The sequence below is a fragment of the Leptosomus discolor genome, chromosome 5 (genome assembly GCF_034619465.1).
Source record: "Leptosomus discolor isolate bLepDis1 chromosome 5, bLepDis1.hap2, whole genome shotgun sequence".
Taxonomy (NCBI): domain Eukaryota; kingdom Metazoa; phylum Chordata; class Aves; order Leptosomiformes; family Leptosomidae; genus Leptosomus; species Leptosomus discolor.
In genome coordinates this window covers 40769037-40821646 of record NC_141395.1, presented here as the reverse complement: position 1 = coordinate 40821646, position 52610 = coordinate 40769037, and the positions used below count along the sequence as shown (strand labels likewise).

Below are 52610 nucleotides of genomic sequence, written 5' to 3'. Positions count from 1 at the left end.
CCTGTGCTACCTAGCAGCAAGTCACCTGTCAACTACAAGCAAGCTGGAACAGGGCTGATCTTTATGGGACTGAGTATCTATGCGAGTAAAACTCAGGAGGAGTGAGCCTGAGTGCCAGCAAAGCCCAATGGAGTTGTTCTAGCTCCCTGTGGTCCATAACTAACGTGGCCATGCCTGTGGTCCCTTTCCCTCCAGGATGGCACATTGCCACTCCTAGGGAGGAGGCATGCAGAGGGGGCGAGTCTGTGGCAGATGATTCTCTATCCTAATTTCTTGCTCCCAAACCAGCTGAAAACAGGTCCTATGAGCCATCACCCCAAGGGTTTGCCCACAAAGGTGAGTTTACCCCCTGGTGATGGCAGAGTCCAACCTGCTCTCCAAAGCTCAGACGTTGGAGCTCTCAAGCATATAGAGCCTGATCAGCTTTCACAGGGGATGTTTTATTCTCTTGCGAGCAAGTACAGCTGAAGTGTGTCTGATGCAGCCCCCTCCAAATACATGTAACCTCCATCATTCTGTCCCAATCTCAGGCTGTCTCCAGGTTGAGATGGTTTTAGTGTGAATTTTCAAAGTGGGGATGATTTGGAGTTGGATTGAAGGTGAATGTGCTGTGGGCTGTCTGCCTTACACTAGGTAATGAGTTGTTTCAGTAAAAGGATGGAGCAGACAAAACTCTGCTTTTCCAGTCTGATAAATGAGGTGGGTTAGCAAACGTTCTTCATCTTAAACACCTGCTCTCCATCAAACCTTCTCGTAAGCGCTGGAACAGCAGACGATGGCTGGCACTATTTCAGACCATTTCTGGGCTTTGTAAAGATGCCAAAAAAACTGCAGCCCAGCAGCTTTGACAGACTGCTGCTGCCCAGCTGGGCAGCCACGTGTCAGGGCAAGGTCTTGTATCTGAGAACTGATGCTCCAGCTCAAAGCCCAGCTTCACCTCCATGGGCTGCACCAGTCTACATCACCTCTTGTGAGACTGGAGGCTGTGTACCAACAATTTCCTCTTCGTCTTTGGGGATGGGTCCCAAAGCTTGGATCTTCTTGCTTTACTCTGTGTGTTTTTTCGTGCATTATCTAATGCTCAGGGGTCTCTGGTCCTCCAAACAGAGAGCAGGCGGATGCCAGGCAGCCAACAAGAACTGTCCTCAAACACTAGCATTTCTTTCATTCGTTTCCTCTCCCAAATCACAGTTAAGCTGTGTTAGGCTTCTCCCCTGCCTTCAGAGCAATCTAATACTTTTGAAGATTATTTTTTTTGTGTCCTCTGCCACTGGCAGCTTTGATTCCTCACTCCATCGAACTTATTGTTCTTGAATTAGAAAGCCTCACATCCCGCCTGGCCGCTGTTGACATGTGGTTTTGCTTTGCAGGGTCTTATGCCAGCAGCATCTTGCACGAAGGACAGGTTTTCTCTTGCTGCCTGCTGTCAGTGTGGGAGCAGCTTTGGTAAGGAGGTAGTGGCAGGCAATACGAGGAGATGGATCTTCCCAACTTTTTCTTCCTTTGCAAGGAAAGGTAGAGGTACCAGCAATGAGGACAGCTGGTTGGTGAGTTACTGTTTTGGTCAGTCCTCTGAGGAAAGTGACATGCCAGTAGGTTGCCAGCTGTCCGAAAATCACTCCTAACTTGAGTCGGATATGAAGGCAAAAGCTAAATGAGTTCATTGACCTCAAAGGCAAGACTCCAGAGATTTCCATCCCTACCTTGGATGAAAACCCAGAAATACAAAAGGAAATTGCCTCTTGCAGCAGCATATACTTGCCCCTAGGTCCAAGAAGCACTGTCTGTCTCTTGCTCTGCTGAAACTTGCTAGCACACCTGCAGCACCATCGGCTGTGACCAGTCCTCTGGCTAACCTCGTCCCAGCCTCTTCCCCCAGAAATAGCTTTGGACATGAGCAGAGCTTGTCCTTTGCCCAGCTTTGAGGAAGCCTCATAGCAGGGCTACCTTTGCTACTCACTAGAGTTGACTATTTTGGGTGCCCATCCCAAACCTTTTTTTCTGTGCTGATTTGAGGTGAAGTTATCACCATCCAGAGAACGATCACACTATATATTGGGTGATTGTGGTCCTTTTTTGCCTGTAAGGGAAGCATTATCCACTGTGAACAAAATGCTGCTGGCAGGCTGGGGATTAAGCCTTAACGCATGGCCCTTTCTAACCCAAAATCACATTAAGCATAAATATGGAGAAGACGAATCTCTGGGAGGAGGTGAGACAAGCACCCTGCTGTCAAGGCAGGAGGCTAAATTGCCTTATGTGCCCCATCTGCTCCAGCTCCTCATGCTGGTTAGGCTGCTCCTAACCTTCTGCCTCAATGAGGGCATCTTCTTTGGTGACAACAGTGTGGGTGCTAACAATGTGAGGATTGACCTAGTGAAGGCTGGCCATACCAGCACCCTCCCAGGGGCGAATATATTTATTAGACTGCAGCTCAGAAACCTGTCTCCTCCTGGAGACCCCTCCAGTGCAGGGCACACACCTTGGCAGTTCAAGAATGATGGAAAAGGCCATATCTTGCAAAGGCACAGCCCAGGCTGCAGCGTCAGCATCCAAGACAGTCCATCAGCTTTTCCAAATTGCTGTTTCCCCCTCAGTTTGGGTGCATACATGAGCTCTAGCAGGGCATTTACATGGTGCCCAGACCAAGGAGGGGCCCCTGCTGCGTGGCAGCTCATGGTCCAATCTTGTGGAACCAGGGTGCCACAACAGCCTTGCAGAGCATTCCGTTCCCTCTTCACCTCCCAAGCCTGGCACCTAATGGGCATAAAGATATCAGATGGTGCCCCTGGTCCAAGGGAGAGTGCTGATGCAGAGAGCAACCCACTGCAGAGCCAACACCAAAGGATTTTTGAGGATCCGAAGCATCAGTTCAGTAATTTGACCTCCTCCTCTGCTCTGCAGCAGGGAGGCTTTGATGGAGCAGGAACGTGCAGTGATGTACAGAGTACAGCATGTACGTCGCTTGTGCTGACAGCAGCATGTTCTCACTAATTTCTCCATTGATCTATATCCTTGAGCAAGGCTGCCACTGACATCCTTCTCCCTGTGCCACAGAGGAACATAACCCTCCTCAGAAAACATCTGGTCATCTAATTTTGCCAGCTCTCTGTTCTGCAATGGATCAAATTAGATGCTCATGGGCTGAATGAAAAGCTGTTGTATATGAACTAATCCCCTGCTGAGACTTGTGTCTTGGAACAGGCAGCGGGGATGTCTGCCGGCCACTGATGCTTGGTTTCCATGGAAGAGTTGATCTGGCCAGTGCCTTAACAGCAGGAGGACTGTTTTGGGCAAGATGATGCATCAGCTGGACGCCTGGTGGGGGCGATGCTCTCCCTGCACCTATGGCATCATCCTGGCAGCTGGATAAAACCCCCATGAAAGGGAACAAGGCCAGAGGGTGTTCAGGGACACCTCCATGTCCAACATCTCCCAAGGGCTGCTGACTCTCGTGAGGTTTTTTGCGGTTTGGGATGCATTATGTGGCTTTAAGCTGACCTATATGGCTATAGAGATACAAGGTCCTGTATCAAGGAGTGCCTCAGAGGCAGTGGTTTCCTCCAGCTGTGCTTTGGTGGAGCCCAGGAGCACTGTTTTGGACCACGGCTGAGGTCAATGGCACAAAGAAAAGGAGAAAACACTTCTTTTCCCCAAAAAATGAGTTCTCCCATATCACAAACCGCGGCCCACAGGCATCACAGCAAAGTTGGCTGTAAGGTTTTTAACTAGGCCATGGTATGGAGTATTCAAAGGAAGATGCTGCAGGGGGATCTAGATGTACAGCAAACAAGGGTCAAATCATCTTTGGTATTTAACAGCAGGAGTGATTTTTACATAAATGACCTGAAGCTCTTCATAGAAATGCCAGTTTGGCCTGTATTCAAGTAGGATGAGGAACACCAGAGAGAGAGAGAGAAAGGAGGACATTTGGGTTTTTTCCTCCCTGGTCGGACTTCACCAGTCATGGGATAGCAGTTGAGATTTTCCTTCTCTACCAAGAGAAGGAACAGGGAAGGCAATTGTAAGCCCTCCCCAGAGGCTGGAAGAGCTTTCCAAAGGTAAAAAAAAAAAATAAAAATAAGAGTGACTCTTAGAGACGGTGTTTTTTTCTTTTCTGTGGTTTAAGCTTTTGGGAGGATGGGGAGGACACTTCTCACTTGACAGTACCTGGCAAGGGAGCTGTGAAAAACTTTTTTATGAAATATGTAGTGTCTTCAGTTATAACAAATAATCCCAGTGTTTTGTCTCTGTCCAGCCCCAAGCCGGGGCAGTGAAGCACACAGAACGTGCCCAAGCTCAGAAGGCTGGGCTGAGCTGCTCCTGGGCATCACATTGCCAGAGATTGTGGTTGCCTGAGGTTGCAAAAGGGGTTTTCTAGAGATGTCCTCTAGAAAGAAGGTCCTGGGTCTGGTTGATAGGAAGAAGGTGGGCAGAGCTGTTTGGTGGTGTCTGATTTTGGGCATGAACACTATGCTTCCGGCCCAGAACTTGTTTGAGTGATACTTTGGATGCTTCCACCTTTGGGTCATGGCCCAGATTTGCTTTCTCTGAACAGAGTAAGGGAGGAGTGGTGGCTTCAGCATCCGGAGCTGAGGCAAATATCTCCAGCCCTGAGGTATCATTTGAGGTGATGGTAGGGTTAATATCCTCTACAGAGAGCTATTCTTGCTGCTGGGCTTGTAACCAGGAGAGAATGAATGGGAAGGCATCAAGATGTGCACCAGGGACAGAGATTTCCCTCGGGGTTAACATTCCGATCAGAAATCAGGGCGCTTGGCTTGGAGGCAGCAAAAAGAGAGCTGATTTTGCAAAGTAACAATCCATTTTAATATAAAAAGGCCCTTTTCAAAGCGCTGGCTTTCCATAGTTGCTGCCTGTATTTTTTGCTGAACTCCACAAGGTGGCACAAGGAAGCTGCTGTCTCCAGAGAAGCACCCCCGGGCTCCCAAAACTGCGCCTTTCGGCACCGGGTCTGGACCAGTAACAGGCTAGGGAGCTTCAGCTCCAGCCTCCAGCAGAACTAGAGAAATCCTGCATGGGGTTTATTCCTTCTTAGCTCAAACAATGTTTTGCTGATTGGCCAGAAAGGACATGCTGAGCAGGGTGATGTGCAGCACCACGCTTTTGTTGTCGTTGGGATCTTGCAGAACAACAAAGGATTTGGGGCGGGTCATATTTTGACTGCTGTGCCCATGTGGGGACACCTTCCCTTCCACGTAGCTGTTCATTGGGGCCCTTCTGGCACCGGGTACCTGCGATGTCCCCAGCCCTGGGTGCACCCCAGGATAAAATCTGAATTACGCTGGGAAAAGCTGCAAGAAAGTGAACCTGGCTTTCAGAAAGAAATGCCATTTTCATCAGAAATGCCAGCAAAGAAGGAAACCACAGCTACAGGCTCAGGGCAGGTTGTTTTTCTTTTATGAAGTGGAGCACACTTCCTGGCTAGGATGAGCTAAAAAGTTTCCCTTTTCCTGTCAATCTAAGGACCCCAGCAAGACAGCTCCACCTCTCCCGCTGCTCACGGCCTTGGTGCTTCTTCTCAAGTCTGGAGTCATCCATGCTGTAGCCTGCCAACTCTGTCATGTCTCACAGACCATCTTTTCGCCCTTCAGCCAGAGTATGTCTGGGTGGAAGCTCCCCTCTCCAGACTTGAGCAAGTCATGCCTGTTTCAAGCCACCAGAAGTTAAGACACTTCAACTTTGCATCTCCGTTTAGGAAAAAAAACAAAAACAAAAACAAAAACAAACAAACAAACAAAAAAAACCCAAACAAACAAAAAAAAACCGAAACAAACAAACAAAAAAACCCCACAAAACCCAGGCTGCCATTTCAAACCATGCCACAAATGCCTTTCCTACCCCAGCCCTCTCTCATCGTTGCTGTTATTCCTGCGCAAAGCAGGCTTGGCAGCTTGGATTTTGGAGGCAGGACTCATATGACTGACTCAAAACCACATGAACACAGCCAGGCTTCTTGTTTCCCCTCCAGCTTGCTTGCTTAGCCTGTCTGAATGGCTGGAGGAAAAGAACAGCAGCTTATGTTCATTTATTACTGGTTCTAAAAAGAGGGTGTTGATAAGCAGATGACTTATCTGAGCATCTTCAGTGGCCAAGCAAGATGAGCTGTATCCTGTGCAGCCAGCATGTCATGGGCAGTTGGTGCAGTTTAGAGAGCTTTGCTGGGGCGGGTGTTTCATGTCAACTCCCTTCCATTGCCTGCTCGGTCCTGTGCAAGTTTGCAGGTCCGTGTTTACCTTTGCGGAGCCAAGACCTGGTGTTTCTGGGTGCTTTTTTAGGCACAGGGATGTGATGAGGCTTGCAGAGGCTTGAGAGAGGTGGCTGGCATTTCACAGACTAGGAGGCGTCTAAAATTTGGCAGAGACAAAGGCCTCTTGCCCTGCCAGCATTGCTGGGATGGCAGAGGTGCTACAGAGGACGTAGGCTAGGACCTGAGCTGGAGGACCTCCGTGCAAAGCTGCTGCTGAGGTGCTAGCTGGGAGCTTCATGGGTGATGCTCCGATGAAGGACCTCATCCCTCAATATTTCCACCACCAAGCTCATGTTGCAGCAGGCTGGTGATCTCAAGTGCGAGCTCACAGAAACAGGAGAGCCAGGCAGAGCCAAACTTTGCCCCCCACCACCTCCTGCAGCCCCTCTGTACCCCAGCCAGCTCTGCTTGGGAACAGCCATCCCTGCCCCAGATGAAAAGCTCTGCCCTGCAGCACAGAACCTCAGAGCTGGGTAAGTCTCCAAGGACGCTACATTGCACTATCATTGCATCACGTATATATATATATGTAATAGTGAACAATGAGTGCATCCCACAGTGACACAAGTGGTTCTGGCTCCACCTGGATGAGCAGCACCCCAGCTTGGTCGCCTGCAGGAGTAGGCTGTGAGCGATAGAAAAACTATGAGGGCTGATGTTGACTCCATGGCCTGGAGCAACAGACAAGCAGGAACAATGATGAGAAGGAGCCGGCTCCTAGCTTGAACTTGCTCATCAGATGCTTGTTAGATCAACAGGGAGCAGCTCTCCAGACTGTCGCATCCCCAGGGATGGTGGGTGCCTGGGCTCTGGCTGGGCGCCCTGCCTTTCCCCCATTGCCCCAGGGAGTGGTGCCAAGCCAAGGTAATGCAAGGAGCTTTCTGGATTCAGGGAGCGGATAATTGAAAGAAGGATTCTTTCCTCACCCTTCCCCCTCTGCAGCCTCTTCATGCATGGAACAACAAGTCTGCCTTCCCTCCTCCTGACTGCTCTGAGCCCTGGCGAGTGGCCATCTCATCCCAGCAAGGCAATGGGAGCCAGGAGCCAGTAGCACATTCAAAAGAGGACAGCAATAATGGTGCTCACTGGAGGTACAAGGCAGAGACGGAGGCATGGAAACTCATTAGAGCAGATCGACCGGCGAGGCTCTCCTTAGGCGACCTTGCTGGGAGCGCTTGCACAGCGCCAAGGCTGCCAGCTGCCTCCCATCGGTCCTTCCCATCCCTCCAGGGTCGCGTCTGGTGGGGAGAAAAGCAATGCGCTCTGTCTTTTCTAGCTGGAAGGCCTCTCACATTTGAACAAGGAGGGCAATGAAGCACTAGGACAGCTTCAGGAGGGACAAGGGAGCCTACTGGAAGCTGGAGCTTCAAAATAGAGCCTAAGGCAGGTCAGCTGGCTGGAAACAAGCTGCAGCTCAAAACAAATCCCGTGGCTGGTGCCCAAGCCACCCAGCTTGAGAGCAAAGAAGGGTGCTGTGGAAGAACATGGGAAGATGGGCGTGGGGATGGCTGCCAGGGCAGGCACGGCCAGGAGGCACTCAGGGCTGGGTCGCAGGTCTCCTTTGAGGGCAAACCATCGCAGGGAGCTTCTTCAGGCTCTCTGCTGGTTGGTCTGAACCAAAGCCACGCAGGTATCATGGACAGTGATAAAAAAAGCCACGTTGTTATGGAGAGGATGGCTTTTGGCTGGACATCCACAGAGCTGCAGGCCACAGGGCTAAGCCAAAGGCACTGCCCATTCGCTTGTCCCTAGCCTCGAGGCCCGTATCCTGGGGTCTGCACCTTCATTTTCATGCCTGCATCTGCCCCATTGTACACCTGCCCAACTTTCTCCAGCTCGAAACGTGCCTTCCTGCTTCACACCCTTTCTTGGAGTAAAAGCAGACGTCTCTGAGCAGGATGCACCTCAGCAGGTCTGGGAGCACTGAAGTGCTGCCTCACATCGCAGTGGGTTACTGGGAGGTAACAGAAGAAAAGATAATTATTTGATTCAACATTTATTGAAAATAAATAGGGCAACAGTCTGAAAACATCCCACAGTGTGGGCATGCACCTGTGGCCAGTGACTTAGAAATTATAAGCCTGTACAGACCTAACAAATTAGCTCAGAACACCTTTCAGCCTCTACAAAGGAAAAAAAAAACAAATAAGGGTAATAGGGTGAGGGAAGGAGAGTTTCGCCATTAGGTATCTCGGTGAGGTCGGCAGACATGTCACTGCTGCTGAAGAGCAGCTTGGCACTTGCCCCAGCCCTTGCCCTACACCTCCTCTAGGGAGGTCAGGGATAGCCAGGCTCTGGCCCTGTTCCCCGGCACTGGCTCTAGGGGTCAAATACAATTATTTTCTGCTTAATAGCTCAGAAAGTCATATCTTCCTCCTGGTCAGGTGCCAAGCATAGCTTATCTCTACCCCTCCACCACATGACGTGGTGCTGTTCAGGGGGCTGAGAACTGCATCTTGTGCAAGATTTTAGGGTAAAAAAGATTTAGATTTTCATGTTAGATAGCTCTTTCTATGGACTCGCAACCACTTGGTTGCTGTTTCAAATGTTTAAATATTGAAGGCAAAAGGAGGTCAACTTCATTTGCAACCTGGTACCCAGGAACAGCCCTTGGGAAGCAGAACTCAAGCCAGCTCCAATCCTGGTTCCCATGCCCCGCAAAGCCCTGTTCGGTGAGGTAAGGGTGCTTGGGGTACACAGGGATTTCCAGAGTGGAGGGCATCCCGCCTGGCCTTGGAGAGGCTGTGGTTTAGTCCATGGGGTCTGCATTGGGGTCCTCTGCCTTTCTGGGGCCTTGGGGCTTTCACCACAGAAGATGTTGAGCCCCTTCCTGGTCCTTTGTCCTGATCGCCGTCTTGGCTGAGTTAAAAAGCAAAAGCCAGCTGTGATTGCTTGTGTGGGCAGTCAACAAGACCTCCAGGAGGGCTTCTGGTTTGGGCTTTCCCTCTGGTGGGAATGGTCTGCTTTTCCAGTTCCCAGCTATGAGGTCTTCTCCAAGCTGTTTTCAGGCTTGATTTTTCCTCCTTTTGACACCTGTGGATCTCTACTGATCTCCAAGGACTTGCCTCTGGTGTCCTTTAGATAAGCTGGAGTCTTTCGTTATCATGTGCTTCATTATGCTGTCTCCCCAACATCATCTCTTAGCAGACAGGCAGTAGCAAAGGACAGATGTTTGGGGTCTGTTTCTTCTTTGCAGTGATATCAGCCTCTTACCATGGTAGAGACCCCTCTGGGCTTTAGCAAAGCAGGAATGAGTTCAGCAGCGACATCCTGTGCCTTCAGACAGCCTGGAGCAAGCAATCACCCTAGACAGACTGCATTTCTCAGGCAGTTAGCTCTCTATGACTGTTTGTTTCATTTTTGACCCAGCTAATTGTCTGAACAGGAACATCCAGTTAATGCCTTTACCTGATAACTCTGATCTTCTTCACGTCTTTGCAGATGCTCAGGCCCTTTCCAGTGCAACTGGTGAAGCCTCTGGCCCCTTCCACAGCATTGCTTTCCATATGGATAGTGTTAATCCAAGTCCTCGCTGCAGGCTGAAATCCCAGGCACAGCAAAGTTACATTTAAGGTTTAAAGGGGAAAAAGAAAATAAATTAAATTCTCAGGATGACCCTCTTGGACATTTTACTGGGATCGCTTGAGTTTGATGTCTGCAGCAAAACTTCCACTTCATCATTGCCAAAATAGTGTGAAAAACTCTAGGTTTTACTGCGAACTAGACAGGACTATCCTAGAATAATGAAACTGGTCCACCCGCTGCCTCAAGACAAGATTACTACGGTCTGTGCTGTGTTTGTTTGCAAAGACCTCTACCTCTGTGGTGATGACTGAGGAGTCCTCAAGCTATTCTAGGCTATTGCAAAAGAGGGTATTTGAACACAAGGGCTAAAACCCAGCCCTCTGAGACAGTAGGACATAGTCTCCAGAGGGAAGGTGTAGAAACCTGACTGTTGTGGTCTAGTCTGTGCTCCTCGTGGATCACCGGGAAGGACAGTGGATCAGTGCTCTCGCTGCCAGCTGTAGAAGAGTGGGAATGGACTGGCCCGTCTTATGAGCAGTCCTCTCCATCCAAGATCTAGTGTTCTTCAACGTATCAAAGTACTCTTGGCCCAATCCATCAGTATTTCACATTTAAGGTGTATTGAACCGTCAGTCTCTGGCATAACTCCTACATCCATGTTAAAAAGTCGATGATGAACTTCAGTGGCACCCAGGTGCTGACCCTGAAGGTGTTTCTCAAATCACATCTCCCAGACTGTGGGTAGGATTTGTGTGGTGTCCACAGTTCACATGACACAAACCAGTCTTTGTTTTCATCTGTTGCTGCTGGGTTGCAATAGGACATAATCCATTAAGACACTTGTGTCAGGAGTGACCTGGAATTCATGTTAGTTTTGTAGGGATTCACTCATGTTTGTTCAGCTGCTGTTTACCTTGGTATTTCCTATGACCTGCAGAGGGTGATGGCCCTGGGGGGTATTTTACCACCCGCCCAAAGGTAGATGCTTGAACTATATTTTTGGTCACTGCGAATGATGCATTCCCACAGGACCAAGCTCACCTGTCTGGCTAGGGAAAATTCTATTCCTGTGAAAAATGTTTATTTCTGGTGGGAACTATCCCAGATAGTTTTTTGTTAAGCAAGTGTCTGGGTTTCTCTTCATATTAAGGCATTAGTTGGTGATTAGAGGTTATGGCTTTTGCTGCTTTCCAAAGGCAAACTGGAAACAGAATAGGGATGGTTCAGTCTCATTTGTGTTGGTAAAAGAGGTGAGGAAAGTGGAAATAACTCCTGATAGATGGGAATATAGTGTGGTGAGCGATACGAGGTGAGCTTGGATGAGGTTTTCCTCCATAATCCTCTCTGTAAACAATGCAAAGATGCAGTGCTTCTCACAACAGGTTGACAGTAGGCTTGTGACACGATCAAAAATCTGATTAAATCCATATTAGAAAAATTAGGATAGGTAAGAGAAGGGAGAGGTCATGCATCCTACTGTGCCATCATCTAGATTAAAGCTCCATTACATTTACATGGTTAGGAAAAATATCCTTACAGCTTCCACCCTATAGATGATACTCCACAAACTTTATTTTCAAGTCTTTCGTGATGGTAGTTTTCTAATTGTAACAGATGTCAGAGCTTCGTTGTCCATGATAATTAATGTTGAATGACCATTTTTTTAAGCAAGGCCGTTGGGGTCATTCCAAAAGAGATGTGGTCATGCCGTAACATAATTAAACAGTTGTATTAATAGATAAAACCCATAATGATCCCTCACAGGTCACATACAGAAATAGCAGTGGCATTGTACACCCCTTCACTGTCCTGCTTGTTCTGCTCTGACGTGATGGGGATGATAAGAGGTCTTTGTAAAGCTGCCAAGAAGCTGAAGGGAGAAGGAATGCCATCCCAGCCCTAAGAGATCTCATGACTTGGAGATGATTGCAAGGGGATAGTGGGAGAGGCAGAGGCGCCTGTGAAATTGCCTCTGCCAGCATCAAAGGCTTCCTTAGGGTCAGCAGCCATATGTTTGCTGTTGCCTTGTTTGTTGGAGCTGCCCTGCTTTTGCTATGCTCCTGTGAATAAGGGTCTGTGTCCTCTCTGTCTGCGGCTTGGAGATGGGCTGGAGCTCCCTGTGGATGCTCCTGGTCTGACTCCATCTGGCTTCTGGAAACTTCTCTAGTTTGGACGGGTGCTTGGGATGACCCTATGCTGATGGAAGCCAGAACACCCATCGGAGTCGTCCATGGAGCAAGAAGCAAAGCTGGAGTTGGCACAGTTGTAAATCAACCCACTCCCTGAGCATCATTTCAGCAGCTTATCCCGATCAGCCTGCTGGCTGTCGCCTGCAAGACCTTGTTTTCCCACCTCCGAAGCTGCAGGTGCACCATAGTGATCCACTGCAAAGCACTGCTTGTGGGAGGTGGAAGCAGCATGGTATGTCCTTCTTCTGCATCCCCAAGGTGCCATTTGGTCATCTGTTTTAGCCGTGGCTGCCTGCATGCATCAGCACTGGTTTTACGTGCAGGGTAGTGCGCACCTTGTGTAGGCAGGTCTTCCCTTTGCAGCACTTCGGGCAGCTGTTTGGAAAATCAGGTATCATTATACTTAGGGAAGTTGTTGGTGTTTTTCCCCTTGGTTTGGCCAAGCAGGGCCCTCTGCACCTGGAGATACCAGACTGAAAATGAGGATGGGGGAGTGAGAGTGTTCGCTGGCTTCACTAGGGTGGCATTTGCTATCTTTAGAAGTGACTGAATAGTATCTTTATCTGTCAGTTTTGTTGAACTTTGCTTATGGGTTTACTTTCAGTTATCAGAAAAAACACTGTAAAATGGACAGCTGGAGAAGGTCCAGGCCATTTGTCCTATATATCAGTTCACAGTTGTATTACAAAAGATTACCAAGAACTGCAAAGATAACAGCTCATGTGAATATTATTTTTAAAAGAGCAGCCCTGCATCTAAAAGGGCATATTTCTCTTAAAGAAGATAGCCTAGAAATCCCCTTCTTTTATCTTCTGATGAGACTGAAAATTAGAAATCAAGCCCAAGCTCCCTCCATACTTGGTTTCCCAGGAGAAGCTTAGCTTTTCAATAATTCTCTCTCCCATTTTGCCACCCAGGTGCCTGGACCCCCAACTCAACAGGACTTGAGGTCTGGTTGAGCCTCCAGCTAGTAGGAAACACGTAACCCACCTTATCCTTTGTGTCCCTGCTCCTAGCTTCCACCTCATGCACCCAGGCAATGATGAACTTTATATAACATCGTCTGGCCCTACGATGTGTGATAGTGTCTGTGCAAGTGGCTTTCACAAGATTTGGAAGCCTTTATTCATGGTTGGATGACTGGGGAAAGAGTCGTGGGCAGCTGGGTTTAATCATCCTTCTCAAAGCAGAGGATTGCTGGAAGCTGGTGGTTGCTGGGTCTGAACCTCTATAAAATTCAACAAACTGCTTTGAAAAAGGAAAAAAGAAAAAGTCTTTCTTTGCTGGTACGTACACCGCTGAGCTGGGAGAGGAGAGTTTCCTTAAAGGGGCACAGTTCCCAGGCCAGCATAATGGTTGAAATTTATTCTGTGGACCTGCACCTGGCATGTTTCCCATGCAGCAATTTTTTGGCTAAACCGGCACTTTTTGGGGATATTGGCACTGCTGCGCACTTGCATTTTTCACATTTTCATTGCATAGCAGGCCATATCTTCCCGACTATGCAATGTCTGTATCTTTTTGGAGAAGAAAGTATTTGGATCTGGGCAGGCGCGAGCCCCAGCATTGGAGCTCCTGGCGTGATTGTACTGGCAGGCCCTGGAACAGGGTCTGGTTATGATGTTAATTAGTATCTATTGACCCAATCTGCTGTTCAGATGCAGTGGGGCGCGCACAGGCTCTCAAATACACTTACGTAAGGAGCAGCCAAACTGATGTCTGGCTCCTGCCAATAAACTAATTGCTTTTGCCGAGAATGCATCTCCGCTGGAAGAGGAGCTAGAAATCAATTTCTAGCTTCCAGCAAAGATCACGCATTCCTGATATCCAAGCTCAACATTGTATCTGTAATCACCACCTTTCCTGCACAAAATTCATCCAAGTTCGGATTCAAAATCATTTTCTGGCTCTGTTCATAGAGTTTAATCTAATATCTGGTTTAAGTGAGTTACTGGGGTGGATAATTCCCTGCACCCATGGGCAAGCACAGTGCCTGAGCAGCAGGGAGGCTAGTCCCACCACGCAGAGTTTTCCTCTTAGGTCTTTCCATCTTGCTCCCTGTTTAGATACATGTCAGGGAAACACAGTGTGGCTAGTGTTGGCATTTACTGTGATGAAGATAAGAAATGTTTCTTTTAATATCAAACGTCTGAGGAATTCCTGCTTAGGGACACAGGGAGTATTTTACTGAGCAAGAGAACAGCTTTGATAGTTGGATTATTGCACTCTATATCCCTTTGGGTATGTGGTATGTTTAGCATTTTTCTTAAAATCCTGTCAAACCATCTCTTCTTGCTAACTGTAAATGAGGGAAGCAGTGCGTCCTATTTAAGCTGTTTAACAAGATCAGGCACAGAAGAAAGAGCCGGGGAGGGAGCAGCAGGACAGCAGAGGGTTGTGATAGGGCAGGACGCACGGTGATGGAGCCAGTCCCCCTGGGTATATAGGCACAGCTCCTCCCAGGGACACGCAGCCCCCTCCCAAACCCCATGGCCTGCCTTCCCCGGGGAGGCGTTTGAAGGTTTTGTTTGATTCGCACACCCTGCATAAAGCAGGCAGCTAATCTGAGAGTAAACATCTCCTTTAAGCCCAGCCAGGCAGACGAGGTCTGGAGCTGTGTGCAGCTCTGGGCAGGACCCCGAGGGAAGGCAGGGCTGCCCGTCCGGGTGACAAGGAGTGCCCGCAGTTGATAGGCACCACGCCAGTCCTGCTCACCGCCTGTCTTCACGAGGAGGCTCGCCCAGCAGACCTGCTGCGGTGCTGCCAGGAGCCGGCTGGCCTGCCCCCAGCTCTGCCTCTGCCTGTTTATATGGGCAGCCACGGAGGTGGGGCTGAGCTCTTCCCCCTCCGTCAGCGTCCCAGCGTACAGGAGAGTGAGCGCCGGTGGTAGTGGGTAACGGGACCAGCTTCAACCCTTGCTGTGACAAGATGGGGAGGAAGCTGGACCTCTCCAAGCTAACTGATGAAGAGGCCAAGCATGTTTGGGAAGTTGTTCAACGCGACTTTGATCTGCGGAAGAAAGAGGAAGAACGGCTGGAGTGAGTATCCGCTCGGTGGTCTGTGAGGTTGGGTGAAAGCAAGCCATAGCCACAGATCCCTGTACGTCCTGTTGCATATGAGTTGCAGGAATGAAGCAATGTGTCGAGACTGCAGGTGAGGAGGAACAGTCCGGACCTGGCTGTTAAAATCAAACCCAGTGGTTAATAGATTACATTATCAGCAGCGAGGTGACGCATTCAGGATACAAAGGTGCAAACTGGCACAGTGCCATCGTCGGCAATGCAGATTGCAGATCGGTGTCATTACACCAGTTTATCAGGACAAATATCTGGCCCCTGCTCAGGAAATGCCTTTGTGGGGCTTGACATTGGCATGGATCTCATGGGGAGATCTTACCTTGGAGCAAAGGATGGGCTTTGGCTCCCTTGCTTTTGTTTCATGTGATAGTTCTCCCATGTTTAGGACAGGAGGGGTATTCAGTGATTCAGTGGGTCCTGGGAGTCCACAGACTCCTGGAAGATCCTGGAAAAATAACCGAGAGGAGTAGTAAATCTACTGTAGTAGCCTTAAATATGCTATACGGGGGGCCATGCCATCCTCAGAAGTTTTTAGGGGTCCCCAGATTGGGAAAAGATTGAAAATCACTAATGCAGCAAGTGGATGTATCTCTTAAGGTCTTATAAACAGGGCATTTGATAAAAGTGCTGTTTAAAAAATGTTCAGTCAGACTAGATTAAGTTTGAGCATGAAAAATTGCAGGGCTTTAGGCCTTGTTGATTAACTATTAACTGACTGAACTTCACAATTTCTTAACTTTATTTCAAGAAGCTGCAGTGTCCCTGTTCAGGGTCTCACCAAGTTCTCACTATTATCCCAACAGAATAGCCTGTGCTCCCAGGCGAGGTTTGGGCAGTGCTGCACTCCCACTGAGCCCTCGTACCCTCCTAGCTCTGAATTCTGTGAGGCAGGGCTGGTGCCAATGGCACGGTGATTCCAGGGGACCAGGAGCTCATTGGTTCCTCTACCAGATCCAAAGTGAAATGTGAGGGGTGAGGGTCATCCTTCTGCATTTGGGATATCTGCATTGGAGCTGTTGAAGCATCCCCCAAAAGCTTGCCATGCAAGGCTCTGTGGGACCCTCTCTGCTTACACCATTAGCCACGAGAAACTCTCAGTCATATATTTTTAGACCTCCTGATTATTTTTTTGCCTAAGAAAACCCTACTCTGTGTAGGAGGCAGAGGTAATTCAGTGTCATCATCTACTGCCTTCCTCTGCTGGTAGCTCTGAAGTGCAGGACGGAGATCAGACAAGGGTGTTTAAAAAAATCATGAATGTCTCCCTTATGATGGATCTGAGCTCTGCCTGGAGGAAGGAGGTGGGGTCCGACATTGCTGTGCCCTGCAGCAAAGAAGTGGGCGAGGTGAATTCCTTACCTACTTGACCTTGGCACCACCTGGCTTATCTGGGTCTGTTTGATGCCCAGGAGGCTCACAAATTGAGTGCCATGGTATGGGAGGTGTAAGATAGGGGGAAGGTCTCAGGATGCTTCTACCTGGCTGCTATCTTTTCTCCTAAGCATCTGTCCCTCTGTCCCGGCAGTCATGGCTTTTTTTTTTTTTTTAATTTTGTTATTTAATCCTGACCCAGGGAGGGCTGGCATTAACCCAGTGGTCCCTGGTACTGCCCGAGTCTCTAGGGTAGAGCACATTACCCAGTCCAAGGCTTGGTTGCCTCTCTCCACAGGCTCAGCCGAGACCATACATTAGATATTTCTATAATACTTGGCATAGAGTAGACCACTGGTCTGGGAAAGTCTGCCACACTCCTGCGTGCTGGACACAGAGCTGCCTGAGCATTTTCTGTCTGTAACAAGCTGGGACAAAATGTGACATTATGGGGGGACCCTGCAGCCATTCACTTTGCTCCTTGTGCTCTGACCACAACCCCATTTGTTTTTCTGTTCATTTGCTTTTCTATTCACTGGGCTTGTCTCAACCTGCAAGCCTTGAAGAAATGTTCCCCCCTCCCCCCCCCCCCCAGCTTGGTCTTTTTCTTTCCTTTCTGCTACTTCTTTGCATTTTCTTTTTGGCAGAAGATATTCACCCACAACAGACAAAGGCTTCAGCTGGCCAGAAACTGCACAACCATGTGAGGGTAATGCTTTGCCTGAGAAATTAAATAACGTCCAATTTGTGAGGGCTCTCCCTGCTTCCTTCCATAAAGATCCCTACCAGCAACCCTGGTTTTGGGGGACAGCTCCCTGCGTCTCTCCTGGAGCTCAGCTGCACTGACCCCACTGCAGTTTGGCATCCCACCGCCCGTGATTTCTTCTGCCACGAGCAGAGCAGGGAAGGGACTGGCATGCGCTCCTGCTGGAAAGAGGAGACAAGAGACGTGCAGTTCCTGAGGGTTTTAAACTGGTTTGGCTGAGACTTCTCCTTCCTTCGGCAGGTCTCATGGGTGAGGGAGGGGAGGTGAAGGGATCTGACCGGTCTCTGGGAACCAGAAAAAGCAGTCCAGTGAAAGATTAGATCCTGCTGGAAACAGCCCTAGCATGGGAGTGGAAAAGTAGCACTGAGCCCAACCCAAGGATTTCCTATTTGGGGGTTTGATTTTAGCAGCCACATATAAATTTACTGCTGAACATTTGCAGTAGGTCATTTGAAACACCACTAGGACAGTGAATAGCTGAATATAAAAACTAGGTGCCCAGTTCAGTCTTTATATTGGTTTTTACATGTCCCAGATCCTTGGCTAATGCAATGTGGTATCACTCTCATTTAACAGCGAACCCAGGCTGGTGTGCTGGCAGCAAGCTGGTGAGAAAAGTTTCCTCCGGAAAAAAAATGAGAGCTGCTCCCTAAGTGCAAACTGGTCTGGTTAAACAGGGATTAGCTTGGTTTACATTCATGTCATTCCCACCACCAGCCATATCACTGTTCCTGTGGATATCCTGGCACCCTGCTGCCACGCCAGCAAGGTTCCAAGGCTCCTGCTGCAGTCATCCCAGCTTCAGCCCATCTCCCCGGCGGCTGGGGGGCACCAGGAGAATCAACAGAAGCCTTGTTGTTCATGCCATGCTTCTGAAGCAGCCTCCAGACTTGATTGCTTTTTTTTGGCCCAGGCTGACTTCTGCTTTGGAAAAGGCAGCTTCTTAACCCTACCTAGACAGAAAACAACCTTCTAGTACCTTCCCTACAAGTTAAACATTGCTTCTCAGCCGTAGCCCCAAAGGCAAACATACCTGAGGTAGTGCATGGCATGGGGAACAAACAGAAAGCCTTTGGGTAGCGCAATGGGCCTCCACCACCTCAGCAGGTGTTTTAGCTGGCCCTGGCTGTCACTTGGGGTTCAGCCTTATATAGCCACCTTCTTGCATGGGCGCCTGCTCTACCAGCCAAGGCAGCAAAAGAAGCTAGTAGTGAGAGACTGCCAGGAGAAGGTGCTCTTGGAAAGTGCTTCTGCTAGCTGGGTTTTCACAGGACCGTTGTGCGTATCTACTCCTGCTGCTGTCCTCTGAACAGGACCTCGTTGCACATCTTTGGCCCTTAATAAAAGTCTCCGCTGAATTTAGCACTGAAGGACTAGATCAAAACCCTTTTAAATTCTGTTTGATGTCAGATTGCTTTTTTTTTTTTTTTTTCAAACTGAGAATTCCAGAAGGCTTTTAAATTCCACCTGGACCTCAGGCTCAAAGATTGGATTGGGGTGGGGTGTGGACAGCAACTTCAAGAAGAACCACTCTCATGAGATTCCTAGGATTTATGATCAATACCCTGTGAAGCAAAGGGGATGGGGTTTGGCACAAATAAATCTAATCTTAAATTTAACAGCAGCAGATCCTGATGTATAGTAACCTGCCCTGAATCTGGAGCCCACTTCTTTGTTCAGTTTATTTAACTTGTGATATGTTATTTTATTAGATTTGCCCTGCAGGGTTGTTCACTGGAAAATCATTCCTGAAATGATTTGGGCATGATGGCATTTGCCATGTAAGAGTTTGCAGTGAAATGATAACAAAAAGAAATTCCTGTGTTTTGGGATGTTTTCTGCAGGGAGCTGAAATGCAAGATCGACCAGGAGAGCAGCAAGAGAGAGTTCCTGACGAACCAGTCCCACCTCAATGAAACCCACTGCGTCCACTGCCTCCAGCCCTTCAAGTTCCTGCTGAACAGCAAGCGGCAGTGCCTGGACTGTCGCTTCTACACCTGCAAGAGCTGCAGCCGCTACAACAAGAAGGAGCAAGGCTGGGTCTGCGATCCCTGCCGCCTCTCCAGGTACTGCTGCTTTGGTGGAGGGCAAGGGGCAAGGCGAGCCTCGAGGCTGAGGCTCAAGAAGCGTCGCCCAAGCCCAGCATCTCTTTATGCTGGTTAGAAACCATTTATGCTGGTTAGAAAAACAGGTTGTGTTTTTGTTAAGAGACGTTTTCTGGGTGAAAGTCTGGTCACCATGAGCGTGGCTGGACCAGCTCACCTGTATGCATACCCTCTCTTTGGGCAGGATCGTGAAGATCGGTTCCCTGGAGTGGTACTACGAACATATGCGATCCCGTTTCAAGAGGTTTGGAAGTGCCAAAGTGCTGCAGTCCCTCTACGGCAGGTTGCAGCCAGGGCAGGGGGTGAACTCCGCATTTCTAGGTGAGGAGAAGTGCCAGGATTTATCCTGCCCTGCTGCACACGGGGCATCTATGCAGCACTATGTTGGGATGCACCAAGGGAGGAACAACAGCATTGATGCCGCTCTGATTGCTGTATGGTTTCGAGACTGTGCAAAACATCTTGGGGAGGAAGCAGAGGTTCAGAGTTGTGTGTTCATCCTGAGAGCAGCAGAGGAGGTGTTCTTGGTGGATTTTTTTTTTTCCTCTGTTAAGGCTTAAGTCTTTACCACAGATTCGAGAATATCTCATGCTTAGTTTTAAAACTCTCATGTCCTGCAGTTTATAAGTATGTAAGAGTTGCAGCTCTTGTTTTTCTTTCTTTTAGCCCTTTTCATCACTGTGGAGAGCTTGTGAAATTAACCCAAGTTTGACCCAAACATCCAGCTGGCTGGGTAAAGCCAGCAGTCTTTTTTATTTTTTCCCCGTGATCTAATGACTTTTACAGGCAATCTGATGATGCTCTGGCACTGACAAAACTGTATCAGGATTACTGAGTTACCTGTATCATGGCTGTTTTCTTCAGAACTTTATGGATCTTCAGTATTTCTGATATTGCTCCAATAATGCATAAACATATGCTGAAAGCTGTTCTTAATACAGTATTATTTACTGGGTTGCTGCTAGCTGCCATTCATACAGCTCCTGCACTGCTTTGCCTATTGCCTTGGAAAACCATCGTGGATTTTATTCCCATCTTGAGGAGCCACAGAAAAGTTTGCACAAACGCCACAGACATGAGCTGATTCAACTGGTCCAATCATTCTTTTCTCCAGACCACTCACAGCTGAAATATCAGAAAGGGTGTGGAGGGTAGTGGTATTGAATATAAAATTAATGGACTGAGAGACAATTTATGCAGCATTCAGTCTGAGAAATGCATCTAGACACAGAAAGGATAACCCGAGAGAAAACCAAACCAAGTGTGAAGGTAACAGTGCTTTAGACTTTTTAAGTTGAGATTTGATGCTTTTTTTCAAAAAGACATGATTTTTGTTGTTACCACTTTAATACCAGTGAATTGGCCTGGCCCTTGAGCAAGTAAGAATTTTGTCCTGGAATGTGCCTCTGATTGCAGGAGGTACAGCAGAATGACATGACACCATTGCATTTTACGTGTACACGTGCTGTTGGCTGCACCTTCCCCTGCTGCTGCACTCCCAGGCGTATTGCATCAGGACTGTGGAAGTGGTGGCTATAAGCTCTTTGACTTTTAAAAGTAAAGTCCTGTCTCAAGTGCCTGATTTGTTCTCTCTAAAGAGTCTTTTTGAGGATTATACCTTGTGATGGCTAGAGAAAGAACTCCAGTTAACCATAGCTTTGAGACTTGTTCTCTGAGAGAAAATGAGCTTATTTATTTTTTCCACAATTTTTCTTTTCATTTAGGTCTTCGTGACAGAGTTTACAGCCTGCCAGACATTAACAGTAAGTAAAAAAGAGAATCACAGCATGTGGCCTGCAGTTCAAGAGAGGTTTCCAATGTCATTTTCTCCTCATACCCTCTGGCTATGGGCATTCCAGCACAGTTTGGTGTGGCTGGACCAGGGACGACATCTCTCCACTGCAGTGGAGGTGGACTGTAATGCTCATCTCATGCATTGCAGTACACCTGGTGTCTCCAAGGCTAGACTCAGATACAACAGGGCTTTTAATTACCTGCCAAACTTTAATGCACCTATGTCACGCTCTTAAAGCTGGCCATATTCTTAAGGAACCCACTGAATTTGGGACTTCAGGTTGTGTTCCTTAGGAGCCCTTGCAGGAAAGATTCACTGCACCTTGCCATTTGATATAGGAAAGAGCATCTTGCCTATCTTGACTTTGGACTAGGTCAGGTATTTGTGCTGTTGCCAATGTATCGCTGAGCCTGGCAGTGATCTGGGTACAGAGATGAGGACCCAGGAAGGAATCAATCACTGATAGATGGTGGAGCTGGCTGATGGGAACCAGGAATAGCAGAAGCAGAGCCATGTCGGGCTAAGCTGTAGTGCCTTCAAACACTGGAGTCAGCCAGGTGGACCTCACGGTGCTCTGTGGTTCAGGTGTCCTTCATCTTCCTGCAGTGGTCACTTCCACATCTGTAATGGTGCACAGCTGGAAGGGAAAGCAATGAGAGGCCAGCCAAGGTTTTGTAAGATTGGATGCTAAAAGTGGGTATCTGCAGTGCTGCCTTGGAACTGTACCCCAAAGAACTTCTACCCTGCAGACCTTAGACTGCATGCCAGCTGCAGCACTGGGACTCCCTTAAGATGTTCCTGTCCCTTTCCCATCCTTCGTCCCCTTCTCTTTAGCATACTGGCTATGGTGTAGTATGCAAAAAATTAAAAAAGAAAAAAAAATTGGAAGTATTTCTAATCTGGACTTTTCACCCCATATACGAAGCATAGCCTCACCTACAGGTGCATTGGTGTGACCACCATGGTGGGGACTTTCCTCCCCTAGGAACGGGGTGCAGGAGCTGCCCATACGCAGTGTGCTGTTGTCTCCCCTCCAGGTGAATGCCAGCTCTTCAACAGCTGTGACATTGGGGACAGCAATGATGAAGATGATGTCCTTCGTGGAGCTGAAGCAGAGTCTTACAGCAGAGTAAGGGTTTCATTCTGGGGCCACTTCTGTCTCACTCTGTGCCCTCACCTGCTGCTGGCCTGCCTTGGGTGGTGGTGGCAGTTTTCTACACCATGTTCAAAACTGGGCCTTTCCCTCTTGTTTTCCTTCTCTGAGACAAGCTCCTCTCCCAGTTTATGTAGAAACAACCAAGTCAGTAAAATCACAAATACTTGCCCTTGGGAAAAAAGACTCACTCCCGATGCTAAGGATGTCCTCATTAATATGAATGTCCCAGCTCATACCCATATAATGAGAACCCACCTGTTTTTTTACTAGAAGAGATACCTGGTAGAGTAACAAAGCACAGCTGGGTTCATGAGTATATCGAGTTACCTCCTGGATTTTTCTGAGACTATGTGTACAGATTAAGATGCCTGCTGGGAAGTGTATTTGTTCCTGCTGCATGTGTGAAATCTGCCAGTGTATTTGAAATGCTGATACAGTTACATACATGCTGTTACAAGCATATGGCTGTGGGTATGTGCTGCGTTTCACACGCTTGTTGATTCATTTTTATCTGCTTCTGAGGTCTTAGAAGCTTGTCCAAGCTGCTCCTGCCCCAAGACAGCTGATGACCTCCCAAATATCCAGAGACATCTGCCAACAGTGTCCTTTCTCTGAAGATGGGGAGACACTTTAGGACTTAGATCTCTCTCTGAGCTGTAACCTGACTCAGCTTTCCCATATTGCCTTTATAAATCAGGAGGGAGCTCCTCACTGTCTGATCATGGCCACAGTCCTCAGCCAGAGACTTTAGAAATCAGCAAGCCACTTTTCCTTGACTCCAGCATAAGCACACGCTGCCCTATATATCTGGCTTCCTGCAAGCAGGACAATATTGGACCCAAATGCTCTCTGCAAAAAGCAGGAGCCTTGCTTTGCACTGTGCGAACTTAGGAAACTAAGGAGATAAGGCCCCACCCCCCCGCCCCCCCATTTCTTCAAGGTCAACTGCATTTTATGCTGAATTTTCCTTTCTTGCACTTCCTACGCTAAGATGCGCAAGACAAAGCGCCTGCTGTCTGTCCATCCCTTTGATTTTGAACTGGACTCGGAGTACTCCGCTCAGTCTCGCCGCCAGTCTGTGCAGCTCTCCCCAGCAGCCAGCAGCCCGGATGCTTTCCAGGTACTGGGAGAGTGCTGGGGGGGTTACTGTCCTCTCTTGTTCCTCCTCCTTGCTACCTCTGCTACCTCGTCCTACAGCTATAAAGACCTCCTTCAGCTGGTGTTGTAAGGCAAAATGGTGCCAATTCTTGTTCCCCATAGCCCCACTTGCTATCTCTTCTGTTTGAAGACCTTTGCCTCAGGCTGAGTCAGGAGTAGGACATCTGACTGAAGTGAGGATGAATGGTAAAATGAGATAGCAAGAGGTTCTCTGGCCTTCTCCCTGCTGATTTCTTTGCTCTCTGTAGACAATGGTTTTCTTGTGTTGTCCCAAGGCTATGGGACACCCTAGTTTCTAACGAGCTTTTGGAGGTTCAGTACTCAAGAGGCAAAATGAAACCAGACTCTTCTCCCATCATCCCATCCAATTTGGGCTGATTTTGCCATGTGGTGGCACTGGCGATGTAGTTAGCCAGCAGCTTCATGGGGCATGCAACCTTTGTGAGATTCAGAAGACAAATTCCACGGAGCCAGTGTGACTGCAGCGATGGCACCGGTGGGGTGGGGTTCCCCATCAGTCAGAGGGAAGAACATGGGGGGAACAAAACCTGTGTGAACTCTGGTTATTTCTGTATAGGAGACTGTATGAATCTTAGAATTGGGATCTCCTGACCAGGAGCAGGACCCACGGATAGCTCCAGCACAAGCAACTGCAGTGAGTTGTGCCCCGTGATCCCATCAAGGGCCACAGCAAGGGGGTCAGCCATCCCTACCTTCCAGCTGTGCAGAGAAACACAGATGGGGCTGCCTTAGATGTGGCAAAAGGTCTTCCAGCCTGAGATGCTTCAGATCAAGCTTTTTGGGCTGCTCCTCCTTGCCTTTCCTGTTGAAATTTCACTTTTAAAATATTGAACAACTCCTTCTTCCTTCTAATTATACTGTGCCACTTTAAACTCTACTCCTGCATAGAAGCAGGACGTGCAGAGATGTGTAACATGGGCTTTAAAAAAAAAAAAAAATCTGCACAATTCCACATAAATCAGTAAGAATTTGGAGCAAATATTTACATTCTTTCTTTATCTAAACCCATTTTCATGCAGCAGAATTCAACGTGAGTCTCGAGGGGGCTGGCCTCTGTCAAGATCACCCGAATCAGATTTATCAGTTTCAGATTATTTGAGGGGCAGAAGGTGGCTACTGTTTATATAAGCGAAAAGGCATGGTTCTTAAAAAGACCCGAGATTTTTGCAGCCCAGCTGAAAGGCCTCTGTGCCTAGTTCTTGTAAAAATTCACAGTGCCCCCTGGCAGTGATGAGAAGTATTGCTCAGGGTTCATCAGCAAGGTAAAGAAGGCTTTAAACTGGATTATTAGGAATTGGCATTGTAAAAGGTCAATCCATGCATGTATTGGAGGATAAAGCTAGAAGCTGTTAGCGAAGGTCAGGAGAGGGAAGGAGTCCTCACTGGCAGCTGCTCAGCAACAATCCTCATCTCTCAGTCCTTACCAGATTTCCCCAACTCAGCTGAAGATGACTCCCAGAAGGAGTCCAGGATCGCGGATGCAGATCTGGTGTTCCACCACATCTTGCAGGAACAGGGTCCAGGAGTGAGCCCTCCGGAGCAGCACTTCAGCACAGAGGTTCGGCTCACCGTCAATTCACAGAGAATGAGCCTGGAAAGAAATGCAAAACCTGGTAGGTGTCTCTGACCAGGCTCCTCTTGTATCCTTTTGGGGAAAAGTGGCTGCAAGAGTTGGGCCAAAATGAAAATGCCTTTGGCTTTTTTTTTAACAATCTCAAAGCCACTAAAAGGCTTCAGGGTCAAGGCAAAATATCCATCTGCAAAAGGGATTTTTCTCATGAAAGAAGCGGAATTATTTAGTTGTAATGGGCTGGTCTTGTTCCCACCAAACTCGTTTCTCAAAGCGAGAGTGGTTGTTCCTAAGGCATCCATCCACCTCATACCTACTGGTCTTGTCCAGGGTAGAAACTAGACACAATCAAAGAAACACTACTAGAAACAACAGGATGTGTTTCCTTCTGCAGGCAGAGGTAGATGAGTTCAACTCCTTGCCAAAGAATGTTGTGGGTGCAGAAAGTTTTGAAATTTAAGGGCACTTAAACTGGACAAGAACTGGAGGCAAGCGCTGAGGGTTGCTAAATAGCATCCTTGTAGCTGGGCAGGGTGCAGTGGTAGGCTACAGGATCTGCGGTTTTGTGAGTCTATAAATAACCTAGCAAATAACGGTGAAGAATTTGCCTTTTACTACTGCTGTTCTTCCCTGCTGTGATAGCAAAGCCAGGAAGGTTGGATACCAGCTTGTGCACATGCAGCTGTAGAAGATAACCCTCTGGGTCTCCAACTGCTGGTTGTATTTTCAGGGCACTAGGAAATGCTGGGTAAACCTTACTGTGCTCTGTTTAAATTCCCACTCTGGGTCCTGCTGGAGCAACACAGAAGCAGGGCCCTCTGGCTTGTTAATTCCGTTTTCTTTCATTGTTTGTGTATCCAAACCTGGGATGCAACAAAACTGAGAAGGCAACAGCTGGTTTTGGTGAAAGGCCTGGCTGTTTGGGGCATGAGAGAGCAAGGGTGATGCTCCTTGTGCTCACTGCTATCTCAGCAGCGCTGTGGGGGACCTTGCTGAGCTAGGTGCTGTGTGGCCGCAGTGGCTGGAGATGCAGCCTGGTCCAGCGTAGCCATCCTTAACCTTGGTCTCTCTTGCAGAAGCATCTCCTGCCAAAGGATAGAAAGTGTGATCTGGAGAAGTGCTTCATTATTTGCTTGTCTTAAGGATGGGGCTGATGGCCAGGAAGGAACTCAAGGGTGTGAATCTCTTGTACCTTTGTGCTGAAGCCTTCTCTCTCCAAAGGCAGCCCCTGGAACGAGCAGCCCCGGTCCCGGTACTCTGCAGATATGGACACCTCTGATGAGGACGAGAAGGGAGCCCAGTTCCCTGCCTACCTGCCCCACCACACAAAACGCCGGAACAGAGCCTCCTCCCAGGAGAACGTCATCCACTCCGGGAATCAGGTACCAAACAGCTGTTGAATCTCTTGTGAGACCAAGGCTGGGGCCAAGCCTCTCTTGCCATAAACGATGTTTGTTACCCGTGAGGTGCAGGATGTTTCAGAGGAGAAGAGAAGCAGTGATGGCAAACTGCGGTGCAGCCATGGTAGTCTCTCAGACAGGATGGATGTGGAGCATGAGCAGAAAAAGCTGATGTGCCCTATGTATCCTCACAACCGCTGCCCCTTCTGTGTGGGGACGGTGTGGTGCCCATGCTTCCCATGTGAGGGTCCAAGAGGGAGAAGAGTGGGTCCCAGATCTCTGTAGACTCGAGATCCCTCCTCTTCTTCAGCTCAGGAACTAGTGAAGCTGGGGGTGCAGCCACTTTGCATTGCCAGAGCAATACAGCAGGCCTGTGGGATCATCTAGGAGCTGGCTCATCTAGGTGTCACGTGATGGTTGCGGGGCACCAGGGAGATAAATGCCCAGGCCATGTCCTTCCCTCCATGTTGTGAGGGACCTGCCAAAGTGGTCGTGAAATCGGAGCAGGACTGAGACCTGGGAAGGTGCATTTAAGGCTCTTTCATTCATTGAGATGAGGGAGAATAGACATTTCTCTGCCCTTTTAGGATGATGCAGAAGTATGCTGGAGCTCAGTGTTTCCTCTCCCAAGTCCTCCTTCCAGTCCTTCCACTTTTGCAGTCAGGGCAAAGAGAAAATCAGGCACTGATTGGTGCTTCACTCTGCCCACGCTGCTGTCACAGCAACAAGCCTGACTTCGTTACTGTTACTTTTCCAGCTTGTCCTTATTAATCTGTGAGTTATCTATGATTTTCTGTGTCCCCAAAAAGGCTTTCTTCAGTTGAATGCACTGGTGCATTATGATCAGACAGAGGTTTGGAGAGGGATATCTAATAAGCATCAAGATCCTTTTCTTCCTTTGCAGCATATAGTGTTCCTGCTCGGGTAGGACTGGGTCAGCATGACCTGTCATGTATCTCTCCTGAATGATGATAACTAGGGGAACAGTCTAGAGAAGGGTGTCAAAAAAGCTGCAGGCTTGTGTTTTAATTGTCAAGCAAGGACTTGCAGTTCCTGATGCCACCTTTGCAAATGGTGGGTGGTGAGGATGGTAAAGCATCCCTCAGACCTCTTGAGCAGTAAAATGCTGAGTGGTGTTTGGCTACAGATACACAGGGAGAGTCAGCTGCCAGTCTCTGTTCACAGCTGGTAATTTTGCGCATCCTGAACCCCAGTTTGGGTATCAGTGGGGGGGATCTGTAACCACAACCATCCTTGGCACCACCCTTCATGTGCCTGTGTAGGGAAAGTTTTCCTTTGCCTTTTACTTCCCTTGGCACATGTTTTAGTTACTAAATGCCATTCATTTTTCAGTCAGCAGTAAATGGAAGAACCCTGGACTGGGTGTCCTTAATGAGGCCATGGTACATTAGGCATGCAGTGGGGAAATGGGGCCAAATTCCTACCAACGCTTCAGATTACTTTCTTCATCAGCTGGGCAAGTTCTCACTTCAGGGTGGTCCAGCATGCTTTGTGGTTTGCTCCGTCACACCAGTATGAAGGCTGCTGTGGAGCCTTGTCGCTCTAATGGTTACAAGGCATCTTCTCACTCCCAATTTAATCCCATTTGCTCTTATGCCAACATTGTTCATTTGCTTAAATAGCTCTTCATCCTTCCTGCCCTTTGTGCTGCTGATGTGTTTACAGCTAGCAACCTTCCTCCTGCCATGCCTTCTCCTCACCCAGCAGGAAGAGACACGGCTCTGTGCCGGACCATTAACTTCAGAACGACGCACACATGCATTGCTGTTGCCGTTAGCCAAGGAGAGGCCGTGTACAAGCCCAAAGAAGAGAGAAGGCAAGAATATCCAGATTTTGATGCTAGCCAGCTCTATTGTATTGACAGAGGTGGAGCAGGTTCCAAAGAGGCTGATATTCATCCCCTTGTCCTAAGACTGGAGGAGATGGAGGAGCTGAGGCTGGCAGGAGGGCAGACACAGGCCAGGAGGGATCTGGGACAGCGAGTAGCGGATTTCATTCTCCTGAGCAGTGAAGCAGTAGATCTTGACTTGCTTACAGGCACTTCCAGGGTATGTCACATAACCATCGTCAGAGCTTCTGGGGTGTCCCAGCCCCAGATGGAACATCCCAGGGGACAGCAAGGATGGCTGAGTATGACTGGTCACCCTGGCACTGCACTTCTCAGAGGCTGTACCCTTTGGCAATTCAAGATGTTGGCCTGTGGGGTGTAGGGTCCAGAAGCATGTTTGTTAACCCCTATTAACCCTGTATTGAATCCCATAGCCTGGCTTCAAAAGCAGTGTTTTCCTGGTAAACACTTTGTTGGCATCTGAAGTTTTCAAGAGGTGGAGAGCTCAGTTCTTTGTCCTGCATCACTTTGACCCCACAGCTGAAAACCCTAAAACTGCCTTAGGTGCAAGTTTGTCAAAATACATTTGATTTGAAAATCGCTTTTGCTTTAGTTCTGGAAAGGATATGCTATTCAGTCCCAAACATGGAAACTTAACTTTTCCAGTAACAAAAGCAGAGGCTGTTCCCTAGCCCTGTGACTCCAGGACCTGAAGGTGGTAAACAAATTAAAAAAAAACCCCAACACTATTAAAAAAATCTCTTAAACCTTATGAGACACAAAAAGAAGCCCTGAATTGGTAACTGTGCAGGTATTTGCTTTTAGGTCTTTACAAGCCAGGTAGGAAAAGGACCAAGCTACAAGGAATAGCCCAAATTTATCAAGTTTCTCTCCAAAAGCCATTCTGCTGTACCTCAAGGGAGATCAGTGATTCTGGATTCCCAAAGTTTTGATGCTATCTGGCACCTCTTCTTTAACTACAGCTTCTGTTAGAGGTCTTGGGTATTTGAGAGACTGGAGGCAGCACCTAGAGTAACTTGTCTTCCCCATCCCCCCAGCAGTAAGTGATAGTTTGCCCAAACTAATATCCTCCTTATGGGCTGTGTTTTAATTTTCTTCACTGTAAATGTTTTAACACAGAGCACCAGCCTTTGTCACACAGGGAGCAGAGCAGAGCGGCCCAGGCCCTAATGGGAGTGCACCCTAATGGGATGACGACCGTGCATTAAAACCAGCCTTGTTTGGGAAGGAGAACGGAAGCAAGCTCTTCAGCTCCTATCCTTGTAGCCTATCACCATCAGACCATGCATTATGCTCTGACTTCTCCCCATCTCTGTGTTACGGAGACAGGGCAGTGCTGGTGCTCAGTTCATCACCATCTCTTCCTCTGAAGCTGGTGGCCTAACACAGACTTCTCATTGTCACCAGGAAAATGCAGGAGTCAGATTTTAAACAGTACTGAGAAACCACTTAGAGAAGGATTGGATTGCTTCCTGCCTATGCGTTTAATGCTGCCTAAAGATGCATTCAGTTCGGGATGGTAATTACAGTGCTCTGCTCTCCAGAGTGTCAGGGTTTTATAGCCATCTTCCCTTCAGCAGATGCAATCTCTCCAAGCTGTTGTGAGGATCTAATTAATTGAACGCTAGCAACCACAAAAACTAAGTGAGAGGATGGAAATATAAAAACAAAGCCAAGCCCTCGCATTTCTTTGTTACTGAATATATTTACTGCATTTGCTGCTCATTCCCCTTTGAATGGGAGGCAGCCACTCAGAACAGCAGTGATGTGGGAGGTAGTATTACAAAATGGGCAATATTTCTCATCATTTGTGTTTTATTTGTTTGGATCAAAGGAGAAAGACGTTTTCTAAAGAAAGCAAAACTTGAATTTCTAAAAGGGAAAAAAAAAGCTTCCCTTCGTGTTTTCAGTGATTTAACCACAAAAGTTTGTCTTGGCTCTTGAGCGTAGAAAGTAACTTCTCTTTGATTTTCAGGATTTTGTCTATCTTTCTCTTCTCTACTCTTCTCTCCATGCCCCTTTTTTCAGTTGGAAAATTGAGGGAGAAAAGAGGGACAAGCATCTTGGTAAATCAATGAAAGGAGAAGTCAGAAAAATTCAAAGTGTGTTGGGGGAAACATTCAGGTTTAGTTTTTTGTATCTGGAATTTTTCATGGGAATTTCTTACCCTCTTTCCTTTTCCAGCGCTATATTGGCAGGAGGTGATGGGGTAGTAGCTGCTTGAAAGGAGTAAGAAGTGAAAATTAATGGTGCCTTGTATTTGGGGCAGCATGCGAATTATGGCTTTGTTACAGCCTGATGCTTTTGTCTGGACAAAGGACAAAACGGGGCTGGTGATGTGGTTTTGTGTTCATTGCATCAAAGCTACTGATGCTTTGGTGGGAATTGTGATGTGCTGGGTACTCAACATCACTTTGAGTTTTCCAGATTTGAGGAGAGGCTGTGCACCTCCTGGAGCTCGTTCACATATCCAGGGCCATTTTTTAAAGACATTATTTTTTAATGTCTTTTAATTCAACCCATGGTGGCAGTGTCTTGTTGCTTTCTTTCTTCTGCTGGTTGCGCTGTTTTCTCACTGTCCTGGCAGTGGTGGCTGGTCTGTTCTCTACTCCTTTTCTCTCTTTCCTTTCCTCTAGATTCATGAGCTCAACAAACGCATGTCTGCAATTGAACGCATGCTGAACCGCTTGGAGGAAAAAATCCTGGTGCGCTCTGATGAGGTAACCAGGCAAAGCCGGGACCCTCTCTGCCAGGAGAGATCATGGGCTGTGCTGGTTCCTTCCCCCTGTCGTTGGAGGGGCTTCTCTGAAACAGCCGGCATTGCAGAGAGAATGCCAGACAGATAAATGACTCAGGTTGTTTGATTTTAATCCTCTGGTTTGGCCTTGGAGTCTCTTCTCTAGTGCCAGGTGATGGAGTGCTTTAGAAAACATTGCATGGCAGGACAGAAACAAAAGTGAACTTAACCCATGGTATTTAGGTCCCCATACAAGTTAATGCCTTCCTTGCCCTTTCTGCACAAGGAAAATTTGGTTTCAGGTTGATACTCTATATGAAATGCTAATTTTAGGGGTATTGTTAAGTGAGTGTCAGTTCATACGCAGAAGTGTGACAGCTCATTCAAAATCATGGGGGACCCAATTAGTATATATCAGGAAGCCCCTTGGTTATTGTGAATATGAGATCTGAGTCAAGAAAGATTTTTATGTCCTTCTGAACTGCCCTTGTCTTACCATGCCATCAAGCTTGGAAGAAAACTACTAAATTAAGCTAAAGCTGGGCAATGATGTAGAATCTGTGAATACTTAGGTTGTTTAACATTGATTTTGGGTTTCTAATTTTAGACTATGTACTCTTCTTTTCCTTTGTGTGAACCATGAGCTGCTCTGGTGGCTGATGGCTCAGTAGAATGGACAGTGATAATTACAGAGAAGTCCCCTAGGCATAGATGAAATAATGCAATTTCTTCTTTTTTTCTAAAATCTATAATGGGGATGGACATCTTTGTAATCATTCAGTGCTTCTGTCAGTAAATCTGACCAAGGGAGTAGTTCACATGTTCCCATGCTTTATTCCCATGTCTAGGGCAGATCAGAGTAGAAGCAACAGGTCTAAACTGTTGTGGGACAGATTGAGGTTAACTATTAAGCAAAGCTTTCTAGCAGAAAGGATAGCAGAGCTTGGGAATAGGTTGCCTGGGAGAAAGATTGCCTGCTGCGGATGCCATTGTTCAAGGTTGTTAAAAACAGCTTAGACAAAAGCCCACCAGGTATGACACAAATAATTGTATTCCCATCTTAATGGAAGGGACAACGAGTTCAGTAACTTCTGGAGACCCATTCCAGTGCCTAGGAGTTTAATAGGATTCTTCTCCAGGTACCACAAATTGCACCTAATAACAGGGCCAGGTAGAAATATGCCATCTACGCTACGGCAAAATTTGTTGCGTGTTTTCTCATCATAAATAAGATTACTTAGAGGCTCCGAAAGCTTCCTCAGGGAGCAGTAGTTTACATGGCTGCTTCTCTCACCCTGGTGGACCATGTCTTTGGGTCACTGTGATCTCTACCTTCTGAGCCACCAGCCATGACGTGGTTCCTGACAAAAATGTGGTGATTTTTGGCTGCAAATCCCCCACAGACACCTTTTTAAGGGAGGAAAAAGGCAATTTTCCATGGGGAAAATCAAGCAAGTTCTGTGTGTGGGGAAAATGGGAATGGAGGTTCTTTAGATCAAGGGTTTGTATAAGGGTTTGTATGCCTCAGCATAAAGCTGGAGCACAGGTCACTGGGGTCTGCTGCTCCCCTGGGCAGTCTGACTGCCCCTTGTGAAAATGGGTGCAGAAAGGAGGGCTCAAAGTCCCTTTTGCAGCTCCTGGAGCTCCTCTGCTGGCAAGTCTTGGTGAGAGTGTCTGTACCCGGGCGTATCCCGTTGTCCATCACAGGAGACTCTTACGCAGCTCTCTTCTGCTCCTTCAGTCTCCAGCCCCAGAGTCTCAACTTGGTCCCGATGCCGAGGAGGAGGAGTTGAAGAGGAAGCTGGAGGAGTTAGCCAGCAACATCAGTGACAGAGAAGTCTCTTCTGAAGAAGAGGAGCATGAAGAAAATAAAAGAACAAAGAAACCAGAGATGAGTTCCTCCAGTGATGACATGGCCAGGGATGCTCAAAAGGTAATCTGTGTCCTTCCATCCATACTGTTCTAGGCTCTATCTACGGTTCCTTCTGCTCTCAGTGGTTTATGACTTATACCATGATAATGTGACTCTTCTGTCCCACACCTCCATCTCAATGCCTCCCAGGGCTGTGGTATGCCTGACTTAGCTGCATGCTTTAACAGAGTGTCAAGGGATAGGGAAGCCCCAGGGTGTTGGATCTGGACCTTTCTCCTTGTAGGCTCTCCCAATCTCATCCAAGAACCAAAAGTAAAGTCTCTTAGAGGTCTTGCAGGCTACTGCCTGTCATGAAGAGGCACACAACCTCCACTTCTATTTAGAAGCGTTGTCTCAGGATCTGAATGTCATTATGGAGAAGAGAGTCCTGGGGTGGGAGAAGAGCTCAGTGATGATTTAGTACTGGTAGCCTTTTTCAGGCACCTGCTACAGCCTGAAATATCTCTTCCAGACCTGTCAGTGCTCTTGAATCCCAAAATTGCTGGTCCTACTTCCACTCCTCTAGGTCAGCATCTCCTGTACTTACAGCAGTGTGCTGGCTCCTGTCCCCTACAGGGGTGGGTGATCCATGGGGACATGGGTCAGGGAGAGGAGAAGGGATCACAGCATCTATGCAGCCCCATTCCCATCACCCCAGAAGGTCCCTCACCCCCATGGCCCAGCACAGTTCTGATTTATCCCCTTGCCTGCTGGGTGCATTTTGGAGATCTGTTTTTCCCCCATACATGCCTGTGGCAGGGCTGGAGAAGCGTTCATTTTGTGCAGCCTTGAAGAGGAGAATTGCTTCCCCAGATGGAGAGTGAGAGCAGACAGAGGTGGTGGACTGCTTCCCCCTTGCCTTGCCTGGCAGACAGTAAGGCTGGGTGACAGTGCTGTGGAAGAGCAACTGATGATAGGTCAGGTGACTCAGAAAGAAAAGGAGATCTTGTGCATCTCCAGCTGCGCAGAGCCTCCCAAGATAGTCCATTAGCACAAAATGGAGAGGTCAGCATTCCTTGTTGGGTCTCTAACGGCTTAATTGTTCATCCACTCCCTTCTGCCTTGGCCATGGGTGGGGTACATGTGCGTTTGCTCTGACACATCTGTCACTGGTGAGCATGGCAAACGAAGCGAGTAGGGGCTGTGCTGCCCCTCTCCTGCAAAGCTCCTTTCATCCGAGGCTGTGAAGAATTTAATGGTGCCACGAGGTCTCTCTAATGTGCTTTTGTTCCTCAGCCTCACAAGGCAAAACCTGGCTGCGGCTGGGATTGGAGATTGTGGCTGTGTGTACACACATGGTGCATTTAGTGAGTCTGTCTCAGGTATGAGTCTCTGCCTGGCTCTACATAAAATCTCAGGATTAGAGCAAGTCACTTATCCCAGGACGTCTTCCTTCATGGTTTTGGGGACCGTTTGCTGGGCTCTTACTGACACTGCCTCAGTGGTGCACTGCATCCTTACTGAAAGCCTCCTTTACTGCCTCATTTTTCCTAAAAGCTGCTTTTAGGTGATTGCTGCAGCTAGACTTCACTACCACTCATTGTTTGAATGATGTGCATCTTCTTAGTAACCATTTCCAGTTAATTGCAGCATGGGATAAGTGGTAACTCACCAAGGTAACTTAATTCCTGTGTGAGCTGCTGATCTGCAGCAGACAGAGGCTCAACACCTCATCTGTGCTCAGGAATAGGGAGATGTTAGTGGGGTATCAATGCAAGCTTCTTCATTCTCGTAAAATGAAGCCCAGGTTCTCTGGATTTACTACCTTTTTTGACCAAAAGCCAGCTATGAAGCAGGGAGGATACAGGCATGGTTGTTGTCTCTCCGTGGGGTCATGCAGGCAGGTGACACAGGAGCTATATGACAGCTCCTAAGCAAAAGGAGACCCAGCTGGGCTGCAACAGCTTAAGCAGAACCAAATATGAGAAGTAAAACAAAGTTCAGCTTTTTTGTTTGTGGTAACACTCGAATACCATCATGCAGTATTGAGTTAGAACTGCCTGCAGTGATGTAGATGGACCAGCCTTGGTTAAAGGCTGTGTCAGTGTGGATTTTTTAACAGCAACTTACCTTGTACTTGTACCAGATTCAGTCTTGGATTTTGCATGATTCTGAGTTTGGTTTTATGTGAGTCTCTTCTTCGTCTTCTAACTGGAGAACACTGTGATGAAAACAGACACTTCTAATGGAAAATGTGAAAAAACTCTGCTGTACCACGAAGGCACCATAAAATGGTAAAAGTGTTAGCTGGTTCTCTGCAGTACGGCTCACCTGGAAATATGTGCAGTTGTAAACACAACTGTTTGTCGACAGTGCATATATCACCCCCATCTCCTTGGTTTCTAGGGAACTATCAGTTGAGAGAGAGATTATGAGTTTCTTCAGTCCATTTTTACATGTGCTTAGTGCCTTATCACGCGAAAGGCAGCACTTACAAGCGTTATTTCCGTCAGTGCTCCTTGGGGTGGGAAGAGAGGACGTTAGACCCAAGTTCTGGCAGTGTGGCAATACAATAATTTTATGTTGGGTTTGTTTTTTTGATTATGCCACAAACTTAAGGAGTTGTTTGCATCCACACTCAGGCCTGCTGAAGTGTAAAGCAATATGCTGCAATTAAATCTTAGCTGCTGAGTATCTGAGTGGCCTTCAGGTGGCCAGGTGCTGCCTGCTGCTGTCAGACAGCTCCAGTGGCACCTCTTACACCGAGCAACACGTCCCTTGATAACCTCTTTTCCAAGCCTTTTGAGATGACTACTTTTGTCACAGCCATCCTCCAAAAAGCACAGGCTGAGATCAAAGCTCTGCTTTAGCTACACATCCATCTCTGGTGGAGAGCCCTTCAGGAACAGCATAAGCCCTTTAATTACTGCTTCCCCATCTTTCTACAGCTCCTGAAGGTCTGATGCCCCTTTTGCCCCCAACTTGTGCTGTTTTGTACATCACATTAAAATAATGTCCTTATTTTTTTCCCCCTCCCACCCTCCGCTTTGTCTGTGCTGGGCGTGTGCAGAGGTCATCAGCTCAGGCTTTGAGCGAAATCACAGCCAAAGTGCTGAGAGCCATAAACACCACGGAGACAGCAGTGTGTGAGTCTTTGCATGGAAAAAGTCAGTACAACGGCAGCTGTGCCCTCTCCACAGGGCAGCTTCCCAGCCTGGGAGATGGGAAAGAGGTGGCTGAAGTGTACCGTGAGCTTGAAGAAAACGTAAGGTTCACAAGAGATTTCTGCAAGCAGGGAGGGCATCAGGGTGATGGGAACACAGAGGAAACCTCCCAAAATTTCTTGTTAGTGGGTAAGTCAGCACCAAAAGGATGGGCACCACAGAGGGATCAAAGTGTTCCGTCTTGTCTGATGGTGGCCAGGGAGGTGCAGATGCTCTGTCTTGTGTCTTCCCTTGCCTACATTCCTGGTTCCCCCCCTGGGTGAGTGCCAGGGAGAGGGGACAAGCACAGTCCCCAGCTTGCTGTAGCATCACTTCCCTGGACTTTGGCAGTCCTGTGCTCCAGCTGCAGCAAAAGCTTTTGTCCCACTTCTCTTTTGTTCCTCCAAGCACTGTGTTTCATCAAAGATTTTACAAATGAGGATAGCATGACCTAGATGTTCGCTAAGGCTGACTTGTGCCTGGGGCTGATGGGCTCGTGCAGGTGATAAGTTTACATCTAGAGCATAATCCCCTTCTAGGTTTGTGTGACACTGTGAAGCACTGACAATATTTTAGCTACTGTAAACCTGTATGAATCGATTCCCCGTGGCAAATGGATTGCATCTGCAGTGCCATTTACCAAGCTCCAAAGAAACAGTTCAAAGATGGGGCGAAGAGCCACATCTCCATCTGGGTGATTGTGTTTCACTGTCAGAAACATCCTGCAATGGGGAGCAGGGTTTTCTAACACATTTTGTGGCCCCTCTCTCATCAGAGAAAGCTTATATGTAAAAGCAGGGAGCTGATGGGTACACAATGCGCTCAGAAACTGCATCACCTGGCTGGTTTCTGGCCAAATGCATCATTCCAGGGGAAGAGGGGTGGCTGTATGAAGGTTTTGAGGTTCCCCCTCTCCCAGGAGAGGAGACAGGGCTGGGAAGGTTGTGAACTTCGGGCTCAGTGCTGCTGCCATCAGCAGCCGGGCAGAGGCAAGGCAGTGGGTAGATGATGACCCTGGGAGGTACATGTTCATGCTGCCATTCCCTCGGGGGCCCTGGCTGAGTCACAGCTGGCTTACCGCTCTGCTCTCCAAGGGATGCCACCTGCCTCGGAGAGCACTGGGAGAGTTTGATGGCCCAACAACAAAGCATGTTTCTGTGACGCACAGGTTGAACATCTTCATGGATAGCACCTGCAAACATTTGCAATCTGTTAGGCCTTAGGGTTTGCACTGGGATGGGTGGGACCTACTGGATGCTGGGCATTACGCTGTGATTTGGGTGGATGCTTGGTACTTCAGTGAATGCAGAGAGCTCGTGCCAGGCAGTTTTGAACAACACTCAGCCAAGGAAAAACGGAGAGGGCTGGAGGAGCAGGAATTGCATTAGCAGTACTGAGATTTTGGGATCAGTCAGCAAAACAGTGGCTGTAACCCATCTGAAAATCTTATGTGATTGCGCACCAACATATTAATGTTTCCTAAATTGCCTTGCTTGGACTTGAATCCTTGTAGTAGGCCAGGAGGAGCCAAGTGACAGTAAAACCAGTGGTTCTATTGGGACAGGTCCTTTTACCCTTCTTATCTAGACAGCAAAGGTAGCATGTTTCTTCCCATAGACACTGTGCATCCCCAGTCAGCACTCCCATGTTCACCCCACTGTGGCGCTGGGCTCCATTCATATGCATGTTTGCTGAGCTCTCGGCTGGGATCATTCCTGAGAGTCCAGAGCAGTGCCGGGGCAAAGCTGCCTTTCGTGGGGGTTGGCTTGTTTAACCTCCCAGGGTCAAACTCTTAAATCCTGACCCTACCCCCAGCAACCCAGCAGCACAGACACCCTTAAAACAGACTGAGCAAATTTGGAAAGTCAGTCTATCTCCGTCCCAGCTTGCTGCCACCACAGGACATGGCAGCCTGTGCTTGTTTGCAGGTACCTGCCTCCCCTCTGAGGACACAGCATAAAGATGCTGATGCTTCTTGAGTAGGTCACTGAGTTTTGGTCCTTCCTATGTTCCCATTGAGCCTTTTACCACTTAGTCCCGGTTGGTAGTTGCTCTCAAAAAGCCCGGAGAAGGGAGGAAATGAGATGAAAAACCCTGACAGAGCTGACTGGTATTGTCTGTGCTGCAGGGCAAGAAAGTAGTTGTAAAGTAGTGGCAGGAGCTTTTGTATCATCTGGGCTGTGGTCACACCAGGAGAGGAGGACTCCAGGGAGGTTAATTCTGCAATGTGGGTTTTTTACTGCTGTTTCAGGTGTACCTGACTGCTGGGAAGACCTACCAGCTTGAGAAGACCCTGAAGGATCTTGAGGAAGGGGCTCAACACAGTGGCACTACTGACTCAGAGCTGTCGGAGCTGGAGGACAAAGTGTCTTCGGCAGCCGCTCAGGTGCAGCAGGCAGAGAGTGAGGTAAGGGCTTGGCTCTAAGAGTTGCTTTGCCTGGCCAGTGATGGCAAACGAAGCCAGTGATGCATCCTCCAGCCACCATCTCTGTGGTTTTTTTCCTTCCTCTAAAGATATCGGACATCGAATCTCGAATTGCAGCTCTGTCTGCTGCAGGGTTGACAGTGAGGTCAGTGGAAAAGGTGAGGAAGAAGACAAGTGGGCAGGTGAGTGTGGAGGATGGTTAGCATGAGAGGTCCCAGCCCCGAAAGGTATGTCCTGCCACCCCTGGGCAGTGCGAAGGGCTGCCTGGCTTGCTGAGCTGTGCACAGCTCCCTCCCTGCTGCCCGGTTCTCTGCCCCAAGACTCTGAGATTGGATGTCTCACTGAGGATGGGAGACACTTCTGATTCTGTACGTGCATCAAGGGAGGATTTTGTATCTGGAGACCGGTGCTCTTCCCGTGGCTGCAGGGAGGGCATGCAGGGCTGCTACGTGCACCACAGCATGGAGTCAACTCCTGCATTTCCACGCTGATTTTTAGAATAGCAATACATCAGGCAGAGCTGCTGCCATGGCATTGCACTGCCTCTTTTACTCACCTTAAAATCAGCCCAGACTAAACAAAAGAGGTGAAAATGCAAAGAGAGGCAGTCCGAGTTGTCTGCCTCCTCTGCATCCACAGAGAAACCTCTGTCCTTCCTCTGCCCGCAGGCTGCCTGCCTCCACTCTCCCGGTCCCACCAGCAGCAGTCCAGGGGAGTCTTCAAATGATGTTCAAGTGAGTACCTGTTTAATCTGTGCTGGCTAGTGCATGTTACATGAGAAACCAGAGTCTCCAGGGAGCTGCTTTCAAAACAGGGGCCTCAGAAGGGACCTCTGTCCTCCCATCCCCTTCCCCATGGCAGGCTGCTCCGCTTCTCTTCCAGGCAATGCCCGGACTGCAGGCATTCAGGAGGAAGTTCAACAGTCCCCTTGAAATCACCGGTAAGGACCGCGGCTCTGCCCACAGGAGGTGGGGACCTGTGGGTGGATGGGCTGGGCTTTCGGGGGATGCTCAGTCTTCTCTATCTGCATCCAGTTGTGTGTCTGCATTGGGGGTCCCCTTCCCTGTGCTCATGGCCTGCTGTTAGGACAGCCACAGGTGAAACCTGTGGTGGATAACTTGGAAAGGAGGCGGCAACTGGCGGGATCAGGGACAGTGATGGGAGAGTGGAGGTCAGGCTGAGTTGGCTCAGTCCTCCAAGAACCAGGACTTTCTCTGCAGCCTGGGCTCCTGCCAGGCCAGAGTCCAGGCAGACACCTGCACACTTCATTTGTGATGTCCCGTTGGCTATAAGACCTCAAAGGATTGTCTTTGAGGATGTTAGACCTCAAAGCCTCACCTAAGCCCATCATCTCTTCTGATAGCAATTTCTTCCTCACTTGGTCATGTTGGGGGAGGTATCCTTTATCCTGTTGCCCACCTGCCTCAGCCACTGGTCTCTGGTGGGTGGCAAGAGGCACTCCACAGCCTAGGTATGACAAATGGCAGCTTGGGAGTGCTTCAAAGTAGATGGTGACATGAAACTTGACACAGTAGCTTGTGTAGTAGGGGGCAGTCACTGGAAACATTTCATCCTGACCAATATCAGCAAAACCCATTAGGAAATTACTTTTCTATTTCTCTCTTATCTCACCTCATAAGCTTAGAGGCAGAAAGAATGTCTCTCCTTCCAGATAATGGAAGATGAAGGGAAGGAAGGAGGGAAAGATCATTTAGTGTAGAGAAGGAATCACATTTCACAGCCACTGTTAATTAACAGTGCTGTATCCCAAGCTGAGGCTGGTAGGTAGAAAGGTCCCTTCTCTCCTTGTGCTGAGGAGGAGCCACCTGCTCTTCTTACTGCAAAGGGCAGGCAGATAAAGGCAGCCCGGGGGACACGTCACCCCCGCAAGGAGATAGAGGGATGTGCAATTGGGACAAATGTCACCAGGCGAGCCAAATCCCCTCTGCCTGGGCTGGGCAATGGGGTGACTCGGTCTCCTGACCGCCCTCCCTGCAGGTCAGTGACTTGCAAAGCTGGGCCTGCAAAGGTACAGCTGGCAGAAGTCAGTGGCAGAGAAGAGGAGATGACTTAGTAGGTCAAGACAGTGTCATAGGCTTGGGCGGTGAGAACTCCTCCTAGACTGGGCTTTTGCTGTATCACAGAGGTTTCCAGAACAGAGGTCTTGTCAGTTGACTGTTGGCAGGCTGGTACCCAGATCGCATGGTGCTCTGGAAACCTCAGTAGCAGCATTTTTTGCCTCCTTGTTGTCAAAAGGCTTCCAACCACCCTTCTGGAGACGGAAGTGCAGTGTTACGTCCAAAACCACAGCCAACAGGGGACAGTAAAACCCAAGTGATTTGGTGGGTAACTGAAACCTCTAGTGAGGTGGATGAGGACCTGCTGCCCATGTCTCTTCTTTCACTACAGGTCTTGATGACTACTTTGACCGCAACTCTGTTTACCGTGGCTCCCTGACACAGAGAAACCCCAACGGGAAGAACAGGAGAGTCGAGAGGCTCTTTGCGGTATGAACCCAACAACCCGGGAGGGTTGCTGGCCTGGGCTCCACATGGGACCTGCCTCCCTGGGCATGAGCAGAGGAACCTGTCTCTCCTCATGCTCTCCTCAAGCCGGTGGAGCCCCCAGCTCTTGGCATTGGTCTCACCATGCTAGCTGGCAAGAGCAGGCAGGCCTGAGGTCTGGGATGTCATAAGCCCCAAGGCGGGGGGACCAAACAAGATTTACATCTTTGAATTCCCGCTGCCTGCATGGTCCATAGGATGGGGCAGGTCCTCACTCCATGCAGCTGGAGGGGACAAGGAGTGCACTGGCCTCGTTGCCTGGGTGGCTCGGGGTGCTGTGGGCATGGTGGTGACCTGAGTTTTCTCCCTCTGGTGCCTTGCAGAAGCCTGTGATGACCCACCTGTCCTGAGGAGTGGGGGACCCTCCTGCCACTGCATTTCACTGACGATACAAGACATCAGCACAAAGCCTCACCTCCTTTCCCCCAACACTTGCTCTTCCTTCTCCCATGCCCGCCTCTGCCTGAAAACCCAGACAGGAGGGAAACCAGAGGCTGTGAGCAAGTGGTCTTACCGGGAGCTGCCAGAGAGAGGAGCAAGATACTGGGGCGCAAACACGTGGCCAGGGGCTCTCATAGGAGGAGGCAGGAATGAGACCTTGGCTTTAGGCAGCTCTTTGGTACCAGATCAACCAAGGGGACCAGAGTGTTGCAGCGTAGGAGCGACCTCCTCAGAGGGAGGTGGACATCAGCGTGGCTTTCCAGCATGGGGACCAGGAGCAGTGACATGGCCCTAACTTGGCAAAAGCTGTCAGTGCCTGTCTCTGCTGTCCCCCAGGCTGGTGCTGAGCAGGGACAGGAGCTGACAGCAGGTGCAGGATGCCCTTGGGGTACTCCAAGTAGAGCAGGGACCCAGGCATCCCAGGCTGGGAATTGCATCCTGACACTGGTCCCGACTCCCTGAGATATCCCTTAGAGCATCGCTTCCCTTCCCTGAGCGGCAAGGCAGGGTGAGAGTGGTGCTGGCCCCCTCCCAGTGAGCACTTGGCCAACAGACCTTTGCACAAAGCCATGTAAACACCCACTGAGGCTTCTCGCCACCCCACCTGAAGCAGCTGTGACCATCTGGGGACATTAGTAAGGCGAGGCTTGTGGGAAGTGGTGGCAAGAAAGGGTGGAAGAAAGGCTAGGGGGTTTGTTTGGGATCACTTTGTTTTTCTAGCTCTCAAAGATGTCCCCTCCCCATGTGAGGCTATATCAACAAATTTAGAAGGACTCCAGCAAGCAGAGCATAGGTGCTTATCTGCAGGATTTCCCTGCTCTGCAGAGGGGTCAGTCCCTGCCAAGAGGTGCTTTGTGGATGAGCATGTCCCCTGTTCCTAATGATGGGTTTGAGACCATCCAATCCTTTGGAGGGGTTGTGATGGCCTTTGGGGGCTGAAGTGGCCCTGGGCCCCTGCCAGGTGACAGTGGCATTGATAACACCCTCTCCCAGATACTCTAAATTGTTTGTTTTCCTCCAATATTTAATTCTCTACATCCACCAGCCTCAGTGGATCAGTGCTTGGCCCCGTATCTGTGCCCAGGACATTGGGATGGGGAGAGGGTTGCTTTCTCTTGCAGGTCACTTTGGAGGAGGTTCACAATAAAAAATTTTGCTTGGTACCTGCTGGTCCCTGTCCTTTATAGCCCCCACCTCCCTCCCTCCACAGTGGGTGATGCTGGGAGGATCACTCGCAGCCAGAGTGGGATGTCAGACCAATGCTGGCAGTTTCCCATCGATGTCCACTTGGGCTGAATCATTTTAGGCCATTCTTGTGCATCTGAACTAAAACCACTTTAATCATGATCAGTAGTGCGAATTCTCATGCAAGTAACATGTAGGTTTGGCTTTGGAAGTAGTAGAGACTGCTAACTGCCTAGAAATTGGTCCTGCAGTCACCCCAGAGCACTCTTTTAAGTCCATAGTCTGGGCTTCCCAGCTGGAAACAAAACCATTCTTTTATTTTAAAAATCCTTCTGGCCTGTATTTCAAAAGGGTAAGTGCAAATCACTGCCATTGTAGAAACTCTCCCAGACACCGTGGCTTTGCCGGGTGCAACTCTTGCTGCTCAGCCAGCCTCAGTGCTAGGATGGCAGCTCCTTGGCTGGCAGAAGGGAGCCCCGCCAAGATCTGGGCAATGCTAAGGGTTTGCACCCACCCTTCTGGTGTCAGGGTTCAGCCTTGGTTCCAACTGTATCTCTTGCTGTGTCTGGTTTCAGCTGTAACTCAAGTCCTTCCACAGAACGCTCAGATGTGAAGAAGCCCTCTCAGTGAGCCTCAGCAGTGGATACTAAGGTGTCGTTCAGGCTGTAGTCACCTATGTTGTAATTTGCCAGTTTCCTGCCCCATCTCTCTGTGTAAAGATTATGTATGTGTACACTAAATCATGCAATAAAGCAAATTTTGTGTCCAGAACCTAGGACCCATTTTGCAGTGTCTGTTCTTTCAGCTCACTTGAGCGAAGGCTCCTTTCTCTTCCTAGCCTCTCCTTTAAACAGCTGGTGCACCCCTCACTTTAAAACTAGCCAGGTGTAGGCAGACAGAAGCTGGAGCAGCAGCACTGAAGCAGAGCGGGAGGACATGGTGATGAACAAGATGGCAATACCACTCGTCAGATGCTGGTCACAGAGCCACGGGTGTGATGAGCGTGGGTCAGTGGTACTAATGGTGAGGCCAGGCAGGCAAAGGGGATGTGCAGTGTGGTGGTAAGGAGGGGCTGACCCAGAAATGCCGCACTCCGACTTACATGGAAACACAGGATCAAATCTGGCAGCCGAAGTCACCCAAAACACAAGCTCACAACATTGAGGGGTTGCTTGAAGATTCTGTTAAGTAATAGCAACAACCTTGGGGTAGAGAGAGCCCTATTGAGCCCAGGGCCTGGGTGTGCTTGGCTGATAGGTTTTTTTCTTTTCTTTTCTTCCCTTTCCTTGCCTTTGATGCCCCTCTGCAGCAGTTGCCCTGTGTCCCATGCTGCTCCCGTGACCGTCCCCCAACACTGTCTGTGCTCCAGCATCGGAGCCGACCACAGCATGAAATGGAGATCTGTCCCAGGACTATGCCAACCCCACATGGGGGTGGCAGACAGAGACCTTCCCCCTGCCCACACCCCATCAGTGACAGTGTCTTCACCATCCTGCCAACACAGAGATGTCCCTGTTTCAGGATGTCTCTAGTCCCAGTAATTCCAGTTTTGCCTGGGGGTGGACCTGTGTTTGGATGCCAACCAGTCCCCCTGTGCTGGGGACCCGAGCTGGCTCCTCCAGCATCATAGCCAGCAGAACAAACATCATCATAAATCTTTACCTGGGGGTGGTTCACCCACTTAAAATGGGAGATTTGAAGCCCCCACGCCACAGGGACAACCCACGTGCCCCAGCAAGTCACCTTCCCCTCTTCTCTGTATTTAATTTTCTGATTGTCTTAAAGCAGGTGTTCAGTGGGTTGAAGGAGAAAGGGTGGTGGCACCCAGTGTAACTCCTGCAGTGGAGTGGGTTTGCGGCAGCGGGACCCTGGTGTTCAGGGCAGCATCACCCATCAACCCCCTGCAGTGGGCATTGGGTGAGGGGCTCCCCGCAGGTAGGGTGATGGAGCAGAAAACTTCCGCTTGTCCGAAGTAACACTGGGTCAAGGACAAGGATTAACATTTTCCCAAGCTATTTGCCTCAGTCAGTGGAAGATAAAATGCTGGTCCCTTCTGAGTCACAAAAATCCCTGTGCTGATTTGATGAAAGGGGACGTCAGGAAGAGGAGATGCCCCAGCTCAGTCCCTGCGGGGCTCGCCTCTGACATCAGCACGAAACCAGCCATAAAAGCAGCGACCAGAGGGGACTCCGGCTCAGACGGTGGCCAGTCGGCTCAGCAGGACGGCAGCCAGGCGCCTCGCCACACCACGGTAAGTGCAGCCCCAGTGAGGGGGAGCGTCGCTTTTCTCTTCCTCGTGTGATGCTTTTGTTGCTGGATAATTTCCCGAGCACTGCTTGGCTTCTGTCTGTGTGCCCTTGCATCTGTCCAGCCAGCTGGGAGTTTTCCAAAAGGGGGTTGTAAAAAGTCGTCGGCTGCAGAAAACCTGAACTCTCAGGAGCCCATGCTGGCCCCTGCCTGGCATGCTGCAAGCTTCTCCTTTGCAAAAGTCCCTGGAAATAAAGCTGCCACCGCGTTCCTGCCGTGTCCTGTGTAACCCAGCTCTCCTGCTTCTGCCCCCTGCCCTGCTCCTTCATTGCAGGTGGCTGCAGAAATCAAGCCTATTGCTCAGCCTGCTCTGCACAGTCCTGCTCATTGCCTCGGTGACATGAAGCATGTTAAAGGGTGCTGCTGGGTTATTATTTTGGCACCCGAGTACAGGGCTGGGCTCCAAGAGTACAGAGGTGGCCACGGTCCATCCATCACCTAGTATCCAGCAGCAAAACCCACTTGTGCCTCTGCAGCTTTTGCTTGGTGCTACCAGCCCTGCATTTTGCTGGTGGTCCCTCTCCCCATCTCCTGGGCTGTGGGGTCCCACGGGTGCACTAGGGGTCCTGGAGAGAAAAAAGCGATGCCAGGCCTGGCCTAAGGCACTAGGCTAGAACAAAAATCTGTTTTAACAAACATGAGATTTGTATACCTCATGTTTGCAGGGGATAGTTTCCCCAGAGTTATCAGCCCTAGCAAAACCCCTGGGTTTTGATTAAGCTGCCCCAATTGTTTGCATCATGAGCGTGTAGCCCAAGCAGGGTGTCTCTGCGACAGCCAAACCCCTTTGCTCCCACAGCTGCGTCACAAGCCGCCATCTCTGTGGCACCAGCAGGAAGCACCAGGGGCCAGGAGGCTTCAGGGCCAAGCTACCGTGGAGAGAGAGCGCCGGGGATGAAGCTGGGGGCCGCCTGCCTCCTGTGCCTGCTGCTCACCTGCCCGACCCTGCCAGTCACCCACGGCCGTATCTGTGAGCGCTCCATGGAAATCAGGAGTAAGGAGAGCAGGAGTAAGGGACTCCTCCCATCCAACCCCCTGCCTCCAGTCCCCTCTGTATCCCCAGAGTCAGCTGCATTTGGGGGGTGAGGGAGGGTTGGGTCACTATGCAGAAGCAAAGATTTGCTTTGAAAGAGCCTTTGCAACAGCTTTTGTCCTATTCAACCCCCTTTCCCGCTCCCCTGGTGTTCGTCATTCCCCCCCCACCCATGGGTGCAATGCCCTGTCCCCTCTCCATGTCCCCCCCATCATCTCCTGATGGTTCCTCAACTTTTGCCTTGCAGACCCAGACATCGACCCCTCCTGGTACACGGGGCGTGGGATCAGGCCAGTAGGGCGGTTCGGGAGGCGGCAAGCCCTGGGCGAGGGTACCCATCCCAGGGGGGGCGTCCGGCGGCAAGCCTGCGCTCCCCCCTGCCTGCACCCCCCACCCCCCCAGGAGGAGCGGAGCCTCTGAGCTGAAGCCAAAAATAAAAGCCCTTCTCCTCTCATCCCCGTGTCCCAGCCTCTCTGCTCCGAAACGCAATGTGGGAGAGTGCAGGAGGGTGTGGGGTGGGGGCTTTGACCTCAAAAATTGCTGGTCTCACAATGGTTTTGCAGCCTGCCCTGATGATGCATGCAGTGTGGCAGCGCTTCCCTTTCTGCACGACACGGCATGCTTATCTCCCCTCAAAAAAACACCCTAAAAATAAGTCCCAGAGGGCCCCCTTTCCCAGGTCCCCATCCCCTGGGGTCCCCACAGCATGCCAGCACCCATGGGTGCCCCTGACACCTTAATTTCCATGGTGTTGGACTCAGAAACAGCTAAACCATTGCCATGGCCTGGGTCAGAAATGCTCGGAGGAGCACACAGGCCCTGTTCATCATGCTGTATGTCCCCAAATATCCCCTCACAAGTTGTGTCCCCAGGCTAGACCATTTTACTCCCTCTCCAGTTCGGAGGGAAGAGGGGCCACAGAGAAGGGTGACTTTCAGGATCCCTGCCTGTGGCTTCTGGCCTAGCATTGAGGGTCTAGGGCTGTTTGGGGAGGGAAGGGTTAAGCTTAGGAGGGATCGTGCAGGTGGGGGGACGAGTGGCAATTAGCACCCTATGTCTCCCAGCTACCCTAACCAAGCAGATTTAGGCAAGAGGTGGCAGCAAATCTGCCTTCTTGCTGGGAAGAAGCCCCGTCCTGCTCTAGAATGGCTCAGCCCTGGGGAAGCATCACAGGTGGGTGTCCCCAGCTGGTGCGGGGTGCTGGGGCGGCCCTCAGGGGGGGAGCTGACCTGACAAACCTGGGCAAGGGGTGCTGCAGTCCCCTCCTCTCCGTGGTGAACATCTTTGAGGGTGTCTGCTGCCTTGTGGCCAAGCTTGGCCCAGCCAAGCCTCACCCCGTGGCCTGGCATTGCTGTCGGGGCACACCCCAAAACCTCAGTGGTTACACTGCCATGTAGACAGGGTGAGCGGTGCTGCTCTTTGCCCGTGGCCATGCCAGCATTGCTGTAGCTCTCCCAGAAACTGCAACATATTCCCTGAGCCTTTTCCCCAGGTTTGCTGGGCACTAGCATGCTTTTGGAGAGAGACTGGGTGCTTTTTTCTCTCCTTTTCCAGCCAAGGCACGTTCCTGCAGTGTAAGTTATAATGCAAGGAACGGGCTACCATGATGCCCAGCATTTACTTTGGCCCTTCTCTGATACCAGACCTGGCTCTCATATCAGCAAGAAATCAGTGATTTCTCCAGAGGATGGGCTGTGACCCCTGTCATGGGCCAGGTGAGGGCTGGCGGAGTGAGGGGAGCACTGACTCTGGTCCCTGTCACCTCCAAGCTTCCTGTGGTCCCCACCTGCAGGCTGACATCCAGGTCAGGAGAAAAAAAAAAAAAATAACACCTTTAGGGCAATATTCTCTTTACTTGCAGTTTGGGTGTAAAGCCACCAGGATGCACCTGTTTCACTCCAGAAAGTTAAACCCTCCCTTTTCAGATGGGAAGGGACACGGAGGAGGGGACATGTAGCTGGGGCGGGGGGGATGTCACCAGTCAGGGCCAGTGGCAATGGTGCTGGTGGGTCACGTTCCTCTCTGGAAGTGGAAAGCTGGTGGAAAAATCCTTGTGCTTCATCTCTTGCATGAAGCCAGTGCTGAGGGTTGAAGAGGCCCTGTATCCCCAGGATGGGCTCTGACCTCGCTCTGAGGGGGAGGGTGGCCAGCCTGAGCTGCCCCTGCGCTTCTGTGTCCCCCCCGCTTTGTCATTGCTCTTCTTTTAGACCTCATCCAGGCATGGCTGAGGTCCAGAGCTGCCTGTCCTCAGAGCTAGCAGCACCCCATCTTTGCCCCACTCTCCCCCAAGTGAACTGTTGACCTCCCATGTGCAGACAGGGCAGATGCCTTCTCTTGTTCCCGCTGCAGGAGCTCTTGAGCTAGGAAGAAACACAAGGTGAGAAAGGGCTCGTTTCTCTTGCCACGGGGGTGGGATGCAATGGCTGTACTGTCCCACCTCAGGTGAGCCACTGGTGGCAGCTGGTATCATCCCATGGTAACTGTGTTATATCTCTACTGAAGAGCTACGCTGCGGGCACCATTCTGCCTGCATTGGATACTAAAGCAAAAGAAAATTGTGGCTTTGGGAAAGGGCCTGAAATACATTTCTGATGCTGGAGCATCTTGGGGTGGGTCCATCCATCATTCTGCCCCAAGAGGTGTGGCACAGAAATCATGGACTGCTGTGAATGTGTCCCTTGTAGCTGCCAGGGGCAGCACAGGCTGTACCAGCAGGGAAGAAGATCTCCATGGCGAGCATGAGCAAAGAAGGGGGTCAGCTTTGCAGGGAGGAAGGGTTCATAGCCTGGAAGCTGAAGTTTGGGGCCTGCAGTTCACCTGCCTCTACTCTCACTTAGAGCCATCACACAACTCACCTACAGCCATAAAGGTATCGTTTACTTGGTGGTTGGATTTTGCAGATGTCTCCATGAACAGGAGGCCTTTGGTCCTTGCAAACTCTTCTCCCTCCTAGGTGGAGACAAGCAGAGTTATTCCCCCAGCCCTTCTCTGCTTGTTCAGTTGGGTGGAATTTTGTGGCAGGACAGTAACTGTACAGGGACTTTGGAAGTGTCTGAAAGCCTTTCAAACTCTTGCCTTTGTTAGGATATATCTAAGTGCTTGCTGGTGAGGGGGTGATGAGGGGGCCTGGGATCTTACCACAGACGCTCACCTCAGTGGTGACTTCTCGCTCAGCAGCAAGGTCCATCTTGTTGCCCACCAAAGCAATGACGATTTCATCAGGAAGGAATTCCTTCTCCAGGTCCCTCAGCCACAGCTTTGCTCTTTTGAGTGTTTCCTGGAGAGATGGAGACAAAACCTGCCAGTGATCTGGTTTTGATTTAATCCCTTTGTCTTGGGCATAGCGAAGCTGGACAGGCAGCACCAAATCAAAGGGGGTGGAAGAGATGTGGTGGGGAGGCCTTGATTGCCCTCTCTCAGGGAAACAGGTCACCTCCCTGCAAACACCCTTAGGGATAAATCAGCCTTGGATGGGATGCACCTTTCTGCATGGCAGCAGAAATCTCTCCTGGGGTGGTGGTGTGCCCCTGCATGGGCAGGGAGAGCCCCTGGCACATTCCAGGTGGGATGTTCATCTTCTCGGGCAGTGCATGTGTACTGCTTTCTGCTCTACCAAGGACAAATACCATCACCTGGACACCTCTGCCCTGCCAGTGCTGCAGCAGCACGGCATAGTTTCAGCACAGATAAGATCAGCATCCCTTGCCTTACCTTATTAGCGATGTCGTAAACGAGAAGAGCAGCGTGGGCACCCCGGTAGTAGAGGTGGCAGACACTGTGGTACTTCTCTTGGCCTGCTGTGTCCCAGATCTCAAATTTGATAGTGGCTATCTCCAGGTTAAGCGTCTGTGTGAAGAAGGAGCCTGCAAGAAAGGTATGCTCGTTCCCTTGCAGCAAGAGAAAAGAGCTCAGATCTGCTGCCATGAGGCCAAACCAATCCCGAGGGCTGGTAACAATGCTCTAATGCACAGAATTGGGATGGGTTTCTCCTAAGAACTGGCACCATTGTTGGGATGGCATGCCACAAGGCAGGGCAGCCTGTGGCAGGCTGGGAGCCCTTCCTGGCAGCAGATTTGGGTAGATGCAAACCAGTTTTGATGTTGGATAGCTCTGAGATTTACAGAATAGCCCCTAGATAGTGAGCCACCTCCACCTTGCTGGTGGATCAGACCTGTGAGAGCTGTGAATAGGAATATCCACTGAAAAGGAATCCCAGTGGAGGGAAGCCTCCATCCCTGCTCCCAGGGAGCAGAGGGTTGCTTGTGGACCAGCCAGAGACACAGCAGAGGAACAAGGGGAGCAGCTCTGCAGCACCTTGCTCTCTTCCACCAGCTAGCTCTTCAGGCTCCAGGTGGGACCACAACCTCTGTGCATGCTGTGCCTTCTTAGGGCAAAACCCAGGTATATCACGTAAAATGAACACCTGTGATGTCCAGGTGCTGTAGGAAGCTGCGCTGATGCGAATGTACAGAGGAGGCAGCTTGATCCCAGCAGGTATGTTGGTTCGAGGGAGGTTATAGAGGGAGCAGGGCTCTCGCAGCTCTCCAGATGGCTTTCATCAAAGCATGAGCATGCACATGTCCTGCCTTTGCATGTGTGCTGTTCAGCATGGCTTGTCAGAACAGGACATGCAGGGGCAGATGTTCTCCCCATTGCCAGTGGGGCAAAGCATGAGGTTTGGGAGTGGGGAGGTCTGTGCTCTCGTCTCTGCAGGCAGGCTGGAGGAATGAGGCACTGCTGTGAGTTCATCATTGCGCAGTGATGGGGTGTCCTGCCATAGCTGGCCACCACCTCCTAGGCTGTCCTGCCAACCTGCACCCCAGCCAGAACTCCCTTGCTGCAGCTGGACATGGAGGCTGGGGCAGCACACATGCAGGAGAGACTCTTCTGGGGTGTCTGAATAGCTGTGAGGGCAGCACAGAACCAAGCATGCATAGGGCAGATGGACTGTACAGTTTGGACTCCAAGTTTCACTCATTTCACTGCTCATCTGCCTCCAAAAAGCAGCACTAAACCAAACCTATGCAATTTCTATGTGGCTTTGCTTACAGCCTGGTGCTGAGGAAAATGGGCTGCAGAGATCTGAAGATGACAGCGGTGGGGGAGATCTCATTCTGGGGCAAGTCCGTATCGTGTTCAAAAGTGGGTCTGTGAAGGATACACCAACCTGTTCTCCTGCATCCCACCCCGCTGCAAGGAAGGGCATCAGGCCTGGTCTCTTGTCCAGAGCCATCAAGCTATTGAAGCCACTCACTCACATCCCACGGTTGGCAGTGACTCCTTGAAGTCATTTTTCACGTATCGGTAGGCCAGGCTTGACTTTCCCACTGATGTGCTCCCCAGCAGAACTATCTTGTAGATGTAGGCAGGACGAATCCCCTCCAGGGAGGTGCCTGGCATTGCTTTCTGTGCCGTGCCCTGCAGAGAAACCAACTCCATAAAACACCTCTGCGGTGAACCCAGGTCCATCAGCTGAGCCACCTGCACCAACTCCTGACTAGTGGCAGTGGGGGTTTAACCTCAAAGTAGCCTAGAACAAAACTCTTAATATCCCGAATCGAATTTAATACACCAAATCCTCTGCCACTGTCAGTTATGACCAGAGGGTGGCTATCTCTATGAAGAAACTTGATGCAAGAGCATGTTTTGGATGTAGACAAGGAGATTGGATCAGGTGCATCTCCTTTAAAGGGAGGACAGGCTGGAGAAAATTAAAGGTAGAGAGACATCGCTTATGGCTGTACCTTGCTCTTGATATCTTCCCAAAGTCCTGGTGAACAGCTTAGGCTGATGTTCCGCGCTTATTATAGGTCTTGGTTAGAAGTTATGCCTGGAGAGCCTAACTCAGGTTGGAGGTGAACTCACGCATGGAGATGATGGTGCTACCAGCTTGTTAAGGACACTGCCCAGGGGATGGCTGGGCACTTCAAGAGCTGATGGGCTTTGTAGCAGCAACACTTCAAGTCAGCGTGTTGCTCACCAGAGTGAAAACGCAGGAGTGAGAGGACCTGACTCAAGCATCCTTGAGGATAGCAGCCCACAAAGCAGATGGCACGTGCTCCTCCACAGTGGATTAAGAAACCCTGGGCAGTCCTGGCCCATGAAGTCTCATGCCCTCATGACCACTGCACCACAGCATATGACTCTGCATCGCTTGGGGTGGAGCCACACTGCTCAATGACCTGGGACAGCAGGGAGCATGGCCTGAAATAACGGTGGCCGCATCAAACTTGACTCAAAGAAAGCCGCTGCAGACAATTGGTCGTGCCCTGGGAAGAGGATAGTTGTCGTGAGTCCTCCTGGGTGGCACTGTTCCCCTTCTCCCAGCCTTGAGCTCAAGGAATTTATACTGCCTTGCTGTCAGCGGGAGCTGTCAGCGAAGGGCAGTGAATAACACTGTCCTGCAGCTAGCCAAAGCTTTGCCCTGGCTCCTCCTTGCAGAGCTCCTCCTCCAAAATCACTCAGCTCATGGGGAGAGCTATGTAGGAGAGTGGTAGATTCATGCAGAGCTTGAGGATGAAGGGTCATGGGGTGTTGAACTGAGCCAGAGAAAGGCATGACATGACCTTGAATGCACTTATCCCACCTC

The 52610-nt window shown here is 49.7% G+C and overlaps 3 protein-coding genes across 5 annotated transcripts; 2 read left to right on the top strand and 1 right to left on the bottom strand.

The window, feature by feature from the left end:
* The first annotated feature begins 14913 nt into the window (after window positions 1-14913).
* On the top strand, window positions 14914-41405 carry MLPH (melanophilin). Of its 3 annotated transcripts, none has more exons than XM_086465151.1 (17): window positions 14914-15023; window positions 19044-19265; window positions 19489-19625; window positions 21029-21067; window positions 22137-22228; window positions 23247-23375; window positions 24852-25047; window positions 26226-26386; window positions 30911-30994; window positions 32753-32944; window positions 35934-36128; window positions 38318-38473; window positions 38581-38673; window positions 39160-39225; window positions 39374-39431; window positions 40901-40998; window positions 41379-41405. In XM_086465151.1, exons 1-17 carry the CDS (start codon window positions 14914-14916, stop codon window positions 41403-41405), a joined length of 2055 nt encoding a protein of 684 aa, XP_086321277.1. The 3 variants fall into 3 exon arrangements, with proteins under 3 accessions (XP_086321277.1, XP_086321276.1, XP_086321278.1); XM_086465150.1 differs by having other exon boundaries at window positions 38581-38679; XM_086465152.1 differs by lacking the exon at window positions 30911-30994.
* Window positions 41406-45882: 4477 nt separating this feature from the next.
* Window positions 45883-46441, top strand: PRLH (prolactin releasing hormone). The gene is made up of 2 exons (XM_086465992.1): window positions 45883-45982; window positions 46269-46441. The coding sequence occupies exons 1-2, from the start codon at window positions 45883-45885 to the stop codon at window positions 46439-46441; spliced, it is 273 nt and encodes a 90-aa protein (XP_086322118.1).
* Window positions 46442-48274: 1833 nt separating this feature from the next.
* RAB17 (RAB17, member RAS oncogene family) lies at window positions 48275-51421 on the bottom strand. Its single transcript, XM_009951576.1, has 5 exons — window positions 51280-51421; window positions 49733-49884; window positions 49173-49298; window positions 48877-48970; window positions 48275-48381 (listed from the first exon to the last, which is right to left on the bottom strand). Exons 1-5 carry the CDS (start codon window positions 51419-51421, stop codon window positions 48275-48277), a joined length of 621 nt encoding a protein of 206 aa, XP_009949878.1.
* Between the last annotated feature and the right edge of the window lie 1189 nt (window positions 51422-52610).

What these genes read in the sequence shown, in the direction of transcription:
- MLPH (XM_086465150.1), top strand. Translation starts at nt 14,914, where the DNA reads ATGGGGAGGAAGCTGGACCTCTCCAAGCTAACTGATGAAGAGGCCAAG. An exon ending in CAGCCTGCCAGACATTAACA is followed by an intron (nt 21,068 to 22,136) that starts GTAAGTAAAAAA and finishes TCTCCCCTCCAG; the next exon opens with GTGAATGCCAGCTCTTCAAC. An exon ending in GAGTCGAGAGGCTCTTTGCG is followed by an intron (nt 40,999 to 41,378) that starts GTATGAACCCAA and finishes GGTGCCTTGCAG; the next exon opens with AAGCCTGTGATGACCCACCT.
- PRLH (XM_086465992.1), top strand. Translation starts at nt 45,883, where the DNA reads ATGAAGCTGGGGGCCGCCTGCCTCCTGTGCCTGCTGCTCACCTGCCCG. An exon ending in GCGCTCCATGGAAATCAGGA is followed by an intron (nt 45,983 to 46,268) that starts GTAAGGAGAGCA and finishes TTTGCCTTGCAG; the next exon opens with ACCCAGACATCGACCCCTCC.
- RAB17 (XM_009951576.1), bottom strand. Translation starts at nt 51,421, where the DNA reads ATGCCAGGCACCTCCCTGGAGGGGATTCGTCCTGCCTACATCTACAAG. An exon ending in AGCGAGAAGTCACCACTGAG is followed by an intron (nt 48,971 to 49,172) that starts GTGAGCGTCTGT and finishes GTCTCCACCTAG; the next exon opens with GAGGGAGAAGAGTTTGCAAG. An exon ending in CGATACCTTTATGGCTGTAG is followed by an intron (nt 48,382 to 48,876) that starts GTGAGTTGTGTG and finishes GTTTCTTCCTAG; the next exon opens with CTCAAGAGCTCCTGCAGCGG.